We start from the raw sequence: 71023 nt of genomic DNA, 5'->3' as shown, positions 1-71023 counted from the left end.
GCCTGTAATCACCAACTGCCCAGAGCCAGGAACTAGCACAGAGCCTGTAATCACCAACTACCCAGACCAAGGAACTAGCACCGTGCCTGTAATCACCAACTGCCCAGACCAAGGAACTAGCACAGTGTCTGTAATCACCAACTGCCCAGAGCCAGGAACTAGCACAGTGCCTGTAATCACCAACTGCCCAGAGCCAGGAACTAGCACAGAGCCTGTAATCACCAACTACCCAGACCAAGGAACTAGCACCGTGCCTGTAATCACCAACAGCCCAGACCAAGGAACTAGCACAGTGCCTGTAATCACCAACTGCCCAGAGCCAGGAACTAGCACAGTGCCTGTAATCAGCAACTACACAGACCAAGGAACTAGCACTGTGCCTGTAATCACCAACTACCCAGACCAAGGAACTAGCACAGTGCCTGTAATCACCAACTACCCAGACCAAGGAACTAGCACAGTGCCTGTAATCACCAACTGCCCAGATCCAGGAACTAGCACAGTGCCTGTAATCACCAACTGCCCAGAGCCAGGAACTAGCACAGTGCCTGTAATCACCAACTACCCAGATCCAGGAACTAGCACAGTGCCTGTAATCACCAACTGCCCAGAGCCAGGAACTAGCACAGTGTCTGTAATCACCAACTGCCCAGAGCCAGGAACTAGCACAGTGTCTGTAATCACCAACTGCCCAGAGCCAGGAACTAGCACAGAGCCTGTATTCACCAACTGCCCAGACCAAGGAACTAGCACAGTGCCTGTAATCACCAACTGCCCAGATCCAGGAACTAGCACAGTGCCTGTAATCACCAACTGCCCAGAGCCAGGAATTAGCACAGAGCCTGTATTCACCAACTGCCCAGAGCCAGGAACTAGCACAGTGTCTGTAATCACCAACTACCCAGATCCAGGAACTAGCACAGTGCCTGTAATCACCAACTGCACAGAGCCAGGAACTAGCACAGTGCCTGTAATCACCAACTGCCTAGAGACAGGAACTAGCACAGTGCCTGTAATCACCAACTGCCCAGAGCCAGGAACTAGCACAGTGTCTGTAACCATAATCATATATATACCTCCAACAACAGCTAATTGTTATATAGCTTATGTATGAAGTGTTCCACACACCTCTTGGTTTGTAAGCTTGATTGGGTATGTACAACCTAAAAGTGTTTACATTTCATGAATAAAAGATATAATAATATAAATTATAATTATATAATATATAAATAATAATATAACAACACATCTGGAGAAGGCTGAAGAAATTGAAAGTCAACAAGGAAAAAGTTTTCTCTTTTTGAATAAATCTTCTCAACATTGCTTTTAATGTATGTACAAGGTCTCCTGGCTGCTGAGGACTGAGAACGTTGTTGACGTACCATACTCTCACTACAGGTTGGTGCTGCTGGATCTGGGTTTCCTGCTGTTCCAGTAATGCAACTGTTACGCCACTTTGCTGTATTCCCCAGCAGATAATGAACTGCACCTGCGGCTTGTTCTTAAATTCCTGTCTGTCCCATCAGTCTGGGCCAGATCAATGAACCAGTGAGGGAGTTGATGGTGTCGCTCTGCTACAGTCTGATACCTGTTTATCTGCTGTAACAGTTTAATATGTGTCACCAGCCAGAAGAGTGCTCTCATGATAATATGTCATTGGCATTGCCCTCCAGAACACCTCTTATCTGATGCCAACTGTCCGGCTGCACTTTTTATCCATATCTGGTGTCCGTACCCAGTGGTAGTTTTGTTGTCTCTGGTTTTCCAGAGAAAAGATACACCTGACCCACTGTTCTTCCTGGTGGGCTGGTCCCTGTGCTCTGCTCCACTCATGGCTGAGAGGTTTCTGTTCTACCAAATTCTCTGGGCCACCAGGACAACATTATATATTCTTCTGTGTGGAGTTTGTATGTTCTGCCCGTGTTTGCGTGGGTTTACTCCGGGTGCTCCGGTTTCCTTCCACACTCCAAAAACATACTGGTAGGTTAATTGGCTGCTATCAAAATTGACCCTAGTCTCTCTCTGTCTGTGTGTGTGTGTTAGGGAATTTAGATTGCAAGCCCCAATGGGGCAGGGACTGATGTGAGTTCTCTGAAAAGCGCTGTGGAATCAGTGGCGCTATATAACTAAATGATGATGATGATATACTGCTTGATAAAAGCCTCAACTCCCTAATCTCACAGGTTGATTCCCAAAACGTGGCCGCACGGAGGAGCTCATTAGAGCCGCCTGTCACACCACCATTCCACTTTTCAGATGCCTCTAGCTGACTTCTCTTCCTGTGGTTACTCCCCGCTGCCCCGACATCCCTCTCACTTTTTCGCTCCTTGGTTATGTTTTGATTCTTGTTTGTATGTATGTATGTATGTGTGATGGCAGTTTGTTGTTCTTGCTGTACTCTTGCTGTTTTCTCATGACTCCTATTGACAATTTATATGCTATGTGGATAATTTTGCACATTTGCATTTTGATTATTGCTCATTCCTGATGTATCTTGGAAACCTGAATTATGATGTTCAACTAAAGAAGAATAGTTTTCTCTCTGGAATTACTGAACTATGTCTAAATGAAAAGAGCACACACACAGATCTGCAACAATTTCTGATTTGAGGGAGTGCGTGTTTTTCATTTTTGTTCTTTGTTTTTTTTGGGTGGATGTAGAAATGAGAGTTTGTGTGGAGCCAGCTTCTAAATTTGGAATACCACCAGCATTGATTGGCAGTGGCCCCTTAGGTGTACAACAGATTGAATTTTAATATTATTCAGAAGGCAGCACTGCGGCAAAGTTCCAGACAGGAAATATAAAAAGCCCAAAGCTTGAGATTATTACAAAACAACATCTTCTGGAAAACTATCAACTGTATAAATATGTTAAAGTCCTGATCTCAAAATGTACCTAAACACCTCCAATAAGATTGAAGAAAATTGCCAAACATTTAGTTTGTGGCACATATTTGAACTACTGAGCAGGAAAGTCAAACAAAAACATGAGGATTATGAGAACATTATGGACCACATTTAAAAAGAGAAAAAAACACCTTAAAAAAAACAGAACTGGTGAAATGTTAGTTCACATCACCTTATATAGTGTACTTGTATGATCCTTTATTGCTTTTAATTTATGGGTGAGGACTTGGGAAATCTTCACTACAATAATTGCAAGTACCCAACCTTATATTCCTATTTTAATGGAAATACATACTTGGAGAAGGTAGAATAGTGAGGGATGAAGCTGAAGTCGATGTTTGGAGAAGGTAGAATAGTGAGGGATGAAGCTGAAGTCGATGGGTCGAAGAACTTAAAATAGTGAGGATCCCAAGTCAATGGGTTGGAGAAGGTAGAATAGTGAGGGATGAAGCTGATGTCGATGGGTCGGAAAACTTAGAATAGTGCGGATCCCAAGTCAATGGGTTGGAGGTCGAATAGTGAGGGATGAAGCTGAAGTCGATGGGTTGGAGAAGGTAGAATAGTGAGGGATGAAGCTGAAGTCGATGGGTCGGAGAACTTAGAATAGTGAGGATCCCAAGTCAATGGGTTGGAGAAGGTAGAATAGTGAGGGATGAAGCTGAAGTCGATGGGTCGGAGAACTGAGAATAGTGAGGATCCCAAGTCAATGGGTTGGAGAAGGTAGAATAGTGAGGGATGAAGCTGAAGTCGATGGGTCGGAGAACTAAGAATAGTGCGGATCCCAAGTCGATGGGTTGGAGAAGGTAGAATAGTGAGGCTCTGAAGTCAATGGGTTGGAGAAGGTAGAATAGTGAGGGATGAAGCTGAAGTCGATGGGTTGGAGAAGGTAGAATAGTGAGGGATGAAGCTGAAGTCGATGGGTTGGAGAAGGTAGAATAGTGAGGGATGAAGCTGAAGTCGATGGGTCGGAGAACTTAAAATAGTGAGGATCCCTAGTCAATGGGTTGGAGAAGGTAGAATAGTTAGGGATGAAGCTGAAGTCGATGGGTTGGAGAAGGTAGAATAGTGAGGGATGAAGCTGAAGTCGATGGGTTGGAGAAGGTAGAATAGTGAGGGATGAAGCTGATGTCGATGGGTCGGAAAACTTAGAATAGTGCGGATCCCAAGTCAATGGGTTGGAGAAGGTCGAATAGTGAGGGATGAAGCTGAAGTCGATGGGTTGGAGAAGGTAGAATAGTGAGGCTCTGAAGTCAATGGGTTGGAGAAGGTAGAATAATGAGGGATGAAGCTGAAGTCGATGGGTTGGAGAAGGTAGAATAGTGAGGGATGAAGCTGAAGTCGATGGGTCGGAGAACTTAAAATAGTGAGGATCCCTAGTCAATGGGTTGGAGAAGGTAGAATAGTTAGGGATGAAGCTGAAGTCGATGGGTCGGAGAACTTAGAATAGTGAGGATCCCAAGTCAATGGGTTGGAGAAGGTAGAATAGTGAGGGATGAAGCTGATGTCGATGGGTCGGAAAACTTAGAATAGTGCGGATCCCAAGTCAATGGGTTGGAGAAGGTCGAATAGTGAGGGATGAAGCTGAAGTCGATGGGTTGGAGAAGGTAGAATAGTGAGGGATGAAGCTGAAGTCGATGGGTCGGAGAACTTAAAATAGTGAGGATCCCTAGTCAATGGGTTGGAGAAGGTAGAATAGTTAGGGATGAAGCTGAAGTCGATGGGTCGGAGAACTTAGAATAGTGAGGATCCCAAGTCAATGGGTTGGAGAAGGTAGAATAGTGAGGGATGAAGCTGATGTCGATGGGTCGGAAAACTTAGAATAGTGCGGATCCCAAGTCAATGGGTTGGAGAAGGTCGAATAGTGAGGGATGAAGCTGAAGTCGATGGGTTGGAGAAGGTAGAATAGTGAGGCTCTGAAGTCAATGGGTTGGAGAAGGTAGAATAATGAGGGATGAAGCTGAAGTCTATGGGTTGGAGAAGGTAGAATAGTGAGGGATGAAGCTGAAGTCGATGGGTTGGAGAAGGTAGAATAGTGAGGGATGAAGCTGAAGTCGATGCGTTGGAGAAGGTAGAATAGTGAGGGATGAAGCTGAAGTCAATGGGTCGGAGAACTGAGAATAGTGAGGATCCCAAGTTAATGGGTTGGAGAAGGTAGAATAGTGAGGGATGAAGCTGAAGTCGATGGGTCGGAGAACTAAGAATAGTGAGGATCCCAAGTCAATGGGTTGGAGAAGGTAGAATAGTGAGGGATGAAGTCGATGAACAGGCAAACAAGACTATTTGAAGCACTAACAGCTTTATGCAAAGTGAGGGCTGTATAAAGGCTACATACAGGCAAAGTCTCTTAGTCCCTACTGACTTGCCCTTTAGAAGAAGCCTTGATTGCACCAAGTAATCCAGAGTGAGCAGTTGTCAGTGTTTGTGGTACACTGCAACCTGTTGTCTGTTGCTGGTATTGCACAGGATCCCCACACCAAGGGCTAGATTTACTAAGCTGCGGGTTTGAAAAAAAAGTGGGGATGTTGCCTATAGCAACCAATCAGATTCTAGCTATCATTTTGTAAAAGGTACTAAAGAAATGAAAGCTAGAATCTGATTGGTTGCTATAGGCAACATCCCCACTTTTTCAAACCCGCAGCTTAGTAAATATACCCCCAAGTCTGTTGCGAAAGGTTGAGAAACTTAGACCTAGAATAATCACAGAATCAAAATTTTTACGAATGAATTAACAACCTAATTAAAGACACCCTAATCTCTATTGATGGGGGGGGGATCAATTAATGCTTGGGACATGTAATAAAAACAGTAGAATCATTTGTAATTCACCTGACAATTTCAGAGAAATTTCCAAATGTCAGAATATTCTATAAGTGGCCCATTTGACTAGTAAGTGAAAGCTCCAACGACAGATCTTCACCCACTCATTCCACTGCGCACACTCATTTTATTCCTTTTTAATAGAGTCAGTAGTAAATAGATATATTTTATTGTATATGTGTTGTGAAAGGTAAATTGATAGGAAGTGAGATTCATGGTAAAATGTCCTATGAACATGAAGTGACGTTCTGGACCTGATTCACCGAGGAGCGTGAAGCCCATAGTGACCTATTCTGAGTAAAATTGCTGTGTGCATGGTCAGACATGTACCATTCGCCAGTGAATGCAAGTACATCTAATTCAAGTTGAATACAAATGACACGACAGCTTACGACTTGAAGGGCGGAAGGGGGAGTTCGTAGACTCCCCTTCCAACTCTGAGGAACCTGATTTTTAGCTGTATCACTTGCACCAGCTACAGGTCAGGTGTAAGTGCTGACAGTCACGTATGCGTGCTAGAACATGTGTTTGCAATTAAGGGCAACAGTAAAAATGCATTTTTTGTAGATTCTGATAAATGTATATCATGGGAAAAAAATATTAAAAACAAAAATGCATGTTTTAAATGTATTTTTATTAATGATTATAGTATTAATAGATGTTAAAATATAGAATTTTTTTTCATGCGTTCTGATGTGACTTTCTATATACATATGCATTGTGCATATCCTGCAGTGTGTTGTATCAGTCTGTATATGGCAAGTATCGTCTAGGCAGAGTGTAGTTAAGATGGAAACAATTCTTCAGATGCTCTGGTACATGAATATGAATACCTGCGGGCAATTTACGTCCGTTTTTAAGAAAACACAACTTGCGTTACTTGGTGAATTAGGCCCTATATATCGGGATTAAGCATTACCCATGTGTTTCACTTTAGATTATTTGAAAGTCCACAATGTGTTTGTGTCAATTAACTCTAAACTGGGAAATTAGCTGACGTGTATTGAGGACAGGCCTGACTTCATTCTCGCCACCAAATGCAGGAAACATTGATGATCTGGATGGAAAGGAATGGTGATGGTATGCATCTTTCAGATCGAGAATAGTTCCAGTTTCGGTTTCAACAGGTGGTGGAACTGCTTCTGCCCTGAACCCTCTGCACAGATACATCATCACTTTCAGGATCAATATCATCTTTCGACTGGGTTTTTTTCCTATATTACCCAGATATGCCTCTATCCATAGGACACCTGAGGAATGCTTATGTAATAACTTTCCTATTGCTTGGTCCAGAGCCAATTGTCTGGTTAGATTTGCTTGAACCAGAACAAGTCTTCTCCTTGAGCCACTAAATTCTCATTTCTACCCTTCAGGGTGAAGTTGACAATTAATTTGTTGTAAATCTTTTGTTACCACAGGTCTGAAAAGGACTCAAGTCTTCCTTCTGCCCAATGTTTGGTATCATTGTGACTTTGGCTCACTGGGATTAAACAGACAGCCTCCTCCTCTTGGAAAGGTCGTTTCTCTTGATTTTTTTCCAAAGCTCTTGTACCTGTCTCTGTTGTTAATTTCTTGCATTGTTTCTTTCCGGGAAATCTCTTTTACTCATCTGCAGCATTCTTCACAATTCTATCTGACTCAGAAACAAACAGGAATTCACCCTCCAAAGACATTCCACATAATTTGTATTTTGCTGAAGATTCTCCAAACCTGATCTTCAGCCAGACTGCACTTCCTGCAGAGTTTGCCAAAGCAGTGATTGTGACCAATTCTGCAAAAGCATCACCTATATAACACCCTGCTTTTAATAGAAGTGGAAGGGATGCAAATATTTTTTTTATGGGTCCTGATAGTCTGAGAGGTGCTGATCATCTCCATCTACATTCATTCCTTGCATTATTTTCTTACACTGAAGAATCTTTTCTCATTATCTATTCAGTTCATGCATGGCTGCATGACATACTGTTTTTTTTAAATAGGATTTTGCCTATCTTTTCTTGACATAACCCACATTTTGTAATGTGATCTTGAAAAAGAACAGATCTTATGTCATTGTTCTTTAGAAATGAAAAAAATGAGGACCCAGCAACAAGTTCTACAGAGTTAATGTTTGGCACATCTAAATTGCTCATCCCATCCCAAAAAGTAGGAGCTATCTTAGCTCTATTTAATAAACTGTATATAAGTGCGAGTTTGGGATACACTGTATATATAAGTGGGAGTTTGGGGTACACTGTATATATAAGCGGGAGTTTGGGGTACACTGTATATATAAGTGGGAGTTTGGGGTACACTGTATATATGTGGGGGAGTCTGGGGTACACTGTATATATAAGCGGGAGTTTGGGGTACACTGTATATATAAGCGGGAGTTTGGGGTACACTGTATATATGTGGGGGAGTTTGAGGTACACTGTATATATGTGGGGGAGTCTGGGGTACACTGTAAATATAAGTGGGAGTTTGAGGTACACTGTAAATATAAGTGGGAGTTTGAGGTACACTGTATATAAGTGGGAGTTTGGGGTACACTGTATATATAAGCGGGAGTTTGGGGTACACTGTATATATGTGGGAGTTTGGGGTACACTGTATATATGTGGGAGTTTGGGGTACACTGTATATATGTGGGGGAGTTTAGGGTACACTGTATATATGTGGGGGAGTTTGGGGTACACTGTATATAACTGGGGGATTCTGGGGTACACTGTATATATAAGCAGGAATTTGGGGTACACTGTATATATGTGGAGTGTTTGAGGTACACTGTATATATGTGGAGTGTTTGAAGTACACTGTATATATAAGCAGGAGTTTGGGGTACACTGTATATATAAGCAGGAGTTTGGGGTACACTGTATATATGTGGGGGAGTCTGGGGTACACTCTATATATAAGTATATTGAGGTACACTGTATATATGTGGGGGAGTCTGGGGTACACTCTATATATAAGTATATTGAGGTACACTGTATATATGTGGGGGAGTTTGGGGTACACTGTATATATGGGGGAGTTTGGGGTACACTGTATATATCTGGGGGATTCTGGGGTACACTGTATATACAAGCAGGAGTTTGGGGTACACTGTATATATGTGGAGTGTTTGAGGTACACTGCATATATGTGGGGGAGTCTGGGGTACACTGTATATATAAGTAGGAGTTTGGGGTACACTGTATATATAAGCAGGAGTTTGGGGTACACTGTATATATGTGAGGGGATTCTGGGGTACACTGTATATATAAGTATATTGAGGTACACTGTATATATGTGGGGGAGCTTTGGGTACACTATTTATACAGTATGTGGGAGAAGTTGGGAGTCTGAGCCACAGTGTATATATGTGGGGCACACTGTGTATATATATATATATATATATATATATATATGGGTACACTGTATATATGTGGGGGTACAATACATTATATATATATATATATATATATATATATATATATATACACTTACATATAGGTACACTGTATATATGTGGGGTGCACAGTATATATACATATATATGTACACACTTACATATAGGTACACAGTATATATGGGGGTACACTGTATAATATATCTATATATAGGTACACAGTATATATGGGGGTACATTGTATAATATATATATATATATATAGTTACACTTACATATAGGTACACTGTATAATATATATATATATATATATATATATATATATATATATATATATGGGTACACTGTGTATATATAGTTACACTTACATATAGGTACACAGTATATAATATATATATATGGGGGTAGACTGTGTATATATAGTTACACTTACATATAGGTACACAGTATATAATATATATATATATATATATATAGGGGTACAGTATAATATATATATTGGGGGTACACTGTGTATATATAGTTACACTGTATAATATATATATTGGGGGTACACTGTGTATAAATAGGTACACTATAATATATATATATATATGGGGGTAGACTGTGTATATATAGTTACACTTACATATAGGTACACAGTATATAATATATATATATATATATATAGGGGTACAGTATAATATATATATGGGGGTAGACTGTGTATATATAGTTACACTTACATATAGGTACACAGTATATAATATATATATATATATATATATATATATATATATATATATATATATATATATAGGGGTACAGTATAATATATATATTGGGGGTACACTGTGTATATATAGTTACACTGTATAATATATATATTGGGGGTACACTGTGTATATATAGGTACACTATAATATATATATATATATATATATATGGGAGTAGACTGTGTATATATAGTTACACTTACATATAGGTACACAGTATATAATATATATATATATATATATATATATATATATATAGGGGTACAGTATAATATATATATGGGGGTACACTGTGTATATATAGTTACACTGTATAATATATATATATAGGGGTACAGTATAATATATATATGGGGGTACACTGTGTATATATAGTTACACTTACAAGCACGGGGCTGAATGCTGTATCCAGGCAACCAGGAGCCAGACAGCCCCGCCCCCCGCGCCGCGTCACACCGCTCGCCCCTCCGCCGCACGGTATTGTGGGACACAAACAAACTGATGCGTTCTACTCCCCTTCGCCCCCCACCACAGAGAAGTGGAAGATTCCGAGCGCCTGGGCCTGCGAGGCGGCCGCTCAGCCACACGTAGGCAGAGTCTGCCGGTCGGCGGCGCGCACCAACTGCGCAGCGCCAGAGGGGGGGACCGGGAAGAGGGGGGAGGGAGGCACTCCGGCGCTGGAGGGTCCGGCACTGGGGACGGCATACGCGGGAGTCGGCGGCTGAGGCCTGTGAGACTGAGAGTGCGCTGGACGCCTTGTAGGCCGCACCGAGACTAAGCTGGCAGGTGAGCTGTGTACCGAGTCTACTGGGCCGTGTTTCCCGCCTGTCGGGGGGAGGGGTTATATCGTCTGCCCCCTCCCCTTTGTGTCCCGGGGCCCCAGGGAAAGGGGCCCCTCTATGAATGATGCAGTGTTACCTGGAGCACCACCTACATATAACACACAGGTCACCATGTGACACCGCTGTCCGTACATGTCATATATCATACATGTCATATCACTGTACAGCAACATGTCATAGTCATATGGAGGGCCCCTCACTCTCCACCAGGTGCAGAACCTAATACAGCCCCCCACCTACCTAACTGCTCACTTACTCCCCCTTCAACAGGACCCCTACCACCCAGACTCTGCCCCCTCACCTGCCTATAGGTGCAGCCCCTCCAACAGGACCCCTACCACCCAGACTCTGCCTCCTCACCTGCCTATAGGTGCAGCTCCTCCAACAGGACCCCTACCACCCAGACTCTACCTCCTCACCTGCCTATAGGTGCAGCCCCTCCAACAGGACCCCTACCACCCAGACTCTGCCCCCTCACCTGCCTATAGGTGCAGCCCCTCCAACAGGACCCCTACCACCCAGACTCTGCCTCCTCACCTGCCTATAGGTGCAGCCCCTCTAACAGGACCCCTACCACCCAGACTCTACCTCCTCACCTGCCTATAGGTGCAGCCCCTCCAACAGGACCCCTACCACCCAGACTCTACCTCCTCACCTGCCTATAGGTGCAGCCCCTCCAACAGGACCCCTACCACCCCGACTCTACCTCCTCACCTGCCTATAGGTGCAGCCCCTCCAACAGGACCCCTACCACCCAGACTCTACCTCCTCACCTGCCTATAGGTGCAGCCCCTCTAACAGGACCCCTACCACCCAGACTCTACCTCCTCACCTGCCTATAGGTGCAGACCCTCCAACAGGACCCCTACCACCCAGGCTCTGCCTCCTCACCTGCCTATAGGTGCAGCCCCTCCAACAGGACCCCTACCACCCAGGCTCTGCCTCCTCACCTGCCTATAGGTGCAGCCCCTCTAACAGGACCCCTACCACCCAGACTCTACCTCCTCACCTGCCTATAGGTGCAGCCCCTCCAACAGGACCCCTACCACCCAGGCTCTGCCTCCTCACCTGCCTATAGGTGCAGCCCCTCCAACAGGACCCCTACCACCCAGACTCTACCTCCTCACCTGCCTATAGGTGCAGCCCCTCCAACAGGACCCCTACCACCCAGACTCTGCCCCCTCACCTGCCTATAGGTGCAGCCCCTCCAACAGGACCCCTACCACCCAGACTCTACCTCCTCACCTGCCTATAGGTGCAGCCCCTCCAACAGGACCCCTACCACCCAGACTCTACCTCCTCACCTGCCTATAGGTGCAGCCCCTCCAACAGGACCCCTACCACCCAGACTCTACCTCCTTACCTGCCTATAGGTGCAGCCCCTCCAACAGGACCCCTACCACCCAGACTCTGCCTCCTCACCTGCCTATAGGTGCAGCTCCTCCAACAGGACCCCTACCACCCAGACTCTACCTCCTCACCTGCCTATAGGTGCAGCCCCTCCAACAGGACCCCTACCACCCAGACTCTACCTCCTCACCTGCCTATAGGTGCAGCCCCTCCAACAGGACCCCTACCACCCAGACTCTGCCTCCTTACCTGCCTATAGGTGCAGCCCCTCCAACAGGACCCCTACCACCCCGACTCTACCTCCTCACCTGCCTATAGGTGCAGCCCCTCCAACAGGACCCCTACCACCCAGACTCTGCCTCCTTACCTGCCTATAGGTGCAGCCCCTCCAACAGGACCCCTACCACCCAGACTCTACCTCCTCACCTGCCTATAGGTGCAGCCCCTCCAACAGGACCCCTACCACCCAGACTCTACCTCCTCACCTGCCTATAGGTGCAGCCCCTCCAACAGGACCCCTACCACCCAGACTCTGCCTCCTTACCTGCCACCAGGTGCAGCCCCTCCAACAGGACCCCTACCACCCAGACTCTGCCTCCTTACCTGCCACCAGGTGCAGCCCCTCCAACAGGACCCCTACCAACCAGACTCTACCTCCTCACCTGCCTATAGGTGCAGACCCTCCAACAGGACCCCTACCACCCAGACTCTACCTCCTCACCTGCCTATAGGTGCAGCCCCTCCAACAGGACCCCTACCACCCAGACTCTACCTCCTCACCTGCCTATAGGTGCAGACCCTCCAACAGGACCCCTACCACCCAGACTCTGCCTCCTTACCTGCCACCAGGTGCAGCCCCTCCAACAGGACCCCTACCAACCAGACTCTACCTCCTCACCTGCCTATAGGTGCAGACCCTCCAACAGGACCCCTACCACCCAGACTCTACCTCCTCACCTGCCTATAGGTGCAGCCCCTCCAACAGGACCCCTACCACCCAGACTCTACCTCCTCACCTGCCTATAGGTGCAGCCCCTCCAACAGGACCCCTACCACCCAGGCTCTGCCGCCTCACCTGCCTATAGGTGCAGCCCCTCCAACAGGACCCCTACCACCCAGACTCTACCTCCTCACCTGCCTATAGGTGCAGCCCCTCCAACAGGACCCCTACCACCCAGACTCTGCCTCCTTACCTGCCACCAGGTGTAGACCCTCCAACAGGACCCCTACCACCCAGACTCTACCTCCTCACCTGCCTATAGGTGCAGACCCTCCAACAGGACCCCTACCACCCAGACTCTGCCTCCTTACCTGTCTATAGGTGCAGCCCCTCCAACAGGACCCCTACCACCCAGACTCTACCTCCTCACCTGCCTATAGGTGCAGCCCCTCCAACAGGACCCTTACCACCCCGACTCTACCTCCTCACCTGCCTATAGGTGCAGCCCCTCCAACAGGACCCCTACCACCCAGACTCTACCTCCTCACCTGCCTATAGGTGCAGACCCTCCAACAGGACCCCTACCACCCAGACTCTGCCTCCTTACCTGCCACCAGGTGCAGCCCCTCCAACAGGACCCCTACCAACCAGACTCTACCTCCTCACCTGCCTATAGGTGCAGACCCTCCAACAGGACCCCTACCACCCAGACTCTACCTCCTCACCTGCCTATAGGTGCAGCCCCTCCAACAGGACCCCTACCACCCAGACTCTACCTCCTCACCTGCCTATAGGTGCAGCCCCTCCAGCAGGACCCCTACCACCCCGACTCTACCTCCTCACCTGCCTATAGGTGCAGCCCCTCCAACAGGACCCCTACCACCCAGACTCTACCTCCTCACCTGCCTATAGGTGCAGCCCCTCCAACAGGACCCCTACCACCCAGACTCTACCTCCTCACCTGCCTATAGGTGCAGCCCCTCCAACAGGACCCCTACCACCCAGACTCTACCTCCTCACCTGCCTATAGGTGCAGCCCCTCCAACAGGACCCCTACCACCCAGACTCTACCTCCTCACCTGCCTATAGGTGCAGCCCCTCCAACAGGACCCCTACCACCCAGACTCTACCTCCTCACCTGCCTATAGGTGCAGCCCCTCCAACAGGACCCCTACCACCCCGACTCTACCTCCTTACCTGCCACCAGGTGCAGACCCTCCAACAGGACCCCTACCACCCAGACTCTACCTCCTCACCTGCCTATAGGTGCAGCCCCTCCAACAGGACCCCTACCACCCAGACTCTGCCTCCTTACCTGCCACCAGGTGTAGACCCTCCAACAGGACCCCTACCACCCAGACTCTACCTCCTCACCTGCCTATAGGTGCAGACCCTCCAACAGGACCCCTACCACCCAGACTCTGCCTCCTTACCTGTCTATAGGTGCAGCCCCTCCAACAGGACCCCTACCACCCAGACTCTACCTCCTCACCTGCCTATAGGTGCAGCCCCTCCAACAGGACCCTTACCACCCCGACTCTACCTCCTCACCTGCCTATAGGTGCAGACCCTCCAACAGGACCCCTACCACCCAGACTCTACCTCCTCACCTGCCTATAGGTGCAGCCCCTCCAACAGGACCCCGACCACCCCGACTCTACCTCCTCACCTGCCTATAGGTGCAGCCCCTCCAACAGGACCCCTACCACCCAGACTCTACCTCCTCACCTGCCTATAGGTGCAGCCCCTCCAACAGGACCCCTACCACCCCGACTCTACCTCCTCACCTGCCTATAGGTGCAGACCCTCCAACAGGACCCCTACCACCCAGACTCTACCTCCTCACCTGCCTATAGGTGCAGACCCTCCAACAGGACCCCTACCACCCAGACTCTGCCTCCTTACCTGCCACCAGGTGCAGACCCTCCAACAGGACCCCTACCACCCAGACTCTACCTCCTCACCTGCCTATAGGTGCAGACCCTCCAACAGGACCCCTACCACCCAGACTCTACCTCCTCACCTGCCTATAGGTGCAGCCCCTCCAACAGGACCCCTACCACCCATACTCTGCCTCCTTACCTGCCTATAGGTGCAGACCCTCCAACAGGACCCCTACCACCCAGACTCTACCTCCTCACCTGCCTATAGGTGCAGACCCTCCAACAGGACCCCTACCACCCAGACTCTGCCTCCTTACCTGCCACCAGGTGCAGACCCTCCAACAGGACCCCTACCACCCAGACTCTACCTCCTCACCTGCCTATAGGTGCAGACCCTCCAACAGGACCCCTACCACCCAGACTCTGCCCCCTCACCTGCCTATAGGTGCAGACCCTCCAACAGGACCCCTACCACCCAGGCTCTGCCTCCTCACCTGCCACTAGGTGCAGACCCTCCAGCAGGACCCCTACCACCCAGACTCTACCTCCTCACCTGCCACTAGGTGCAGCCCCTCCAACAGGACCCCTACCACCCAGACTCTACCTCCTCACCTGCCTATAGGTGCAGCCCCTCCAACAGGACCCCTACCACCCAGACTCTACCTCCTCACCTGCCTATAGGTGCAGCCCCTCCAACAGGACCCCTACCACCCAGGCTCTGCCCCCTCACCTGCCTATAGGTGCAGACCCTCCAACAGGACTCCTACCACCCAGGCTCTGCCTCCTCACCTGCCACTAGGTGCAGACCCTCCAGCAGGACCCCTACCACCTAGTGCTCTGCCCCCTCACCGTGCAGACCCTCCAGCAGGACCCCTACCACCTAGTGCTCTGCCCCCTCACCTGCCTATAGGTGCAGACCCTCCAGCAGGACCCCTACCACCCAGACTCTACCTCCTCACCTGCCTATAGGTGCAGCCCCTCCAACAGGACCCCTACCACCCCGACTCTACCTCCTCACCTGCCTATAGGTGCAGCCCCTCCAACAGGACCCCTACCACCCAGACTCTACCTCCTCACCTGCCTATAGGTGCAGCCCCTCCAACAGGACCCCTACCACCCAGACTCTGCCTCCTTACCTGCCACCAGGTGCAGCCCCTCCAACAGGACCCCTACCACCCAGACTCTGCCTCCTTACCTGCCACCAGGTGCAGCCCCTCCAACAGGACCCCTACCAACCAGACTCTACCTCCTCACCTGCCTATAGGTGCAGACCCTCCAACAGGACCCCTACCACCCAGACTCTACCTCCTCACCTGCCTATAGGTGCAGCCCCTCCAACAGGACCCCTACCACCCAGACTCTACCTCCTCACCTGCCTATAGGTGCAGCCCCTCCAGCAGGACCCCTACCACCCCGACTCTACCTCCTCACCTGCCTATAGGTGCAGCCCCTCCAACAGGACCCCTACCACCCAGACTCTACCTCCTCACCTGCCTATAGGTGCAGCCCCTCCAACAGGACCCCTACCACCCAGACTCTACCTCCTCACCTGCCTATAGGTGCAGCCCCTCCAACAGGACCCCTACCACCCAGACTCTACCTCCTCACCTGCCTATAGGTGCAGCCCCTCCAACAGGACCCCTACCACCCAGACTCTACCTCCTCACCTGCCTATAGGTGCAGACCCTCCAACAGGACCCCGACCACCCCGACTCTACCTCCTCACCTGCCTATAGGTGCAGCTCCTCCAACAGGACCCCTACCACCCCGACTCTACCTCCTTACCTGCCACCAGGTGCAGACCCTCCAACAGGACCCCTACCACCCAGACTCTACCTCCTCACCTGCCTATAGGTGCAGCCCCTCCAACAGGACCCCTACCACCCAGACTCTGCCTCCTTACCTGCCACCAGGTGTAGACCCTCCAACAGGACCCCTACCACCCAGACTCTACCTCCTCACCTGCCTATAGGTGCAGACCCTCCAACAGGACCCCTACCACCCAGACTCTGCCTCCTTACCTGTCTATAGGTGCAGCCCCTCCAACAGGACCCCTACCACCCAGACTCTACCTCCTCACCTGCCTATAGGTGCAGCCCCTCCAACAGGACCCTTACCACCCCGACTCTACCTCCTCACCTGCCTATAGGTGCAGACCCTCCAACAGGACCCCTACCACCCAGACTCTACCTCCTCACCTGCCTATAGGTGCAGCCCCTCCAACAGGACCCCGACCACCCCGACTCTACCTCCTCACCTGCCTATAGGTGCAGCCCCTCCAACAGGACCCCTACCACCCAGACTCTACCTCCTCACCTGCCTATAGGTGCAGACCCTCCAGCAGGACCCCTACCACCCAGACTCTACCTCCTCACCTGCCTATAGGTGCAGACCCTCCAACAGGACCCCTTCCACCTAGTGCTCTGCCCCCTCACCTGCCACTAGGTGCAGACCCTTCAGCAGGACCCCTACCACCCAGACTCTGCCCCTCACCTGCCTATAGGTGCAGACCCTCCAGCAGGGCCCCTACCACCCAGACTCTGCCTCCTCACCTGCCTATAGGTGCAGACCCTCCAGCAGGACCCCTACCACCTAGTGCTCTGCCCCCTCACCTGCCTATAGGTGCAGACCCTCCAGCAGGACCCCTACCACCTAGTGCTTTCTGTACTCTGCTTCCAATCTTCTCACCTATAGGTCCCCAACCACCATGTGCTCTGCTCCTAATCTTACAAACCCTCCAACATGACCATGCCAGTTACAGACCCTTTGATATGTCCACTATCTCCCAGTGCTTTGCTTCCAAACTTACAGGCCCTCCAACAGGTCTTCTATCACCTGTTGCACTTCTCCCTAACTCTTCATATACAGACCTTCCAACATTTCCTCTAACACCATGTTTTCGAGTTTCAATCTTCCCACATACAACCCCTCCAACAGGACGCCTACCACCTTATGACCTGCTCCTGCTCGCCCACCTATAGACCCTCCAACAGGACGCCCACCTTTCTGTACTGTGCTCCCGATCTTCCCACCTACAGATCCCCAACCACCATGTGCTCTGCTCCTGATCTTACCACTTGCAGATCCTCCTACAAGATCCCTACCAGCCGGTGCTCTGCACCTGAACTTCCCACCTACAGACCCTTCGATAGAATTCTTACCACTCGTTGCTCTGCTCCCAAACTTTCCACTTCACACCCTCCAATAGAATCTTTACCACCTCTGCTCCCGACTACATATCACACCCTTATACCAATACAAAATATCCTGCTTCCAAACTTCCCAACATGACCCTTTACACCTGTTACAAGGTTCTCTGCTCCCAAACTTTCCATTTAATTTACCTTGGCTGCTACCTGGGCTGAATTAATTGACGAGAATGTGGGTTTTCAGTGAATTCAGCCCAGGTTACTGCCATAGTAAGTGGGGCAGTTGAGAGCTGAACATTTTGTATCAAGTTGAAGGGGGGTGTTTGACCGTGTTCAAGTTTACTCTCTGGAAAAAGTACATTAAATTGTATTGTTTCAATAATGTGACATTCTCTTTATAATGTTAATATTCAGCTGTGTTTTGAACAAATGCATGTGTGTCTGTAGATATACTCACAGTTTTAGCATCTATAGTTAGAATATATATTTAATCTACCCTGGAAGATGCAAGGGCCAAAAATGTTATATCCGCTATTCTTGATGGTCATTGAGAATGTTACCTGGAATTGCTAATTATCTAGATCCAGCTTATTTTTTTAAGCAAACAAATTATATTCTTTTCCTTTTGTTATAGTAATTTTCTATAACTTTGTTTTGACATATTGTAAGGAATTGTTTTTAAATTTTTTTTTATTGCTCCTCTCACTTAAACATATTTGAAGTCGACTTGTCCTCTACTCATTCATAACAGCCATTTTACTTTATTTTAAGTCAATAAGTGATCAAAAAGTACCTTCTACAGTTGTATGTATGTTTATTAGTTTGGACCCTGAATAACGAACGGCACTATCATTTTATGCAGCGGATATGTAAACGCATATTATATATTTATAATTTATTTATAAGGCACTACTACAGTTCAGCAGTGCATGAAATATACAGTAGTACACAATACACACAGCACTGATTAATAATGTATTTTGTAATGTGTTATGAATCTTAACATCTACTATATAACAGACTGCACACAGATAACTTGGTAATGCAGATCAAGTTATTTATAGGGCAGAAAGTGAGTGATGGTAATGTCCGACATGAAGTCGGCCTGGGCTCTGGTAAACATGGCTGGGGAAGCCTCCTACAGGTACAGAGGGTGATGGAGAGCACGAGGAAGGAGGGCCCTGCTCCTGAGAGCTTACATCCTATGGGTACAGAGGGTGATGGAGAGCACGAGGAAGGAGGGCACTGCTCCTGAGAGCTTACATCCTACAGGTACAGAGGGTGATGGAGAGCACAAGGAAGGAGGGCACTGCTCCTGAGAGCTTACATCCTATGGGTACAGAGGGTGATGGAGAGCACGAGGAAGGAGGGCCCTGCTCCTGAGAGCTTACATCCTACAGGTACAGAGGGTGATGGAGAGCACGAGGAAGGAGGGCACTGCTCCTGAGAGCTTACATCCTACAGGTACAGAGGGTGATGGAGAGCACGAGGAAGGAGGGCACTGCTCCTGAGAGCTTACATCCTATGGGTACAGAGGGTGATGGAGAGCACAAGGAAGGAGGGCCCTGCTCCTGAGAGCTTCCATCCTACAGGAACAGAGGGTGATGGAGAGCACGAGGAAGGAGGGCCCTGCTCCTGAGAGCTTACATCCTACGGGTACAGAGGGTGATGGAGAGCACAAGGAAGGAGGGCCCTGCTCCTGAGAGCTTCCATCCTACAGGTACAGAGGGTGATGGAGAGCACGAGGAAGGAGGGCCCTGCTCCTGAGAGCTTCCATCCTACAGGTACAGAGGGTGATGGAGAGCACGAGGAAGGAGGGCCCTGCTCCTGAGAGCTTACATCCTACGGGTACAGAGGGTGATGGAGAGCATGAGGAAGGAGGGCCCTGCTCCTGAGAGCTTACATCCTACAGGTACAGAGGGTGATGGAGAGCATGAGGAAGGAGGGCCCTGCTCCTGAGAGCTTACATCCTAAAGGGAAGGAAAAGGCGCAAATGGGGTGGTACTGAGTTGGGGAAGTGGAGGTGGTACCAGAGTTACGAGTTAGGAGGAGGGCTGATGGGCTTGAATAAAGAAATGAATTTTAAGGGCATGTTTGAAACCTTGGAGAGTAGGCTAATCTGATATGGTGTGGGAGGTCGTTCCATAGGTGAGGAGCAGCCGAGCGAAGTCATGGAGGCTGGAGTGGGAAGTGGTAATCAGTGTAGTAGTGAGGCGGCGGTAGATGGCAGAACGGAGGGGCGGGAAGCCGCGTGGGTAGCGATGCGGTTGGAGATGTAGGGGGAGGATTGGTTAAAGGCTATGTAGGAGAGGGGGAAGAGTAAATGTAATTCTGTAGGACATAGGGAGCAAGTGTAGTGACTGGAAGAGAGATATAACAGTGATATTGCGGTGGGAGAGAAGCGTAAGGCGCGCAGCGGCACTGAGGATAGACTGAAGAGGGAAGGTGGGTAGGGCAGAGACGAGGAGGTTACAGTAATCAAGGTGAGAAATTACAAGGGAGTAAATAAGAATTTTGGTAACTTCCATGGTGAGAAAGAGATGGATCTTAGATATGTTTTGGAGGTGGATGCAGCAGGATTTGGAGAGGGACTGAATGTGAGGAGTGAAGGAGTTGGATACGTCGAGGATGATCCCCAGGCAATGATCTTGAGGGACAGAGGAGAGGGTGATGAGTCAAGGAGGGAGTGAGAAGAGAGAAAGGAGGTGAGATGGTTGTAAGCCAGCCGCCTGAGAAGGATGGAGATAAGATGGTGAATAGAAAGAGAGGCAGGGTCAAGGGTATGGGGAGATGAGAGCTTGTTTGTAGGAGGACGGGAGGTACCGGAGGAGAGGGATAGGTTGTGGAGAATGGCAAAGTGGGAGCAAGCCTTGAGAGAGGGAATTGGGGTCAAAGTGGCATGTCCCATCATGCCCAGCCAGCAGGAGAACCTGGTTTACTGATTCAGCCTTATTGCCCTCCTACTTGCACAGGATAGTATCCATGGAGCAGTTACATATGTAATACTGATGTATTAAGTGGTAATAATATATGCTTTGTTTTTTAAAGTTCTGATTTGCATCCTTTTGTTCTATTGTTGTAACTAAATACTGTCTTGCTGAAATACAAATGTCATTCAGTAATTACACAGAGATACAGAAATAATGTGTAAGAGATCACTTAATGCTATACAGCACCCTGCCAGTGGGTTTTGCATATGGGGTATATTCGTAAAACATTGTGTGGGCGGAACTAATGAGAATGCAGCCTTCTCTGGGAACCAGTGACATCACTCAGGTGCTCTATGTCCTGTATTCATTCACATTGATTTCTATTGAATTGACAGGTGCTCTTTAACTCTTTCCTACCCAGCGCCTAACTTATTTAATAAGTCCACCGTTCAAATATAGTCCTATCCTAACTTTGTAGATACACTTAGCAGAGTTATTTGACTAATATCTTCTCCGTAGATATGCAGACTGTCTGGTATATACAGTCCCATCATGCACATCAGAAACACAGAGACCTATAGATTTTTGTGCTTGTCTGTTGATGTTGGGGCCAGTATAGAGAGAGGGCTGCAGACAGTGGTTAGATATAAGATTGGGTTTATAGTGGAAATCCTCTTGTACATTTAGCCTATCAAAAACAGTCTACAAACGTGGATTTGTCATTGAAGTGATTGAGTTCAGGGCTTGTGGTTTCATTTTGATATAATATAAGACTAAGACCCCTTTATTAAAAATCTGTATTTCAAAAGATTACATCCTAATGTTCACCTGTGATGAATTGTTTGTTACTCTATAACCTGGAAGACAGATCTCAAATTCAGTTATTATATACAGTATTCTGCATATCAATAGTGAAACACTTTAAAATACATTTGTAGATATTATTTTGGTTTAATTTTTTTGTTTACTTCACAAATCCATATAGATGTCAGTATATGGTACATTATTCCATCCTTCCTTATAACTGTTAGGGGAATAGGTGCTTGCTTATAAATATATATTTGTCATTACCAGTTTATTGGTATGTGTGTTAATAGCTACATTATTATTGTTTTATTTTTCTCTCATAAAGCACCAACATATAATATTGCACTATAAATAGAGGTGATCATGGTACAAATAGATAACAGTAGTTAGAGGTGTCTATACACAAATGAGTTTACAATCTAAGAGGTAGGGGAACAATTGTAGCTGGTGGGTACAGTGGGTGTGGCTATTATCACCCACCATTTATAAAGCAGCCATTGGTGACTAGTGTTTCTGTGTAGCTACCAGTGGTGCGGTTCGGTTAGAATGAGGGGTGACAGTTAAATGTTAAAGCGCCTTGTACGCCTATCCAGAGGAGCGCTGACTTAAATGGCGGAATTGTGCAATTCTGCATGGACACGTGTGTGCCCACTATTTTGGGCATGCACAGTACAAAATTTTCAATTAATATGCTCTGCCAACTGACATAGTACCTGCTACACATCAGTCCCTTCGGGTTCAGCAGCTAATCTGAGCTAGTGATACAGTCGCTCTTCAGAACAAGTGCGATGACCCCTCGTTAGCACCTTTAATTTCCCACTGTGTTCACACATTACCTGTTTTATATTGTGAGATGATGATTATGTGGGAGGTAGAGTGCAGAGCGAACACTAACTGGCGGCCACATGCGCAATGCAGGTAGGCTTTTATCCTGGGTGTTAGTCAGAACTGCAAGAGAGGAACACTGAAATATATATATATATATATATATATATATATATATATATATATATATATATATATATATATATATATGTGTAATATATGTATGTCTGCATGACGTTAGCCGTTCTCAGAACAGGTATGAAATAGTCATTACTATTGATGAGGGAAAACCTCTCCTGAGCTGGCAGGATGTACTTGCCGTACAGTCACCTTAGTATGGTCATCTGTAAATTTGGACTTGTTCATCATATAATAATTGTAGCATTTTGCTGCAGTCAGAATTGAGCGTTGAGTAAGCTGTGGTCATGGCTGAATTCCAATCCTCGTGTATGGCGCTGTAACGGCACTTGGCAGACGCTTACTGTGACAGATACCCCAGATATACCTGACATTGCTGCTACGTCCTTAGCAGATGAGTCCTGTGCTTCAGTCTGGGGCATTTGATGGACTTCCACTGGGGGGGGGGGTCACTATGATCCCTGCTGGAAAGTGACAGGTTAGATGATTTGTTAGTCTCTGTAGTTGTGTAACCTTCAGTAAGAGCAGGCTGGTATATCTGCCCATGATTTACCTGTACGTAATTATAGTGCGGATGGTTCGTCACCATAGAAACAAACGAGGGCAGGTTAGGTGGGATACATTGATCTGCTGTCAGCTTCTGTGTTAAACACAAGTCACGGATTCTAATTAAATACTCCTCTGTATGCATGAATAATTGAGGACTGATTTTAATATGGATGTCAAGAAAATATCCCATAACATTAGGAGCTTGTTCCAACCTGCTGATAGCCTTAGTCCTGTCTTAGATGATATGAGCAGCCTTGGCAGCTGGGAAAGGGGGACCCAGCCAATGTATGTGGCACAGACTATTCAATCCAACAAAAAAAGAATTCTGTCTGACAGGCTGATATAGTTGTTACTTCTATTTAGATGAAGTTGAGCTTATTTTTTAGTTTTACCCCTGTAAGACTAGTCCTCAGCCATATATAGTCTGTTAATTGCTCATTCATATGTGACGAGCTGCTGTGCTCTTACAAGGATTTAGGTTCTGATCTAACATTGGATGGAAGTCCATTTATGCTACGTAACAACGCACTGCGCATGCACAAAAAGGTGCACCCACATGTTGGGTTACACGGCTCTTGCAGCCCTGGTGTCTGCAGCGGTGGATTCGGGGTGTTCAGGTGTAAGTGAGGTACCATAAACCCCATAGCGTCCTACTAGGAGGGAACAGTATATTTAGATTCACCATAAGCCGCGGTGCAAGATTGCATGTTGATGATGTTGTTGCTTCTTGTATTATTGTGCACCCCCCCATACATCCGTAACCATCACCAATGCTATGCAGCCTTGTCTGTTTGGTAATATATCTTGGGGCAAAGAGCAGGAGACCCCCTGATAAAGTGGAGACCAGCGCCAAGCTACGTGGGCAATGTGCAGCGTGGGGTCCCAGTGATACAATGTGAACCAGACCCAGCCGATTCCGCCCGGGGCTATAGCCTCCATGGGGGATGGGAGGGCCAGCCAAAGAAACCCACACCTTGATACCACCAGGCTCATGCTGAAAACTGTTGGAGCTCTTCCTGGCATCCCTGTGCTTTAGGTACCAGGGTAATAGTAATAAATAATCAGGGCCCTATCGTGGTAACTTTGCCATTCCTTTGATCACAGTTTAATCCATGTCCTTAATACCCTTCCACCATTATACTAATATGGTATGTAAAACACTAAGGGGTTAATAAATGTTTATTTAAATTCAGACCCCGTCAGGGTAAAACCAATTTTTTACATGCATTTTTTGTCATCATTATACAGTATACAAGGTGCAGTGTCCACCAGCACATTAGTGCACATCCATTCTGCTTGTGTGGAGCACAGAACTAGTCCTTGTTTCCTCCTGGTGTGAAACGGTGATGAGATTTATATAGTTTACTAGCTGAAGTACCCGGTGTTGCCTGGATTTAAATCATCAAGTTATTTATTAGTTGGATGTAACTGTCAACCTTTTAAAAATAATTAGCAGCTCTTCCACGACACCCGTGAGGTGGCTGCCTAGTGCTGATTTTGTTTATATTAATTGTCATCCAAATCCATCCAGTGAAAGGTCCAGATTAGACTCCCTGGGTCAAAGGTCTGCCCAGTGTATACCAGCGGGAGGTCTGACTAGGACCTTAACCCCCCGCTCCCCTAGTGTGTATTCTGGGATCCAATGTTACCAGTTTTTGAAGTTTTCACCCAAATCCATCCAGTGGAGGGTTCTGCCCAGCGCACACCAACGGGAGGTTCTCCATGGACCCTAACCCCCCTAGAACCTGGCCTGGATCCAACTGGACCACCTTGTGTTGGTTTTATCCCAATCGGTGCAGGGGTGTCCGAATGCTTAACTGGACAGACAGACAAACACCAATGATTTTTATATATGTAAGATTATAACTTATTTAGTATTTCTACCAGTGAGACACATTTAAATCATGTTTTTCCTGAATTTGTGACCTGTTAAAGACAACAGAGAAAGCTGCATGAAATGTAAATGAAATGATTTCCTAAGGATTAGTTCTGTCCCCCAGTATTATGATGTGTTCAGTGTTCTAAGTGCAACATGAGACACAACACAGGAAAGATGAATCAAACACGTATGTATACGCACAGTGAAATAGATATTTGTATGTAGAACGCCAACACCCTCTTGTGCGGTGCATGAAGGGGGTAACATTGTAGGACATGGTACTTACATGGGTGGTGAGGCCTAGGGCGAGCAGCGACAGACAAGGTAATAGTGTATTGTGCTGGAAGAGTTACTGGATATATTTATCTGGATGTTTGTGATATTATGAGATTGTAAAGGAGCCATGCTGAAAATAATTTTGAGGATTATTGTTAAAGTGGTGTAATATCTGGGGGTTGGTTATTTGTGATGTGTTCATTACTGATATAAGCATCCAGTGGTATTTAAACATTGTGCTGGCTGTTACCACCAGTGCACAGCATGCAGCTCATACCCCGTTGTGTTTCATAGGTGGGCTTTTACGCTGGGCATTTTCTTTGGATGCTTACTGCTCCATTTCACTGCGTATAAAGCAATTGTTCATCTCTGTGAAAACATATAATGGCCTGATCCATTAAGGCAAGCGAATAAAGGGGTAACTTTGGCAAAACCATGTTGCATTGGAGGGGAGGCAAATGTAAAATGTGGGGACATATTTATAGTTGTGTTAGGACATGTCCTGGATTAGCTTTAAATGTCCATATACAAATACCGCTATCAGGTATGTGTGTGCTACATGACAAAACGGCCAGTTTTTATCGTAAGTGCAAAGTAATGAACTAATCTGCACCCCTTGCTTTGTAACATGGTTTTGTCCAGGAAAAAACATACTATTTTTTTTTTGCCTTACTTTCCTTAATGAATCCACTCGGGGCTACCGAGAGCAGACACCAGCATTGTCCTGTATTTCTCATTCATATAAAAACCTCACTGAGATAGATGGACCTGCGTAGGGCTGCGCAGTATTTTTAATGAGTTTTCCCCGTATCGGTAGACATTCAGTTTTTCTATGGGTGTGAGATCAAAGCAGAGTCTCCCCTCATCACCAGCCAATCACATTGCATCTAGCGAGGGAAACTGCCTGTGATTGGCTCAGCAGCAATGTTGTCATCCTGCTGAAGAACTTGCGTCATCTCCTGTGTTTTAGATTTCTGGTTTTTATTCTATGGATTAGAAATAAACAGGATTTATAGAAGGTTATTTTGGTGACAGCAGATTTGGGGAGTTCTTCCTCACACATGTTGGGTTATTTCATGCATACATACAGGGATCACCACCCTCCCCCCAGGTATTTGGCAGAATATGTTATGTGAAAGTTTGCTCCAATTCCATCTAGTGGGTTTTGAAAGATCCATTACAATAAATATCAGATGATTACAGAGCATGTTACACCAGCTCCACGCTGTGCTTACGGCCACATTACAATCATATGTTACATGTTTTCCAGTGTGCTGAGTGATTTTCTTGCTGATGTGTCAGGGCACATTATAGATTCAGCATTTCAGTCAGTCTTTATACTTCAACTGTCTGCTTTGCAGACTTCATGTTGTATTTATCCAGCTGCCTTTTGAGACCACTCCAAAATTGTGGGCAGAATTAGATTTATTGCAGTTGTAGACAATACAGAATTAATTCCTGCATACAGTTTCCAAAGCTCTCTGGTTCATGAGCACCTTTGGGTGCTTGTAATGCAGGGTGTATTAGTGTCTACAGCACTTATCCTGTAAGTACTGTAGACACTTACTAGCATTTTACTTGCTAGATGTCTTAGATGCAGAAATGTGAACACTTTTACTCTTTAACTGTATAACTACACGGTTAAATATCAGCAGGTAATTCTGCATTGGGGATCATACACAGGGGCGTCTGCACTAATGTGAACATAGTAATTTTAGGGATCACCGCCTGTGTATTACAGATCTGCCCTATCCCATTGCTGAGAGCCGTCATGCTGCGCAGGGGCAGAGTTTCTTTCTTTCGCATCTTTGCACTCAGGTATAAGATGCAGGAAATACATTTATCCTGAAAGCTGGGTGATCGCTGTACATATACAGAGTACCTACAGTAATAATCTTATACTGTACTATATGGATGTAGTTATGGGGCCAGTAGCAATGGAGTTTCTGTGCGTTTAGTGCCGTATAACTTTACATGGGATACATTGTTTCCTTGTGACACGAGGACCATTCAGCTGAGAAAATTCCTTTATGCCTTCTATTAAATTGTCCCTGAGCATAATGACTTGTATGTCTGACAATGATTTTGCTGTCCAGAGTCCGGTATGGTGTAAGCCGGAAGCACTTGGGGCTGGTACACATGGTGGTTCGCTAGCAGCGTAGTGTACCGGGCCGTGGAATGTGACTGGCTGGAGGCTGTGTCTGGGCTGCTTCTTCTTGGAGGGTTATACAGATGTACGGATGAAAGCAGAGAGGGCACCTGTTTTTCTTTAACTTGCTATACATATGGATGCAGCATACATCCTCCCCAATGTGCCTCTCACTTAGTCGGCTGAACACACACTCTGCTATTTTTAGAAGCTACTTTTTAATGTTTGATTAGCCAAACAAAACTCTCCCCTTCTCCCCACTTAGGGGGAGATCTGTCTGTTCAAATCTACTCTCTTTGAGTGATTTTTATGGCGATTTGCAATTCATCTAATCTTCAAGGCAAATACCCATGTAAATCTCCACAGGTATCTACTACGCAGCGATTTGCAAATTCTATGGAAACCTCCATAAGTAGTCTGACTGGTTTCAGACAGACTGTTGTCTGTAACACAAGTGATGAGACTTCCCATGTACGCAGAGAGCCCATAGCTAGACATGAATGGGAAAATGCTCCATCAAATAAATAAAATATTAAGATAAAAGATGAAACACTCTTGTGGATCCTCCAAGTTCCAGCAAACCAGTGCCCGCTGAGACCATAATACTGTAGTGTTACATTGCTATTTATCTGATGTCATCAATCTCCGTGTCTGCTCAGCCAATCACAAGTGGCCAGCATGTAAACAATGTAAACATTCTTGTGATTGGCTGAGCTTTTATATTTCTGTAGGCAATTCACCTTAATGGTCATTCTGCATCTATTTACATCTATGCCAAAAACTCCTGAATTTAAAATAAATTGATTTATAATAGATTGTAGGTTGGAGAATAAATTAATGATTTATTTATGGCTATGTTGTGTCGAGTTTAATTTCTGAGCAAAATCGGGTGCAAATAACATACAATATAAGGCTCCCGGCAGTGATTCCCAACCAGCGTGTCAGCGCAATCAGGCGGCTTGGACGCAGGGATCCCCCTGCTAATGTGGAAACCAGGCTGGTGCTGTTTCCTGCTATATCACTTCAGTCTCAGGTCTCATTAAACCCGATAGAAGCAGTTACATTGTATGTGAACTGCATTTCAATAGGAAATGTAAACATTGTTCCAAATGTTTTCCAAACATACTATTTATTTGTCATTTTATGTACAATCTTTTATTGCTGTGTCATGTGTGCAGACAGGTGGAACCCTCACTGTGTCATGTACTTCAACATAATAAATAACAAATATTCAGAACTGGCAACTATTCCCATAGTAGCCGTATTTGGTAGAAAATTGCAGAATATTACAAATAACTTGGTGCTTGAAATTTCAGAAAATATATATTTGCATACTATAAAATGAGAAACAACTTGCCATAAAAAAGGAAATAGAAACACATATAATATTTATAATGGGAAGAAAATAATGCAGAAAGTTGGGGGACAAATGGAATACCAGTAATTACTGGTACAGAAGGTAGACACCCCTCTGCCACCATAGGATGGGATCAGAAGGGCAGCAAGATACATCAAGGACTAATAACTTCATTCTCTTTTTACTAAATATCCTTGTGGGAGTGTTATATGGCTGCTAAGTATCTCAGCGGACACAATCTCCCTCCATTTATATGGTGGCTGTGGGATTGTGCTGAGACAGGGGCGCTCCAATACCTCTCTGCTCACAGCATCATGTGTCATGTGATTAGTTGCAATGGTTGTCACATGACAATCTGTAAATCATTAATTTCAGCTTGAAGAAAACAAGGGAAACTGAACAAAACTGTGGATCTCCTTGCAGTAAAGCAAAGCGATTTGTGTTAAAACCAAACACATTGTTTTTTCCAGGAATTCCAGCTGCACATTTCCAGTCCATCCATCTCTCTTGGTCCATTGCAGTAGGTCTGACATTCAGCTTTCCTATATGTAGTGTTTACTGCCAGCGTGTATAACAGGCTGAATATGTCTAGGGCTCTTTCCAGTGGTTGTGTTTGCAATATCACTGGGAATCTTCCCTTTCTTTTCTTTTTAGCTTATTTGAAAAGCTAATGCAGACAAAGAATATGGGGCAGCACGGTGGCGTAGTGGTTAGCACTTCTGCCTCACAGCACTGGGGTCATGAGTTCAATTCCCGACCATGGCCTTATCTGTGAGGAGTTTGTATGTTCTCCCCGTGTTTGCGTGGGTTTCCTCCGGGTGCTCCGGTTTCCTCCCACACTCCAAAAAACATACTGGTAGTCTGTGTGTGCCTCTCTCTGTCTGTCTGTGTGTCTGTGTATGTTAGGGAATTTAGACTATAAGCTCCAATGGGGCAGGGACTGATGTGAGTGAGTTCTCTGTACAGCGCTGCGTAATTAGTGGTGCTATATAAATAAATGATGATGATGTTGAAGAATATAAAAGCATTATATTTCTGTGTATTAGTCAGAAAGTGACATGGAAGTCTCCCTCGCATTGATCTCTTCCAGTTTGTATTCGCTTAGGGAAAGGATTTTGAAACTGGATTGAGACGTCCATAAAATTCTGTATTTCCTGCATGCTTTCTATACCTGTAAAGACAGAGTGCCTCTCCAATAAATACCCTGGAGAGGACGAGATGATAAAATTAGGTAGGACGACTGTAAAAGGCTGTATTACTGGGCTAACTGGCATTCCAAGGGCATGACATTTACTTACAGCACAAGGGAGATGGCATGGAAAATAGTTGTGAAGACCCTTGAGATCTTCCAGAAGTGAGACGGTGTAAGGAGCGGTTCCTGGCACTCTGTGCAAGAATGAAGAGCTTTGTTTTGCCAACTGTGCACCTTGGTTTTTATTTTAAGCATAAAGAGGTTTTCCGTACTATGCTCTGCAAGCGCTCACACCACCACATAATGCAGACATAATGAGGACGGTGTTCTATTTTAAAGTAGATATCTCACACAGGCATGCTCCCAAATCCCTGGCCCTCTCCGGTCACCCCTGACTCACTCTGCATTAAAGGGATACCTGGTATTGTGGTGTATCCCCTCTCACACTCTAGTTGACTGGAGGAAACTCGCTCACTGCTGTAAAACAATTGCAGTAAGACCTCCCTGTTTACTGATGGTTGTAGCTGGGGGCTGTCGGGGGGGGGGGGGGGGGGAAACAGGAGACTAATAAGAATGAGCTATGTAGTACCTGTGGGCAGTACATGGTAAAGTAATAGCCCCCCGCTGTCCTTCCAATGCCCGGTGTTCTCCCACAAGTCTGCTCAGTGACTTGCAGTTAGTGGATGTCCTGCACACTGTATACTAACCTTATATAATAGGTGGTTCACAGTGCTCTTTGCTGCACCCTGCTTCCACATAGCAGGGAGCACACAGGGGGCAGCCGGAGGTGAGGACTAGGGGCAGTACATCCTTTATTTTGACATGTTTGTCAATAAACCCTGCTGATTTGCAAATTAACTTGAAATCCTTGTCTTTGCCTAAGCCAGTGATGGCTAACGTGTGACACTCCAGGTGTTGTGAAACTACAAGTCCCAGCATGCTCTACCAGCTATCATCTAGTTATCTACTGGCAAAGCATGCTGGGGCTTGTAGTTTCACAACACCTGGAGTGTCACAGGTTAGCCATCACTGGCCTAAGCGGTGCTGTGTATATCTGGATTGGTCAGACTGTTGCTGTCCAACTGTTACGCCATTACAAATTACATCACGTTGGGCATGCTGGGAGTTCTGGTTCTACAACAGACGGAAAGCCACATGTTGCCCAAGCAGCATTGTATATATCCAAGTAAGGCAACTTGCAGCTCTCCATCTGCTGTGGGACTACAAGTCCCAGCATACTGGAGAGGAAAGCCACAGGATGACTCTGTTCTATTGCAGTATACAGTGCTGCAGAGTCACCTTTTATTCATTTGTTTTTGTTGTGCTGGTAAAGAAAAGAACAAAACCAAATACACGCTTGTAATGCGCACACACATGTAATATGCATACAGTACAGTACGTTAAAGGCCCAGCTGAGCCCATACATTGCCACATGAGCTTGTAAGGTCACTTACATGTAAACTGACCACTCAAAATAATATTTCAGTGATGTGTGTCGTTGTGTATCTGTAATACCAAGTCCTTATTTATAAGCTTTGTAACAAGCAAATGATCCAGGAATCTGTCATAATTGTTGGTTTCTTTATTCTAGATTCCGAGCTATTGCACCTGTTTCTGAAAAGGAGAAAAAAACATCTCTCCAAAAGCTCCAGGATGGGGGTTAAGACATTTACTCACAGCTCCCCGGCACACAGCCAGGAGATGTTGGGGAAGTTGAACATGTTACGTAATGATGGGCACTTCTGTGACATCACAATACGGGTCCAGGATAAGATCTTCCGAGCGCACAAGGTGGTCCTGGCAGCATGCAGCGAATTCTTCCGTACCAAGCTGGTGGGTCAGGCTGAAGAGAGTGCTCAGTGTGTCCTAGACCTGCATCACGTCACCGTGACCGGATTCATCCCTCTCCTGGAGTATGCCTACACTGCAACCTTATCTATCAACACCGAAAACATTATTGATGTATTGGCTGCTGCAAGCTATATGCAGATGTTCAGTGTGGCGAGCACCTGCTCAGAGTTCATGAAGTCCAGCATTTTATGGAACACACAGCAAGAGAAGGTGCTGGACACTGGGCAGGAGAACCCAGGTAACTGCAACAACTTCCGAGATGGTAGCCTCTCTCCAGTGTCCTCGGAGTGCAGCGTGGTGGAGAGGACCATTCCCATTTGTCGGGAGTCCCGACGCAAACGCAAAAGCTACATTGTCATGTCACCAGAGAGCCCATTAAAGTGCAGCACACAGACAAGCTCTCCGCAAGTGCTAAACCCCACACCTTCTTATACCGAGACAAGGAACCAGCCTGTGGACTCGTCTCATGCCTTCCCATGGACTTTCCCCTTTGGCATCGATCGAAGGATACAGTCCGACAAGGTGAAGCAGATAGAGTCCAGAACATTAGAACTTCCTGGTCCTTCTGAAGTTGCCAGGAGGGTAACAGATTATGTGCCATGTGAAAGCACTAAAGTCAACTCTCCCTTGGTGATGGAAGATGACGTTCGAGTCAAGGTAGAAAGATTGAGTGATGAGGAGGTGCACGAGGAGGTGTCTCAGCCGGTCAGTGCATCTCAGAGTTCAATGAGCGATCAGCAGACCGTACCTGGGAGTGAACAAGTACAAGAGGATCTATTGATTAGTCCACAGTCGTCTTCCATAGGTGAGCACTACCTGTAATTCTGTACTTTCCCCTAGTGGAGAAGTCTAAAGATATCTACCGATTCGTAGAACTATTCTTTGCTATGGGAAAAACCCTTAGAATGTTTCACTGCATTGTTGGAGGTCCCATGTCGGGCTGGGAGTAGCCACCTTCTAGTTATATACCCCTTATGATGGCAGTGGCTGGCTCCTATGGGCAGAGTATGCTGCTGCATGAAGAACGGGGGCTCTCCACTTCTGGTCATAGATCATAGAGGCCACGAGGAGATCGTCTGATGAACCATAAGGCCTGGTGAGTGCGCAGTGTTTAAGGCATCCTCTGAGCAGGGTTATTATCACGGACGCAGAGTAATAACTGATAAGGAGGAAGTGTAGGATTTATTTCACATGCCATGTTATATTACCACTTTATAGGTCGCTGATAAGACCTCGCCCAAGTACAGTGTATCTCCAAGCAGATAACTACTATACATTCATAGTAGGAGAGTGTTACTGGTAGAACTTCCATGGCTCTCTGTGCGGCTTCCTGAACAGGAGACAAATACGCTGTAAGAGAACTGTAATAATGTGAGAGAGCTACAAGTAAAGGCTTAGATATGGGATAATCACTAGTGTTAATATTCTGTTGTCATAAATACACATGATGCAGACACTTTCCAATTGGGTTGTGTGACCGGATGGACTTACTTTGCCATCCGATCTGTTGGTGAGGAGGAGAAGGGACATTACACAGTGTATCTGGGTTTCTTTCTCACTGTCCATAAATGACTGTTACTGACCACTCCTACTGGTGTCGCCTGCCACCAGACACTCAACCACCAGATTATAGCTGGTACCTACTGACCGCTTACTATGGATCAGGGCTGCTGGGTAGCGGGCAGAGAGTTGACTCTGAGATGCTGGGTTCAGGACAGCCGGGGAACGGATTAGAGTGTAATCTCTTATCTGTTGTTTACAGGATACAGCAGGCAATAGGCGTCAGGCAAAATCTTCAAGCCTTCAAGGGATCTTACACATTAGTTGTAGGTACTAGTGATCATACAGAAGTACAGATGGAATACTACAGTTAAACAGTATATAGAGCTGTATTTTGTATTTTATTAAACACATGTTGGCAGGGGCTATCCCAGCTCCCTTAACCTAGCTGGCTCCACAAAGTCTGAGATATTACATCAGATGTTTAGCATCAGAATGTAATATGTTCTCTAAATTTGGATTTTTAACACGACAGAATATAAAGGATAGACATGTAAAGACCCCCTGCTCTGTATTCAGGCTAAAATTATGTGTTGGTCACTTACACATCAAAGGCATAATTAGCATTAGATTTCCTTTTATCAGCAGTTACAAAAACAAATTTCCTCCAACATGGCATATGGCCTCGGAAATCAATACATTTCCAATACAAAAATTTAGTACATTTGCAATGATATATATTGGCGCACTGTGCCACTAATTAAATTAAATGTATACAATAAGTTTTATTACTAGGTGGTCCAGCCACAGTTTGTAATGAGTAATGCTGCAGATCCAGATGTAAATGTCATTAGTACACTTAGAGGAAAGTCCGGACCTTGGATTGTAACCTACAAATCATTTTCTGTTCACATGTTAAGGGATATTTATAGTATTACTCACTAAAAAATTGTAATTATTCTAAATTGCTTTTTTCATTCCCCCTTTTACCTATGTTAAAGCGTGTGACTAGTCCGAGCACCTTTATGTTGTCAATCTCCAAGTCCTGCTCACCCTGCATGTCACCATATTTTGTTACTGAGGACAGAGCTGCATGTGACAGGGGCAGTGACATGATGTGAGGAGGGGAATGGAGGTAACAGGAAGCCACAGACTGAGAGTTATTTAGTGGAAGGAGCAGGGTCCTCCAGCAGCACAGAGTATATCCGGAGATAACTGATGTGTTAGGGAGGACACGGCTGCATGTGACAGGGTCAGTTACATGAGTGAGGGGAATGGAGGCAGCAGGAAACCACAGAGGGGGCAGTGAGTGACTGGCCCATAGGTCACAGCATATGCTGATCTGCGCTGGTTACAATCTCAAAACACTGGGGTTATTCTGAACCCACAAACCAGAATTTTACCATAGCTGTGCTCCTTGAAGTACAGTATATATGATAGCCCTGCAGTGCTTTTGATATTCCACTACAGCCTTCTTTGGTAAGGTATTTTTCATGCTATAAGTAGCTCATTAATAAACAGTTGTAGATAATTCCCTGGTATTGTTTAGATTACTAGAAATGACCACTTTGTGTCCGGTCGCCCATCCCACCATTAATCTCATCTGACAACGTCAATGTGCAAACATTACATCTAATCACTTCATAATATCCCGTTATTAGGAATGTTCCACTACTGAAAGGCTGATTTGCCCAGCAAGGAATGAATTACTCTTCTGGCCCTTGTACATTTCAGTGAAGTCATTTGAATACTTTCCACTTTCCTCATCTTTGTTATGGGGACTGATAATTAATTGAAGCTCTTAAATCGTTGTGTATTAATACCAATTTGTCAATCATAAATTACTATGACAACAAGGTATAATTTTGAGGTTATTCTACATAATTACTATTCTGTCTCAAAGCAAAATAACATTGTGGTGCAGTTCTACATATGAATAATCCTCCTTTAACAGCTATTACCATCCCGCTGCTGAGTATGGTGATGGTATCTATTGGTTCATATGACCCCATACACGTGTGCCTGTGATCTCCATATATCTATTAAACCCTCCTCCCATGCAGGTACATGGGGTGCCAGTGGGTCACTGTATGTGATGCGATTTGAATCATTATTTCTATTTTCTGGCCATGAATGGGAGAGAGTTCAGTTGTTCCTGTTAGGGGGACTGCCCACTTCTGGATGACTATAGCTAGTGGTGAATCCTGATCACTGTTGCAGAGAGATAGATGGTCACACCGCTAGCTTCAGGAAACGAAGGATCTACTAAACACGGGGGGTTACATGTACTGAAGTAGGAAGTGCAGCAGCACAAGGAAAGAGCTAGACAAGCGTCCATCATGTATAAATCTTTCTGACTCTGGATATAATTAATGTTGGAGCTCAGCTTGGTTACATTTACAAAAAGAAAAATATTTATTTGAAGTCCTCTTATTATTATGGAAGAATTGTGAGCAACATAGGTACACACAATATTATAGTTGGGTATAATAATAATGTATTCTCTAGATTATTGCACAGACATTGGCCATGACCTGGATGTTCGGTGTGTGTATATAGATGGGGTAAGATGACACTTCCCCTATAGGCAGGGACCATAAGTCGACAGTAACTTTAAACATGTCTGTGTTACTGTGCCTAGAGCAGGGTAATGATCTCACAACAGGGAAATGAAATTACTAGACCACTACATGTAGATTATTACACTGCCGTAAAATTCAGAGACGATGAAAGGATTATGTGGCAGAGAAATTTAAGATAAAGGGACCTAAGAATAGGACCAAAAGCACTTTATGCCCCCTTCATCCCAATAAAATGGCATAGACACTTCTGTAATAAGCCTTAATGTATAATTCACCAGTCTCAGGACCGCGGCACCGCTGTTTGACCCCTGGATATTCACTGCAGTACAGGAGAGAACTAATTCAGTCTGTAGTCCGCAGGGGAGAATAAGTGACATCAATCACTATTAGAAGTAACAGTGAGGATCCTTCACTCTGGACAACTTGCCTTATCCTGGCAGGATAGGAGAACCAACGCGTTTCACCTGTATCTCTGTTTTCATGAGGCATAGAGGAAAATAATACCCCTATCTGTCTAGTTGTTACATAGAAGAGTGTCTCCTCCCTTTCACATATCCTGTTCCCTTATTCTTCATGGAGATAGTGATACCAGTGAAATACTAGTAGTCTTGTCATAGACAGGTAGCTGTGGAGGAACCTGCTAATGATTTATGTCACTATAAGCTGAAGAGAGGTTAGTGGTGTGTGTGCCGGATAGTAAGCTCTACGACTGCCTTATAATCACATGAACATTAGATGGGTTCCAGCGTTTCTTGCTGTTACATCATTCAGTACATGACCCGTGTTCTCTAATCTAGGCTCCATCGATGAGGGTGTCGGGGAGGGACTACCCACACTCCAGGGAACGGCCAACACCAATGTCCATGCAGATGATGATGACCGGTATGTGCACATCATATCTTGTCTGTTTCCATCCTGTACAGTACAGTTAGAATGTAACAATACAGCACTTGCTGTACTGCGTGTATTAGTGTCGCAGAACGTAATAGATGAGGTTAGTGCCTTCGCAGTCCAGCTGCCATGTGTCTCTGCATAGATGTTGCATGTGAAAATGATGTTCCCCTTTTCGGACGGGGCGGGGGTGCATGCAGCGCATTTTTCACCCCAGCACAGGGGTGATAAACAGGTGTCGACTTATAATTATAATTGGGTGCCTTTTGCACCTTCAATGCATGGGAAAGCACATTTCTATAAATGTTATGACCAATGTAATAACAGAAAGGTTTATTTTATTACAAGGGCTGGTGGCAGAATGGACTCAGTTGTTTTAACTATTTGTACCCTACACATTTCTAGTGAAGCTGACAATTCTGCCCCAAAAAGGGCACATACTGATATTCCAGTATCAGTTTCCAAAATTGTAATATACTCACACGTGACACTGCTCCACCTCACAATGCTGATATCATTCACTCCTCTACCGTTCATCACTCGGGTGCTCTGCTGAGCCAGATGTTGGGGGCACCAGGCATTGTATTCCAATTTTTATTTTTCCCCTCTTGAATTGTTTAATGTACATATTAAGAGAAGACCGTATAATTAGATTTTGGTCCAACCACTTCAGCTAGCTTCTATGAAGGTTTTACAGACTTTTGGCAAACAATATTCTGGAAGCAGTTTGTCATTGTTCTTGTATCTTCCCATAATCCTCTTCCCTTTATAGGGAATGGGCACATCCTGTACTGGGAGGCACCATTAACACATGTTTGAGAGTAAGCTGGGTCAGTAGGTTTACCTAGTCCAGTAGGGGCTCACTACATAGATGTAGGCAAGACCCTGTACTTTGTCCTCTCTGTAACTGAGCATTAGAAGCATAATGTATTCTGGTAGTATATTAAGTCAGATCAGCTATACCTTGTACCTTACCTGTAACTCCATGGAGAGCTGTAGGCAACATTGACATTCCCAGAAAATGTGCACAGGTTCTTTTCTATGATTTTTGGGGCTTCCCCTACAAAGGCGATGTAATAGGCTTTGCGAGCACTTGCTAAACGCTTTAAAATAACTCCTGTCAATATGAGGGCCCAGCGAGGGAGGATCCTACCCCAAAAACATTACAGTCTAAATGGGAGATGGGGAAGAAGCAGAAACAAAAGACTTTGAAAGTAGTTACAGTGCAGAGCAGTCCTGAGCAGTGTCCGTATATCTTACCAGTGCTAGTTATGTATTATTAATGGCTTCTCCTCTGTACTCTGTGCATCTATTAGGATTATACTGAGATGATACAAGGTAATCACAACCAACGTTACCCATATGTGACACTTGTAGCGGTGCAGGGAAACTTGGTGACATCACATTGTCAGGGAGGGGAAGAGAGGGCTGGGGTTCCATATATAGAATTTAAGGAAGCTGTAATCCTAATAATGTTGTCTTTGTCCTTAGATTGGAAAATGTGCAGTATCCCTACCAGCTGTACCTGACTCCTTCCACAAGCAGCACAGAACGGCCTAGTCCTAATGGGCCCGACAGACCTTTCCAGTGCCCCACCTGCGGAGTGCGCTTCACCCGAATCCAGAACCTAAAGCAGCACATGCTCATACATTCTGGTTAGTACCCAGTTACCTTTCTGTGAGTCTGTCCTACAGGCCGAGCATTGCAGGACCCGTGGCGTGCGTCTGCCCTACAGACCGGGCATTGCAGGACCCGTGGCGGGCGTCTGTCCTACAGGCCGAGCATTGAGGGTCCAATAGCGGGCGTCTATCCTACAGGCCGAGTGTTGCGGGGCCCTTGGCGAGCGTCTGTCCTACAGGCCGAGCGTTGCGGGGCCCTTGGCGAGCGTCTGTCCTACAGGCCGAGCGTTGCGTGGCCCGTGGCGGGCATCTGTCCTATAGGCCGAGTGTTGCGGGGCCACGTGGCGGGCATCTGTCCTATAGGCTGAGCGTTGCGGGGCCCATGGCGGGCGTCTGTCCTACAGGCTAAGCGTTGTGGGGCACGTGTTGTGAGTCTGTCCTACCGGCCGAGCGTGGCGGGTGTTTGTCCTACCGGCCGAGCGTTGCCGGGCCCGTGGCTGGTATCTATCCTACTGGCCGGGCCCAAGACGGGCGTCTGTCCTACAGGCCGAGCGTGGCGGGGCTCGTGGCGTGTGTGTGTGTGTCTTACAAACTGAGCATTGGCTTCCTATATAAGCACTGCTTAGTTTGGTTACGTTACAGTGGCTAAACCCAGCTGAATGTCCAGTTTGAACACATTTATAAGATGTGTATGTTCAGCATATGGACTGAGCATCTGGGGCCAGATAGTGTGGTTGAGAGAGAACCAATAATCATCTGATGCATTTTCATAGGATCATTATGATTTGGGGATCATATATTGGGGATACCCCAGTGTGTGTGGCAGTATTACATTCAGAAGTATGGTGCAGCTACAAAGCTCATCTTACCACAAAGTGCAAATATGTATAAAAAAACAATATATTCACTTAAGCAAGTTGGTTTAATGACATAATTGTTTTATAGCACTTTATTTTTACTATCTGCGTAATGATATTTTTGTGTAATTCGTGCTCAGGAATGGTTTTACCTTCCCAAGCTATTGTTCCAAATTATTGTTCATAAATCTAGCAAAGGTTTATTTGTCAATTGAAATGTTTTCTATTTCAAACCTGACTGATTAGCTCCACAACCTTCCAGTATACCAGCCTATTGATCTAAAGGACCATTCATTGTATAGTATGAGTTTCCATATACAGAACAGTCGCGAATGCCGTTCAATAATACCAGAGTGATCTGTATGTGAAACATCGGTGACTTGTAGTGATTACCTTGTTCTCTCTCTTCTAGGAATTAAACCATTTCAATGTGATCGCTGTGGGAAAAAATTCACTCGGGCTTACTCCCTAAAGATGCATCGGCTGAAACACGAAGGTAAACGCTGTTTCCGGTGCCAGATATGTAGTGCCACATTCACTTCCTTCGGGGAATACAAACACCACATGCGGGTTTCCCGGCACATTATCCGCAAGCCTCGGATATACGAGTGCAAAACATGCGGCGCCATGTTCACCAACTCTGGAAATTTAATCGTGCACCTGAGGAGCCTGAATCACGAAGCGTCAGAGCTAGCAAACTACTTCCAGAGCAGGTGAGGTGCACAGCAAGGAGGCAGCAGAGGGGCAGCGCCATGATAACCAAATATTCCTTTACACGCTCATACTGGGGAATGCATACAGTATAAATGTATAAATATCTGTCAGCGTTTCACGCGTCCCTGCGGTTAGTTAATGGACACACCAGTGTTTACCAGTGTGTGTTGTGATTGGACAAATAGATACAGAAATGGATATATACAAACACGGCCAGATGATTTTATTAGTAGATAACTGACTTTTTTTTTTGTTCAAAAATTATATTTAAAAGAAAGAGATTGAGAACCGGTCATTACACTCCCTGATTCCTGTATCTAAAGCCTATTACTCCTTCACAGTGTGCTGTGAACATTGACCACATCCTCCTCAGGGCTTCAAGGGATTGAATCACCCTGGTAACAATTAGCGGGGCCTGCTGGTCGCGGTGGGCGGGGCCTGCTAGTCACATTCTTTTAGTAAATGGTTTTTGACAAGTACGTTTTTCTTAAACATTTTTTTCTTTTTATTAAAGATAACAAAATAACACTGAGGAAACTCTGTTCTGCGTTTCTTTTAATCTAAGATCTTACATTTTAGGTCAAACGATTCCCAATCACAGACCCGTGCCCCAAGGGGCTGTTATACTTTAAGAGGTTATTATGAAAGATTTGGGGTTATACATTGTATTGGGTCAGGTGGCACTTGTCGTCTTCTAGATAATACATTAGATGTATATACAGGGCTGTGGGTTAGACGGACCCTCCATAGACCCAGTATTACTGCTGCTGGGAGACATCCTGTCCTCAGTCATTTTACTACCAGAAATCTTGTTTTTATTCTGCTGTGTAACACAATTCCAAGTTCTCTCTGGGCCAAGTTATTTGCTGGCAAAATAAATGAGATCTGTGACCTTGTTTTTCCCTCTGTGGGTTGTAAGATTGTGTAAATAAAGTTGTGGCCCAGTAAGTAGCGCTCACTGCTGCGGCACCTCGTCCCGTCTGTCCTCTGATTGCCCATAGAAGGCCTGTAGTTCATTATCCCTGTATATCTCTGTACTAATGTGTTACTGGACTCTTTATAAATCCACATAAACAGCTCCGGTTCCTTGCTGGAAATCACGACTATGAAATAATGTTTTCTCAGAATCCGTGTCCCAGACCGTCTCCACCTGACCGCAGACTATCTGTTTTGGTAGAAAAACAATCATTTTAAAGGACATTTAAGAAATGTCGATACATGAACTGTAGTATTGTTATTCAGTATGTATACATATCAGATATTTTATATAGCACTGAACAGATACATTAAATACAGGTACAAAACGGAAACGAAGATTATAATCGCTGTGCAGCAAGTTCATCCTCTGTCAGCCATTCATAATATACATATATACGGATGTACAATCCTGTTTATTTGTTCCAATAATAGCACATAGGCTCAATATACTTTATTCAAGTACCAAGTAAAGCACTATGTGACATTAATGTATATGTAAGGCTGTGTATACATGAAATAACACGTAACTAGATATATCCACCAAGCTCTTTTACTCCTCTGTAGCAGGAGGAAGCTGCTCCTCTAAAGTGGCAGAGTTTGAATGACAGTTTTGCAGACTTGTTGTGCTGAAGGGCACTATATGGATTGGTGGATTCCTACAGCGGGGCGTGGTCAGTGATGTCATAGTAACTCACCTTCAGAATCTTTTTTTCTTTTAAACCTGTAGGAGACTCTGTCCTAAAGGTTGGGAGGGGCCTCACCTCTAATGGAGTAGGGAGCTGCAGGAGAATATCAGGGTAACACTGAACAGTTGATAATCCCATTTACCGTTTCAGTGGAAATTTGTAAGATTTGCCTGACTTTACAGGTAACATACATGCAGTGGACACATTAAACGAAGATAGATGTCAAACGATGGCACAATTTACTTATTACTTAAAATATCTATAGGAGTTGTGCTATCAGTAACATTCTCGTTGTTTTTCCCCATTTAGGGTGTTTATCTTTAATTGGCCAAGAACTGTACATTGTCCCTTAGTTAGTAGATTGAGACACAATGGCACCTACTTGTTACCGCTAGTTTAATATCTTAATGCATCTCTTAATGTTAGAAGAATTATAAGCATATGCGTTAGGCCATCATTTTTGAGGGAACATGTTAAAATATTTTTGATGTTTCTATACATGCAGAATCTGTTGTGGGAATGGTGTTTTCATCTATATTATTAAATAATGAAGTAACCCAGTTAGTGAGATGTTCCCCGGCCATCTCCACCCTAACCCCAGTCCTATGGGATACTTGTTGATCACACATGCACAGAATCATAACTGGTAGCAAAGATTGACATTGACTAATGACCTCTAGATAGAAAAGTTGGTCATAGCAACTAATCGGACATTTCCTTGCATTAAAGAAGAACTTACAATGTAGTACATGTTGTCTAGCATTCAATGAGTAACAACAGTGGACACATAACATAGAGTTCATGAGCCGGTTGGTGAAATCTAGGGAAGATATAGAGAGAATGACAGGTAACATGCACCAGCAGTGTGTGTGTGTATATATATATATATATATTATAGTGTGTGTATATTTTTCTTATTTAACATTTGCTGGGTTAGAATGACAGTGATAACCCATATTGCACTTGTGAGGGAGGCTCCATTCATGTCCAGCTTCTGGCAGCAGACAGACTCGCTGGGCTGATCAGTCTACAGACAGCGTGTGGCCAAGTTGCTGATAGTTCTGATCCTTTAATGATCATGGTGATTGGCCAGGATATGACAGGTGTGACTATATCCTAACTCACATCACACCAAATAACTCTAGTTACACATCCCTTGGAATTTCCTAGTCCTTCAGAATATTTTAAGGAAAAGATCATCAAAATATATATTTTGTATGTTTTCTCTGATCATGAATATATTTAATGTTTATACCTTCAAGAGACATCTGATCTAAAATACAGATTAGGCAAAAATGAGAGGTAAAGGATAATCCTAACCCAGTACAATATGTGATGATAATTACGATTATATAGGTTATATTTAATAACACACACCCTACAATCAAGGTATATATGTATGTGTGCAGCGGGCTGGTTCTCCTATAGAATTGTCCGTTAGATCCCTTCTCTACGCCATTTGCTGGTCGCTGTAACCGTGTGACAGATTGTCCTTTACTAAAACTTCTAAAAAGCAAAAGTGTCGCCTAATGCAACCAATCAGGTTACAGCCATCATTTATTTAGGACATTCTATAAAATGCTAGCTAGAATCTGATTGGCTGCAGACACCTCCACTTTTCCTTTTTAGAAGTGTTCGTAAATCTACTCTTATGACCTTACCTGGAAAGTGAGGCGATCAGACAACCCTGAGTTTTATGTCTAATGATAGATTTCATCTTCAGCATTCTCACCTGTTTTCTAATTTCCGCAGCCTATTCATTTAATCATAGTGTCTGTCTGTCTGTCTGTCTCGTATGTCTACCTATCAGTCTATATCCTATCTATTTATCTTGTGTCTTAATCTATCTCTATATATCATTGTTTTATATCATATGTACCTATATATCTCATTATCATCAGTCTATCTTTATCTCTCTCTGTCATGGGTCTCTTCTATTACGTCCTCATCAGTCTATGTAGACAGGATTTTAGATTATTTTATATATGCTGTTGCTTGAGATGGTAACGAGATGTTTGATTAAGACCAATGCCGGTGACAAGCCGCCCAGTACAGGTATGGCTGCCACCTCACCCTTTCAGGGTTCTCCTGCTGATTGCTGTTACTGGGCTGGTAGTGGTGGGGGTACAGCCCGGTTAGGTATTTTGTATATATGGTTTATATAAACTTGTCCTTTGGGTTTGGTTATCTCATAGTAGTTTGGTTTCGGGGAGGGGCTGTCCTCCTACAGACCAGCTAGATGGGTCAGTGCAGAGGTTGGTTTTGGGGAGGGGGTTGTCATCCTACAGACTAGCTAGTAGGGTCAGTCAGAGGTTAGTTGTGGGGAGGGTCCGTCATCCTACAGACTAGGTAGAAGGGTCAGTGAGAGGTTGCTTGTGGGGAGGGTCCTACAGACCAGCTAGAAGGGTCAGTGCAGAGGTTGGTATCGGGGAGGGGTCTGTCATCCTACAGACTAGCTAGAAGGGTCAGTGCAGAGGTTGGTTTTGGGGAGGGTCCGTCATCCTAGAGACTAGCTAGAAGGGTCAGTGCAGAGGTTGGTTTTGGGGAGCGGCCGTCATCCTACAGACTAGCTAGAAGGGTCAGTAAGAGGTTGGTTTCGGGGAGGGGGTCGTCATCCTACAGACTAGCTAGAAGGGTGAGTGAGAGGTTGGCTTCGGGGAGGGGCCGTCATCCTACAGACTTGCTAGAAGGGTCAGTGCAGAGGTTGGTTTTGGGGAGGTGCCGTCATCCTACAGACTAGCTAGAAGGGTCAGTGCAGAGGTTGGTTTCGGGGAGGGGTCTGTCATCCTACAGACTAGCTAGAAGGGTCAGTGAGAGGTTGGTTTCGGGACGGGGCCGTTATCCTACAGACTAGGTAGAAGGGTCAGTGCAGAGGTTGGTTTCGGGGAGGGTCCGTCATCCTACAGACTAGCTAGAAGGGTCAGTGAGAGGTTGGTTTCGGGGAGGGGGCCGTCATCCTACAGACTAGCTAGAAGAGTCGGTGAGAGGTTGGTTTCGGGGAGGGGGCCGTCATCCTACAGACTAGCTAGAAGGGTCAGTGAGAGGTTGGTTTCGGGGAGGGGGCCGTCATCCTACAGACTAGCTAGAAGGGTCAGTGAAAGGTTGGTTTCGGGGAGGGGGCCGTCATCCTACAGACTAGCTAGAAGGGTCAGTGAGAGGTTGGTTTCGGGGAGGGGGCCGTCATCCTACAGACTAGCTAGAAGGGTCAGGCAAAGGTTGGTCGGTGGTTGATTCTCTTGTGTCTGTCTCTCTCTCCCCAGCGATTTCCTAGTACCGGATTACTTGAGCCAGGAGCAGGAAGAGGCCCTTGGGCAGTACGAGCTGGCAGAACACAGCTTTGAAAGCAACTCCTCTGTCCAAATGCCTGTCATCTCCCAGGTCTCCTCCACACAGAACTGTGAGAGCACGTTTCCCCTGGGCTCCCTGGGTGGCCTTGCTGAGAAGGAGGGGGAAGAGGATGAAATGACCGAGCCTGCCAAGGCCAGCCCTATGGAAGAAACCAGCAGAGATGACACCCCAAAAACAGAGGTGGCTTCCATCGCTGTTGAATAGCCGACGTCTGGAAATATCTGCTCTTAGCCCGTATTTCACCCGATGCGTATTTTTTCATTCTTATTGTTTTCCTCCTCCTTTGGGAACTGCCTGTGTTTGGTTAATTCTGGTTTACTTTATATTTTCTGAGGCCCTGAGGACATTAACAGGATGCACACCACGGTCTTCTCTCGTTTCCTATCACCGATCAGCGGAGGGCGGCCACTTCCACCACCGGCAGAATGCTGGAACCTACAACCATTTATCCGAGGAGCCTTTTCTTCTTTCATCCCATTCACACGCTGGTTGTCATCCTACTACATCTCTGTTTGTGCAGCCAGCGGTAGGATGGTGCATCGGAGGTTGCCACACCAGTGACGGCCCCTGGTGTCGTACGATGGGCTTACCCTGCATTGTGTGCGTTGCAGCAGGAATCCTCTGGTGTTACGGTGACACTGAGACCCCCACAACTTTCCCTTTATCATAGGAAGCTTGAAAATTTTAATGTAATTGTGTTACATGATTGGAGTGTATTTTAATGTGAGGAGTGACCTGTGTTGTCTCAGTGGGACTGTTGCAGCGCTGGTACAGAGATTTATCTCAACTGTCCTTGCTTTCCGGTGTTTTAATTTCAGAGATTTTTAGACCAAACGTGTTCACCAGCAAAGAGAAGCGTACAAATCATCTCCTAATGGACGGATCAGCTTGATTCAGCATATTGCATTACCCCCAAGAGTTGTAAGGACATTCAGCTTGACTAATATCATTTTACGGTTCTAAGTCAGCAAGCACAAGATGTTTCTTCTAGATGAGCTACGTTCTGATTGGTTAATGTTTTACTGATAGTACTGCTGCTGTTGCTTTATATTGACAATATTACCTGTGTTTTCTTCTTATTTACTAACCCTTTTATTATGCCTAAAAATGCTAATTCTCCTACTTTCTAGGAGTTTATTATTATTATTATTATTATTATTATTTTTTGTAAGCATTACCTGAAGTGATGAATCCCAGGTGTAGGGATTTCTGGTCCCCATGGAGAGTGCTGGTGGCGTATATAGCCACCACCGGCGCTAGAAGAGAACGTGGTGTTTCTGCCACCGGTAGATAATAAGCTAATAATGTGGAATATCTGGACCTGTCCTGTTGAGATTCTACTAACGATCATACAAGAGGCACAGTTAGGCCAATAATAGCGGCAATCAGTGGGCTCTGGTAGCCAAATCTACACACTAACCTGTAACATAGGTAAACGGTGACCATTAAGTGAGAAGACCTTGGTCCCAAGACAGAGCGCAGCATTATATTTATATATAATATATATATCTCCTTCAACCAAGACACAGTCTGCACAGAAGAGGTCATCGGATTATGGGGGGTAAACTGGACATTTTTGATCTGAGATTTTGTAGATGGTAAGATGTTGGAATGCTGTGATGTTACCTGGAGGTACACCGGGTCTTGTACAGTGTAGGTGAGGGAGCGGTGACATTATGTCTTCCCGCTGACAGAAGTGTGTGCTGCTAATAGAAGTAACACCGGTGGGTGGGGAAGGAGGATGGGAGAGGATTTGGCAGACAGGTGCACCCTTGGGATTGTGTAACACCTGGTTTTAATGCTAATAAACAGCGTGTGGGGCCAGATACTCGTGATTGGGTGCGGCTGGAGCTATGTGTTAGCAGGAATTTTGTTTTGAGATGATTTCTGAACCCCAGAGCTCTGCCACGTAGTAATCTAAGGACAAAATCTTATCTTGTGTAATCCAGACCCAGCTCTCCCTACACTACAGAGTATTATCACACTTTCTACCAGTGTGCCCACTGCGCTATATGCGTCTGGTTAGCCACGCCCTTTGTTGTGACATCACAGCATGGACTCCCTGTGCTGGGGTCGGGAAAACCTCCCTGAATTGTATCTGCAAAGGTACTAAAATAAGAGTAAAAGGTACGATTTAAATAGTGTACATATAACATGCATATATTTACACAAGTCTCTGCTTATTGCCCTCGCACACACAGCTGGCAGCCAGAAGTATAGCCCCGGTGGTACATTATACCATTCAGTACCACATTTCTCTGCCAGTGACATCGCTCAGGCAGTAACTAGCTAAACTCCTTTGTTTTACAAATTGGCGAGTTCTGTTCCTCTTTGTTTCCAACCCTATAAGGAAAACACTGTTGGCTTAATGCCCATTCAGGGTATAGATGGAGTGTGTTCATTCTGTCCTCATACAGAGGTGTGTCAATGGTACTAAAGGTGCCGTGTGTGGCACCCTCGTATCTTAATATGAATATATTTACTAAAGTCTGCAGAATCTAATAGCCACCGGCAGACTTCGGTACATCTCCTGGTGAGCAGTATGTGGGATTCACCGATACTGGACCTAGGCATTGAAACGATGACGTGGTCCATCAAATGTACCATTGTTCTTAGTAAATATAGAAACAAGTGTTTTCTGTCGCAACAATTGTTAGGAGATATTTTACCCTATATTTCAATTGAAGAGTTGACACTTTTGTTGATTATGGGGCGCAACTTCTACACTGGTTTCAGTATTGGTGACAAAGAGGAAAGAGGGGCACTGCATTCTCACTCATTGTCTGGTAAACTATTTATATTAAAACGTTCTATATTAAAATGAACCTTTATTTGTTCCTTAAAATTAATAGAATAAAAAAATGTTATATATATATATATATATAGTTCTGTTTTATTATATTAAATTTAAGGAATAAGAAATAAAGGTTCACTTTTATATTTAACAACATTTAATAGCAGATAAGGGAGACTTTAGTGCACCACCTGGAACAAGCCTCTTTACATATAGTCTGACATGAATAGTTACGTTTTTTGTCTAAAATTCCAGAAAGATTGTTTCAATCTGGATTATCAACAGTCATCGCCCCTTCTGAGAGAACTACATATCCTCTGCCAGAGTGAAGAAAGATATTTGTATTGCATAAGAATTAGTATTTTTTTTAAAATTATGATTATTATTATTATTTATTTCTTCCCCCATCAGATTTTACTGGAGAAATAGTCCTTAGACAACCTGGCTATCTGGCACTGCGTGACATGGTGAATGCGAGGTCAGATATTGCCCAGCTGGTAAGGTTCACCTCCAAGGCCCATGGCTGCACTCATAGCTCTGCTGTAATAACGTTCTGCCAGTAGCAGCCAATCCTGTCTCAGTTGTGACCGTTACACTGCACATTACACAAGTGAAAGATACTATCTGATTGGTTTTTGATTACAGTGCAATTGTCCTATTTGCATGTCCCTAACCATTCGTCCAGTCCCTGAGCATGATCCAGCCTTCATAGAGGTGAGCACACGTATGCAAATTGTTCAGTACTTGAGTGTTATCATGCGATGCATGTGAATAACATTGTTTGGGAAAGGAGGTTCAGGTGGTATGTGTAGGCGTGTTTGGTTAATCCATGTTTGGAAACGGTATATCATGCTCTGCCGCGTACATCTTTATGTGAACGTCTAACACTATTGGTTGTATAATACAGATATTTATAGTGTCTGAGTAGTGGCACAGGTTATAACGCCCAGCACCATGTCTCTGTCCTAATAAGACACACTCTGCCTTTAAGCTGTTTGCACTCAGCATCTTGGAAGTAAAACATCCGGGTGCCGGGAGTTATTGATTTGGGGTGCTCCTGCTTTCTATGAGGTTTTTTTTAGTTTTTGTTTTGTTTTTTTTCTCTTGTTTTTTTCTTTCCCTTCTAGACCTTGATTCTTGGTGAACCTACACAATTCGGTTATTGGGATTCCTCAATGCCTCTGAACTCACTTTAAACACCTAGCATGTATATTAATCTGTTGGCAAAGATAGCTTTCTTTTTGTTTTAAATGTACACAATGTTTAAAAAAAAAAAAAAAAAAATATACACATTTTATATACTTGTATCTGGCTTTTAACATTTTTATAGTACCCCATTGTTCTTGGTGGCGACGATATCTATTTTTGTGCCCATTTTTGGAAAATAAGTGCCGTTTTGGAAATGTTACGATTATTTCTACAGTTCTTGTAATCAATGTGAAGGTCACATTTGTTAATTTTATTGTCCTTTGTTTTTCCGATCTCTGTTTTTGAGCCTGTAGCTGTAAGCTTTTGATGTTTTCAAATGTCTGAGAGGGGTAGAGCCAAACTGCATGTCATGTGATCAGTTTCCTTTTACACCCGGCGAGACCGAAAACAGACGCAGAAAATAAATCGTTTAGCGACTATTGTGTGTGAGGCCGATGCACATAACATAGCGGAGATTGAACACCGCGCTTTTCAAGCTAGAACTCACGCGGCTGAATAGCTGCTATTATGAGCGAGATATCAGGAGCATTTTACTTCGATGTGTTTCTAAAGTAGCTCCAGCTTTTCTAGCTAAAAAAAGTGCAGCGTTTATTCTATTGTGTGTAACACACAGCACAGTAAGAGCAAAGGCTGTTTCCATGACAACGGAATACTTGCTGTGATCAGAAGTAACATTTCTGCTGGTTATAGCGGCTATACTGTATACTCTGAATCAGGACAAGCCATTGTCACTGTAGCTGGCAGATGAGTAGTGTGGAATTACTTTCAGAATAAACCAGCATGTGAATTATAATCTGTACATTCACCCTATCTTATAACGTATCATGTCTAGTGTTTGGGCCTAAGGGTACGTTTACACACAAATGATAAAACAAATTAGTTTGTCCACTTAAATCTTGCTGATCACTACAAATTCTGGGAATAACGCTCGATACTTGACTCCTGCCTTAGATAGAAACTGGAAGACTCGGCCATGGCCGTTGCATGTGAATATCTGACTCTCCGTGGTAACATCGTTGCAGTGCACAATTTGTTTCCGTAGCTCCAGATGTTACTAAGGAGTGTCCTATATTTACAGCCACATGCGTCTTCCAACTGCTGATTTCAGGCAAACGTCCTGTTTAAAGTAACAACTGTTATTCCAGCATGTCGTGATACTCAGAATATCAATTTAAATTAGGCACAATGATTTTTCTTTGTGGAGTCACCTTTTAAGTCGGACCAGTCACCTAAATACAGTGTGGGCAGAACCATGATAATTCTGGCTATATGGCTCATGTTTCAGTGATGTCACTGCTGAATACTAATGGCTGCCTCTACTAAGTGTAAGTAACCAGACCACTTTAAATTTCTATTGATGATCCACGTTTTTAATACACCAGACACAATAGTTTGTAAATCCTGTATCCAAATATAAGTATTTGTGTCTGGTATTGTCTACGTGGCACTGCCAGTTGTTTCTTTTCAGCACCAATATGGTTCCTAATTACTATGTGTCTGGTTTGCTCAGAAACCTCATTAATGTTTCTATTTTAGAAATTTGAGAAGCTGTGAGCTGGAACCCTGACACGATCCAGCCACTCGTACAAGGGCTTAATGTATAGCTTTACAGCACTGGTATAACTCACAGTGACGTGTGACGCACATGGACTTATAACAGTATAACAAGCAGAATATAATATATCTGACTGTTCTTATTGATCCAGGACCAAGTTTGGCTTCACCCCTGTTGTGTAGTGTATATACTCTGTATAGCTACATTGTATGGATTACCTAGCTTGTTTGATATAAGAGAAGTATGTATTGGATACATTTTGCTAACCTGGTTGTTTAATCTACAAAAAAAATACTTGTTTGAAAATGCAGAAAGGATTTCAGTTCTCATCTGGTTCTGTCATAGGTCAAATTAAGGACAAAAAAGTTAGTTTTGAGTGTCTTTGGATAGGAATATGATGATGCTAAGATTTTTCATTAAAATATATTATTATTAATGTTTTATGGTGTGGGTGTTTCCTTTTTTGTGGCATGTGCTTTGTGATGAAACTGAATTCCATAATCTACCCTTCCTCCAGGTGGCGCTCTCTCCTCCTCCAGGATACATCGTGGGTCTAACTAAACTGCAAAGTACGACACACATACTATTATTTATTGTATAAGTTCCTGTTCTTTCTCAATCCCCAATATTACATTCATGTTTATTCTTGATCCTGTCGGGCTGTGCGTGACCAAGTAGTAGGTCATTCCCTATTGTGTATGGCAGATGTTTCATTATACATGATTACATAGAGATAATGGCACAGACATGGCGGAAAGGACTGCAGTAAATGTGCTGCTCATTCTTCACTGGCTGGATGGGAAATGGTCTTATCTAGGTTTATCTTTCCCACATGCGGATCAGTAATTGCCGGGATGGCCTGTATGTTATGTGGGGCCAAGACCACTCGGAGGGGTAAAGTGAGAAATACATTGTATATACTTCCTCTCACCTACACCAATGGGGGATGCGCTTTCCTGTATAATCTCTTATATGTCTTGTCTAAGTTGTTTACACCAGTAATATGTACTGTTGTTAATAGAGAGCAAGGCTTTAAGAAAACCAAAGCTTGAGATCCACAGCATTACACCCACATGTGCACATCCTTCATTACACAGAATCCTATGTGCCTGTACCCTGTAACACTGCATCTTATATCCCCCAAAACATCTACACTACAACCCTACACCTGGCCACTGTATAGTGTCAACCCGCAGTGCTGCCCTACGCTTACACCTGTGGGATCATCTGTCATCATTGTCACTACCTTACGTCCTCTGTCTCTGTGTGTGACTCTACATATATATATATATACATTTATATTACAAACACACACGCATATTGTATTTTATCTGGCAGTGCACTTCTATCCTTACTCCCAAGAACAAGCCACACATAGAACTTGGCTCCTGTATTACCTCCCCAGGGTCCTGACATGAAGACACTCGCTACTTCCTGGCACCAACTACAACTCTGCACCAATTCTCTCCCCTTGGTGAATTCACAGGGATACAATTATCCATACAACATATCTGATTTACATTTTCTGCCCCAAAATTGGTTTGATTCCAGGAAATGGCCTGGCAAGGAGCTTTGCAGTGGCTGTGAGGTAGATACTCTGTAAACCAATGCAATTGTTTTTTTTGTTTTTTTTTTGTTGATAAATGCTATCAGTCCACCTAACTGCTCCTACCTCCCACCACCCTCACCACGCATCCTCATGATGTACAATAACTACCTTCTTCCATTGCTCCATGCTTCAGTTCTGGTGCTTACATGCCTATTATAGGTTCCCAGCCCCATATGCAGCGTGTGTCCTGACACCTCTGCATACCAGGAACACCCCACAAAACCGGCTGTTTTGGAGATGCTCTGACCCAGTCATCTAGTCATCACACTTTGGCCCTTATCAAAGTCGCTCAGATCCTTACATATGTCCATTTTTCCTACTTCTAACACATCAACTTCAAGAACTGACTGATCACTTGCTGGCTAATATATCCCGTCCGCTGGTGTCATTGTTACAAGTTAATCAATGTTATTCACTGCACTTGTAAGTGGTTTTACTGTTGTGGCCGATCGGTGTGTCAAGTGGGTAGAACTCCACCACCTGGTAAGTGAAGCAGAATTTTAGAGGAAGTATGAACCCCCCCCCCCCATCTTAATATCTGTTACTATGAGTATGAGGCTCCACATTGTTTCCTGAATTACATATCAGCAATAGGCAGAAATAGAATACCACCGTCCACTGTTTAAAACCTGGAAAATGGTAAAACACCATAGTTTGCTGTTACAAATAAATACTGCTGGTGTCTTAATTTTTAACTATAAATTAAAAAAAAAAAAAATCTTTGTTCCACGAGAAGCCAATAGAAAATGTAGGCTTAGAAGTACTGCAGTGAACCCCTGTTGCCCAATACTGTTCAGAAAGTTCTGGCTTTTTGGGAGAAACTGAGTAAAGGAGTATGTGTCAAAAGCTGGAGGATCCCTGGAGCAGGAGTGATGGACGAACGGTCCAGTCGTGCCAAATTCAGAAATGGTAACAGAATCAGGTACGATGTGCAGCAAGCAGGCAGAGGTCAAAGGCAGGATCGGGAATGAGATAATGCAAACAAAGTTAAAAGATGGGATTATGGAGTATTTGCTTATAGCTCAAGTCTGGTAAGATGTCAAAGGTTCCAATGTGGTCCTCTGATAAGCCATGCTGGATGCCTCTGTCAAGCAAGCACATGGCTGTCCATGAAACAGACAGCAATGCCAGAGCCAGCCTCAATAAATCCTGTAACCCCCTACTTTGCCCACCAACTGTTCTTCCTGGATTTGATTGCATAAGTCACTGGAGGATGACCAGGAGGAACTGGTTAGTCTTCTCAAGGGCCAACTTCCAGGTGTCCCAGGGTGAGCAGCATAGAAACCTAGACCAAAGGGGTATGGGCACTGGAGGCCAGATCTAACAAACATGCCTTCCAATCATAGCCTTTCCACATGATTAGGTATTCCTAACCATGAAATTCTCTGGAGAACCTGGAGTCTAAAGACTTTATATCACATGCTTCAGATGCCTTCAGAATTATACAGGTAAGGTGCAAGACAACAAGAAGATGGAGGTAAGGCAGGTTTGAGCAGAGGTATGCGGTAGTTGAGGTGGACTTAGTACACAGTAAATAGTTCTGTCTTTTTCTGTAATGGTCTTCCCCGGAGATTATTTAGCAGGGCACCAGTCTGACTGCTATTTTTGGTATGTATATTGCTGGGATTGTTTGTTTGTTTTTATCAGCTAGCTGCTTAAAAGCATATTTTGCCTTTTCAATTGTAGAATGTTGCCCAGGTGGTTTGAAGGGGTCATTGAAGGTTGGAGAGCAGGAAGCATAAGTCTTTACATGCAGAAGGGCATGCACATGGAGGAAATCCATAGGTTATGAAGATCAGACTTTGCTGAGTAGAACGGTTAATGGCATAATTGTAAGCAAACTCAGTGGTAGGCAGCAGGTATATCTAATCACCTTGCTTAAAGATGGTATATATTCATATCTATTCAAACCCTTGGTTTACCCATTCTGCCTGCCCCCTGATCTGTGGATGACACTATGAATTTTTCCTTGAAACATGTTACAAAATGCCTTCCAGAACCGTGAAGTGAATTGGGAACCTGTATTAAAGTTAACTTCCTCAGGGCAGCCATGTATGTAGAACATTTCTTAAAGAACACTTTGCTGATTGGAGAGCCGACAGGAGACCCTCTAACAATCCACTACTATCAAAGATGGTGTTATGTCTTTTAGATGGAGGAAGTTAGGGAATAAAGTATATAGACCTGGATTTTCAAAAAGCGAAGGTTATCGGTTGTGGTTTAAGGAAACCTGTTGGTTTATGAAGAAGGACTGGTTGGGCGGACTAGGACATAACACTGGACCGAGAGTGCAACCAGACCTGACCACCAAAGTAACTTTGGTGGCGAGAGTTTTGTGAACACCTCAATGCCTTGTAGATTTTGCATTGTGATGGTGATAGGGAATGTCTAGTTGCAAGTCTCCCTTTGGAATAAAGAGCAGATGATAATGAAAGAGTATTTCATCACTTTGGAGCATTAGATCAGTATATTGCTTCGAGTTTGGAGAAGCAGTTGACACATCTTATTGCCATTGACACTCTGGGAAGGAAAGTAGCAGGACTGATGGTTGATATGACTCGGCCCTGAAGTAAGATTAATGCTGGCTCAGGAGGACATCTGCTTTGACATTTTGTGAACCCAGATGATAAATCACAATGAAGTTGAACTTGGCAAAGAATAAGACCCATCAAGCAAACCCTTCTGTTCCACAGGAGGTTTCTGTCCTCCCTAAGCTCGCTTTAGGACACCTGCGTTATGGTTTGACAGGTGTACCGCCTCAGTTATACACCCACCTGCCACTGTCCTCTATGCCTTTGTTTTTTCAAGGTCCAGTTGAATTACCCCAAGGTAAATGTTATTGCCTGGGAATGAAATGGTAGTGAATAAGTGGAATAGCCTCCCATCAGAGGTGGTAGAGGCTAATACAGTAGAGCAGTTTAAACATGCTTAGGATAGACATAAGAATATCCTTTATAAAGCATAAATGATCAAATAGAGTTTAAGGTACCATAGGTTAATAAAAAAAATGGATGGATTAGATGGGCCAAGCGTTTCTTATCTGCCGTCAAATTCTATGTTTCTATGTAACCTCAAAAGCACATTTCTCCAACTTCACATGCAGGTCATACGCCATGCAATCTGGACATGCTGGTGTTGCTCTTTAAGGCTCTGGGAAAAATTAGCATTGCATCCAGGTGTTTGACAACATGATGGTCCATAAAGTCATGAAAAATGGCATTCTTTAAGTGCTGGAAGGTTTCTGGAGCGTTACACAGATTGAAGAACATCACAAGATATTCAAAGAGGCCATATTGAGTATGGGTATCTATCGTCCACTTATTTCCAGTCCTTATTTGGGTAAGGTTAGAAGCTCCCCTGAGGTTAGGTTTAGTAAAGTATTTAGCAGATCTTAATTGTTCCAACAGACTGAATGAGGGAAGTAGGTATCAAGAATAATAACCATATTCAGGCCTCTGTAATTAAATCACGGTTATAGAGACTCCTCCTTCCCAACAAAAAATGAAATCGGTGATCTGACATCAAATTAATTGGACAATTATATGGCCTATGGGCTGGCAGTTCTACATGCGTCTTGACAAATATGTCTTTGAAGTTCTGAAATGTTTAGCATTTCAATCAAGAATTCTGAGGGAGTGACTGCAGGAATAGCAATGACAGGACTGTGTGTAGTCGGACAGTTGCTGGACTAATACTAGGAATGGAAGTCATCTCATTAGTGACCTAGTCTGTTAACAGCAAATTATGTGAAAAAAGTACAAAGTGAATTCTGCTTACCTACTTGAGGTGATGAATTCTCTTGTAGGATTACTCTGGTATAAGTTGTGCATTCTGGACTAAACACTAAAGGAAAAGGGAAAATGATTATTCTAAATGAACCTTTATACTGTATAGATAACTGACTTCCACTTTTGCCAATAGTATTTATAAGCATTGGGCAAGTGTCTGGTTGGATGAGCATAAGTGGTCCCTCTTTGTTTTTAGTCATCGAGAATCATTAGTTATATAGGAGGCAATACATTTTTCCATGTCTTCTGGGGGTCCATCTACCCAGCTGAACTTTAATGTTGTTGTCCAAATTTGTATTGGAGCTGGTAGCACACCACTTGGTGGCATCAACTTGCCACCATAGATTGTAAGCCTCATTAGTAGCACCATTGTGAGGGAGGCGGCAGCAAAATACTGTGGATGGAATTCAGAAATAAAATGCCTCTTCACAGGTATCGGAAGGAATAGGTCTGCAGCTTAAATTGAAAGATTAGGTGACATTGGGCTATACATTCTCTGGCATCATGACCTGAGGTTCAATCCCTGCTGGCAGATGAATTGGCACAGGCCATAGTGGTTGTGGAGGAGTACCTGTTGGTCTGAGACCTGTAGCTTGCAGGCCATTCAGAGAGTCTAAACTGCCACCAGCTGAGACTGGAAGTCCGAGATAATTGTGTTGGGTTTGGCAGTGCTGTTATGTCTCGAGGAATAGATATGCCAGAATATTTTTTGCCAGTACTAGTTAGTACATGAAGCTAACAAACAGGCGTGATGGACTGAGGTTCAGGATTTTGGAAGCATGATCAGTCGGCTTAAAGTCAGTACCAGAAATCGGCAACAGAATCCAAGGAACAGGATAAGAAGGTGAGGTCAGATAAACAGGATGTTGGTGTATAACAGTATCTGACTCTGGACTATTGGTACATATCTCAATGATCTGGAAGTGAGCCGGTATCAGACTATTTTAAACAGTGCTTCCAGGACTGCCTCTTTAGTTGAGAGTTCCCAGCCTGGGCTCCGGACACTATTGGCAGACACACAGTCACCCATGGGACCAACACCGTCATACCAGAGCCAGCCTAAAGAAAACCTGTGACCTCCATTTCTTTGCCCAGCAGGTGCATTTCCAGGATTGATTGCATAGGTCACTGGATGACCAGGAGAAACTGATCCCACTACAAGTACGGAGTATTGAAAAACCTACTGTTTGGGTGGTATTGTATAGCCATTACTTTGTATTGTATGTATGGATGGATGGTATTGTATAGCCATTACTTTATGTTGTATGGTTGGTATTGTATAGCCATTACTTTATGTTGTATGGTTGGTATTGTATAGCCATTACTTTGTATTGTATGGATGGTATTATATAGCCATTACTTTGTATTGTATGGATAGTATTGTATAGCCATTACTTTATATTGTACGCTCTGTTTGTAACAAACTTACCTCCATTCATGATCTCTTCCTCTCAAGAAACCTTAACCTTCTGGCAATAACAGAAACATGGCTCATGCAATCAGACACTGCCTCACCTGCAGCACTTTCACATGGTGGCCTCCATCTCACCCACACCTCCAGACCTGAAGGCAGACAAGGAGATGGGGTTGGACTACTTCTCTCCCCACAGTGCACGTTTACAGTTCTACCAAATGTCCCATCACTCACGTTCACATCTTTTGAAGTACATGCTATTCGCATTTTTAATCCATTCTCTCTACGTGTTGCGGTGATCTATCGTCCCCCTGGAGCACACCAACAATTTATTGAGGATTTCTCTGCATGGCTCCCTTACTACTTATCTTTAGACATCCCCACCATCATCATGGGTGATTTCAACATCCCCATTGATAACCCACCTTCCAAAGCTGCTTCCAAACTACTCTCTAACCTCCTCACTTGACCTCTCCCAGTGCATTGAATCATCTACTCATAAGGATGGCCACTGCCTTGATCTTGTTTTCTCTAGACTATGCTCAGTCTCTAATTTTTTTAACACACCCTTCACCCTCTTGGTTCATCACTTTATCAGCTACACACTCACCCCCACTGTTCTAACCTCTCTACTGTCTAACTCTACCAAGCCTCCTCATACCCGCAGAAATCTGAATTCTATTAATCTTCAACAATTTTCCACCTCTCTCCAACACCTTCTCTCCCCTATCTCTACATTCTCATCCCCTGAGATGGCAGTACCTCATTTTCACCAAATCTTAGCAACGGCCCTTGATCAAGTGGCTCCAGCGACACTACATACTACACGTCGACTTCGATGTCAACCGTGGCACACTAAAGCAACACAAAATCTTCAAAAACTGTCCCGTAAAGCAGAACGTCACTGGCGTAAATCTCGCACCTCTAATGAATTCTTCACGTATACTTCTGTCTACCACTCCTATCGAAATGCTCTGGACACTGCAAAACAAACATACTTCCAATCTCTTATCTATGCTCAGGCTTCTAACCCCAAACGCCTTTTCAATACATTTAAATATCTTCTCAATCCTCCCACCCCGAACCCTCCATCTACTATCAGTGCTCAGGATCTTGCTTCCTACTTCAAGGACAAGATTGATAAGATCAGAATAGAAATGGTATCCTTCTCCTCGACAAGCAATCGGCTCCATTCCTTCCCACTACCCTCTGACACCCTCTCTTCATTTGACCCCACAAATGAAGAGGAAATTTCTACGCTCTTCTTATCTTCCTACTCCACCTCCTGTCCTCTTGACCCTATTCCCTCGCAAATTGGTAGATCCCTGTCTTCTGTGCTCATTTCACCTTTAACTCAAATCTGTAATCTCTCACTCTCTACTGGCATCTTTTAATCACTATACAAGCACGCAGTGATTACTCCTATTCTAAAAAAAAACAAAATTCCGACCCAAACTCTCTCTCAAATTACTGTCCCATCTCTCAGCTCCCTTGCCCCCTCCAAGCTTCTAGAGAGACTTGCCTACACTCGCCTCACACGCTTTCTTTCCGCAAACAACCTGTTGGATCCTCTTCAGTCTGGCTTTCGTTCTCAACACTCCACAGAGACTGCGTTGTCTACGGTTGTCAATGATCTGATCACTGCTAAAACTAAACGCCATTACTCTCTCCTAATTCTCCTGGATCTCTCGGCTGCATTTGACACCGTTGACCACTCTCTTCTCATACAAACGCTGCAATTCCTAGGTCTTCAAGACACCGTTCTATCCTGGTTCTCATCTTACCTCTCTAATCGCTCTTTCGCTGTTAATTTCTCTGGAGCCACCTCTGCTCCACTTCCTCTATCAGTTGGAGTACCACAAGGCTCAGTGCTAGGTCCTCTGCTGTTCTCTATCTATACCGCTTCTCTTGGAAATCTAATAAGTTCCTTTGGCTTTCAGTATCATCTCTATGCGGATGATACCCAAATCTATCCTCTCCTGATATCTCGACATCTGTGTTGTCCCGTGTAACTGACTGTCTTTCTGCCATTTCGTCTTGGATGTCCTCTTGCCAACTCAAACTTAATCTTTCTAAAACAGAGTTAATAGAATTCCCACCCACCAACAAGAGCATACCTGACATTTCTATCTCTGTTGATAACATGCCCATAAATCCCACCCCACATGCTCGCTGCCTAGGTGTAATCCTTGACTCACACCTATCCTTTGTTCCCCACATTGACACACTATCTAAATCATGCTACATGCATCTAAAGAACGTTTCCAGAATTCGCACATATCTCACATAAGACACTGCAAGAACCTTAATTCATGCATTCATCATCTCCCGCATTGACTATTGCAATTCCCTCCTTACTGGTCTTCCCAAAAACAGACTCAAACCCCTACAATCTATTTTGTACGCTGCGGCAAGACTGATTTTCCTTGCAAATCATTATTCCTTTGTTGAATCACTCTGAATGTCTCTACACTGGCTGCCTGTTTTGTACCGAATCCAATATAAAATACTTTTACTAACCTACAAGGCCATCAACAAAGCTGCACCAACATACATCTCCTCTTTTGTCTCAAAATATCTCCCAACTTGGTAATTCCGCTCTACACAAGATCTGCGTCTTTCATCCACCCTCATTACATCCTCCCATTCCCGGTTACAGGGCTTTTTTCGGGCTGCACCCACTCTATGGAATTCTCTCCCTTGCACAATAAGACTCTCCTCTGGTCTACAAACTTTCAAGCGTTCTCTGAAAACCTACCTATTCAGACAAGCTTATAATATTCCTCAACCACCCTCTTAACCTCACTACCGTAGCCTATTACCGCCTGTTACACAATTTCACACAAGACAACTACCCCCTGACCAACATTGTTATGTGACAGGATCATTTAGCCTATGAGTCACTTTTACCTTTGCAGCCTGGCTGGGCCAAAATGCAAAATGTAGACTTAACCTCATGTGTCAATCTACCATTGTCCCATAGGTTGTAAGCTTTGCTCACCCCTTTTAGCTTTTACTTTGTATTGTATGATTGGTATTGTATAGCCAATACTTTGTATTGTATGGATGGTATTGTATAGCCAATACTTTGTATTGTATGGTTGGTATTGTATAGTCATTACGTTGTAGTGTATGGTCATTGTATATTATGGACGGTATTGTGGAGCCATTGCGTTGTATTGCAGGACGGTATTGTGGAGCCATTGCGTTGTATTGCATGGACGGTATTGTGGAGCCATTGCGTTGTATTGCATGGACGGTATTGTGGAGCCACTGCGTTGTATTGCATGGACGGTATTGTGGAGCCACTGCGTTGTATTGTGGGGCCACTGCGTTGTATTGCATGGAGGGTATTGTGGAGCCACTGGTTGTATTGCATGGACGGTATTGTGGAGCCACTACGTTGTATTGCATGGACGGTATTGTGGAGCCACTGCGTCGTATTGTAGAGCCATTACATTGTATTATATTTTATGGGTGTTATTATAGAGCCAATATATCATGTTGTCATATATGGATGATATTGTTGATCTATTACCTCCTACTGCATGGAAGGGTTTATAAAGCTGTTACATCATATTGCAGTGTTGAGCCATTTCAGCATTTTGTATTGTATTTTATAGGTGGTATTTTATTTTGTTGTTGGTTTTTTTAAAAAAAATACATTACATCATGTTTATGTATTGTTGCTATTGTAGAGCCATTACATTGTGTTGTTATGTATTGTATGGAAAATACTGAGCAGCTCTTACTCTGTTCTGTATTGGATGTAGAGTCCTTAACGCCTATTGTATGGATGGTAGTGTACAGCCATTACACCCTATTGTATGAGTAATTCCATCATGTTATACGGATAGGTTTGCAGAACCATTATATCATGTTGTAACGTATAGGTGGAATTGTAGAACCATTTAATTTCATTGTATTGTCTATAGATTATAAGCTTGTGAGCAGGGTCCTTTTACCTGTATGCCGGATTGTTTGTCAATGCTCCGTTTAGTTTTATTACTATTTGTTCCCAGTTGTAAAGTATTGCCTAGTATTCTGGTGCTATATAAATGGTAGTAATTATAATGTATATTTGAGATCATTATTATATGGATGGGACTGTATATAACAAGGCTGGCATTCATGTTATTGCAGTGTGTACTCGGGCTGAATCAGATTCCATTGAATGGACTCTATGGAGGTTGTTGGGGAATGTGGCAGCGGCCCACAAGAAATAAACCTGGGATGGCAGGTTGTAAATCTTGTATTTTCCTTGTTGCTTGACCCTCGGTGCATAGAAAAGCAGGTATGTTCCTGGCTGAACATAAAGCCTGTCCCTCAGTGTCCGCACTTGGAGAATGTAGTTTAATGTCTCCACACAGAGCTAAGAAGCTGTTTGACATTCACTATAGAGCGAGGGAACAGTTCCCTCTGAGAGGCATCTCCAGGGAGACGTGTCCTGTTGTCCGGGTATCTGCTCTTACTATGTGTAGAATGATGGAATTACAGCATAATTCATGGCTCCTGTCGTATTCATTCGTCTTACCAAGGCCGGGTCACATACAGTATCTGAAAACTCTAGAATTACTCTTTGTCTTCTAGAATTCATTCTATTGAGGATCCATCTGATATGTTTAAGTTGTTGCATACAGTTTTGAACCACTAAGTTACTTTGAAATGTTCTTAGTTTAGTTTGTCTTTGCGGGTTACTCTCTAATTTTTCCAAACTCTTTTCTCAGCAGTGACCCCTGTTTCAACTCTAATTCAAGAAAAATGAAACCTAAAAAAGTAAAAGACTTAAGGACGCTTACCCAATGCAGCTACATTAAATGCCAGTTTAATGGCAGGAATCACATTTGATATGCTGTAGGGAGGGGTAAATGAGGACATTTGATGCGTTCACTGAACGAGTGACATCATTTTACTCAGTGTTTTTACTTTTGTCAGCACCTGACCGCCCTTTGGATTTTAATTAAACACATCCCTTTCCTCATTGGCTGACATTGGGGAAGAGGGTGTGTAACAATAAATAAATTAAGTGAGCCTGCTTTTATCCGTAGTTCTGCCGGCTGGTTCTCTGTGTCATTGATGATTATCTAGGAATGTGGTGCTGGATTGTGATGTCACCGGGCCTATCACTGAATTCCCCCTCCGTTCCCCGACTCCTCAGTTATTCCCAAACAAGGTAAGTAGCAGCTGGGAGTGCCTAGTTCCCTTACAATGAACCTGGGTATGGGGTTATTGTAGCCCATACCTTGATCAATAAGGAAAGCTCCAAGTGAGCTGAAATGTGTTTGAAATACTTGCAGGTGCATACACTGAATCCGCCAATTGATGTGATCCACTGTGGAATGCATACGAGAAATACGTTCTTGTGGCCCGCGTCTCACGAAGGGCACGCCACTATGGACTTTTCATCTGTCCTAATAGACTACTCGATCACAATTCTGACTGTCAGAAGTAAATACCATCTACCCTACAGGTCACCTGACCACATGTTTCTTTTGTTATGAGTGTTGACCCACACTTCTCTAAATCAGCACAGATACAGAAGCAATACTGCAAAATCCAACAAACAACAACAATGTGAGTATTATTCCTTAACGATCCATGCATGAACAACTCAAGTAAGAGCTTATAATCTGATTTTGTTCTTACCTGAAAGGTGGTTAGAGTTGGTATCTCAGTGTGCTTTGATGGTGGATGGTTTAACGATTGTGTTGTACCATCATGGAAGCAAGGTCACCTTAACGATCTCAGGATTTGTGACTTTTGTTGCAAATGATTGTTTTATAGTCAGGATAAAGTAACTTGTTAACATTTTAATCCTTATAAAGGTTGTTGAATACCCACTGTAGTCTCACAAGTTAACTCACATCAGCTTGATAACAAATTGTGCATGCCCATTCTCAAGGAATAGTGTTAAGTTTGAACACTCATTTTTATACCTGTTTCCATGCCTTGCACTAGTATTAAACACTGGTTAAAGCATGCATTTCAGCCTTAGTGGGTAAAGCCCTTAAGAGTCATTTTTGAACCACAAAATCTGCAGAACCCCAATGTTTTTTTCAGTGCACATGTGGGTTTTATTTGGCCACCAAAAGCATTTCAAGCTGCGTGCATATTTTACTCCCTTTGGAAGCTTGCCCATTAAAGCCTTCTGTGCCAATTTTTGTGGGTTGGCTAAACCTAAAATTGGTGAGAACAATAAAATATCACCTCAACGTCTAATCTGCTACCACTTTAGGATCACCTTAATTGAAAATTAAACACTTTAACAAAGCTCTGTTTAGACTCATTTAGGTCTTAAATTAATCATGAGAGCGTGGGAACATTGTAACTTACTCAAATCTAGATGTGTCGTATCACAAAAGAACATTTCCATTGCAGTGTTACAATTTGGGATTTTGTAAGTGACTTTTCTGGAATGTACTAGATAAATCATAGCTAGAATCTGATTGGTTGCAGTGGGCAACACATCCACTAACCACACCTTTTTAGAAAGTTTGGCAAGACTACCAAATAAAATACATGTAACATCCGCTCCAGCCAACAGCAGGTCAAGCTTTAACCAATAAAAGGCCTAGGAATAAGTCAAGTACATGAAGTTAAATGTTTGTTGGCCATTAAGAAGTGTTGGCTATAAGATCTGGTTATGTTGATGATAAACATATATCCAACAAGATATAAGATGTCAACAGACAGTATCTTGTGGCACTGGCCAGTGCAACATTGTATGTTTTAAATCTTTACTCATCAAATGTCCTGAGACACAAAAGTATTGAGAGTGGATCCAAGCTGGAGTTAAGTATTGCCCATTTGAACACAGTCTGTTGCATTTACAGACTGCAACGACATTATCGTCAAGAAACATTTTATGTCATTATCTCTGGTACTTTGGTTGTAGTAACATCCTAGCATGGTCTACTGACGTACTGAGTGATTACATCACTTGGCCAAGCTAGGATGGCATCAGCTGGTACTTCAGTAGACTAGCTATGATTAACGCATGGAATGAACATCTGGATTGTGCATTTAGCAGCAGGTAGACTTGTTAATAGAGGAATACTTGTGGATTCTTCTATAGTCATTTCTATGCTCCTACACAAACCCACTAATTAGCTATAAGGCTTCCTGAAAATCATACAGAATATTCATGTGCTATAAGACGGTGTTCCATGAATACTGTGTATCGATACAAATGTGTGTTTGTTGTGTAGGCATTAGCACCTGGTAATTACAGCTGACTTATACTTCTGTGTTTCTCAACATTCTTCTGAGAGGGTGAAACTAAATTAATTTGTCATCTCTTTGATTGTTTGTGAATTATTGTTTCCTACTCATGATGTATTTATGGATAGAGAGATCCAGATGTGTTTTACAGATGAGTGCCCAATTCCAGTTTATAGCACAGGTCAGAAAAGCTAAATGCTCTAGGAATCTCTCTTTAAAGTTATATCAATATAATCACTAATATCCAACATCGGACCCCTTGCATTCTTTGTGGCTCTGTGATATCTCCGGACTTCTGAACTGGGTGACAGGGATAAGTTTGAATGATGGGAAATAAGGACACAGGAAAATGTACTATTTTCTCAAATATCAATTTAGGGGGTCATGTGTGGTATGTAAATGAAGGGAAACGTATGGCCTGTTGTGTATCGTCTTTGTAGAACATTCTGGTAAGAAGTTAGGCCAGTATAAAGAATCCCTCACTTGAAATGTATTTTGAAAAGAGAATCGTAAAATTAATTTGCATGTATACAGACTTTCTGGTTCTGACATCACAGGAAGGGGGGACTGTGGGTACCTGAAGCATGTTTAAAATGTCCTGTGAATATAACGGAGTTGTTCACTTTGGTAGTCCGTTTCATATTGAAAAGTATTCCAGCGAATTCATACTCTCCAAACAGCCAGAAATCTGATCATTGGTGAGTATATCATTTTTCTGTATAATATCTTTGTAATTTTTGCTAATTCATCTTAAGTATTGTGGATTAATTTCCCATATGAGACCACATAATAAGTTCATGTCTTTGTGTCCTTACAAATTCATCTGTCAGACTTAACTTGGTATTAGAACATTACATAGCTGACCCAGAGAAGATTATTTGGTGTATGATACCTCTGATTAAAGTAAGTTGTGATCGATTAGTTTAGATAAAGGAAGAAACAAAGGCTTCCTGATTAAAACTGTCAGCTCTTCAAACCAAACCTTAGGGAGAGAGTTTTATTCATTTTTAAACAGGCACCAGGAGGTAAATGTATCAAACTGCGAGTTTCCGGTGGGTTTGAAAAGTGGAGATGTTGCCTATAGCAACCAATTCGATTCTAGTTATTTATTTAGTCCATTCTACAAAATGACAGCTAGAATCTGATTGGTTGCTAAGGGCAACATCTCCACTTTTCAAAGCGCCGGAAACTTGCGGCTTGATACATTTACTCCCAGGTGTGACACACGTCAGGTACGTGCTGAATTGTGACAATGTACGTGTCTGTTAATATGTTGCTATACCCAGTGACTGTTCACGTGTTCTTGCTCATTTTGGGTTGTACTTTCCGTAGAATGTGGTATGGTAATTAAGTGCTCAGGGAATTGCATTACTTTGATAGCTTTGTTACTTTTACTGGTAAGAACACTAGAGGTTAGTGGAAGCACCCATCAATTAGTAAATCCTTTGTAAGTAAACATATACAGTTATTGAAGAGCCATAAATAGCTGTAAACTGTTTTTATACCCCATCATTGGTCACCCAGTTATCCCTGGTGTTCAGAGCTGCACCGTGATGCCAAACTCTACCATGTCATGTTGTGGTTCTGTCCTCACACCTTGCACATGTGTCCATTGGCCCAGTTCTCATGACTGGATATTGGCCGCCCTGAGCACATCACCCCCGTGACCCTAAGTCTATAGCAGGGATGGCTCTATATAAGAAGAGCACATGTTGTGGTTGTATATCTTCATTATTTTATTACGTGCCTGCTGCACAAATTGGTTTGTTAACTTCTAATATGCTTTGATCGCTTTAACCATTAATGAATTAGACCGGTAAACACAATGAGCACTGCATACACTATCTATGGTATTTACATTATTCATATAATATATAATTATTTCATAAAAACATTTAAATAACGTCAGGTCAGGATTTTTTGTCTCCTCTTCCACAATAGAGAATTTGATATATTCCCCCCCTCAGATTCACATCCCTAGGGTCAGGGGGATAGAACTATCCAAATACTTGTCAAGACGAAAGGTTTTCAGATACCCATCCCGGAACCATAAATCTGAGCCGGAACACATGGTTCAAATAAATATTTTGTAGCTAAAGACAAATACTATTCGGGATCAACATATTACATTGGAAGTGTGTGTGTGTGTGTTTATAATGCGTTCTAACAAGATAAAAGCTTCCATCCATTTTGGAGAACTAAATATTATTGAACTTTATTTTGAACATGCCCATAAATGAACCATACGCCTTATGCAGCAACGTCCACATGAAGCGTACTGGGCATATGCCCGTAGTCCATGTACAGTAAGGACGTGCCAAGCTCGAACACACAGCAGCGTCCAGGTGAAGGGTACTGGGCATATGCCCGTAGTCCATGTACAGTCAGGGCGCGCCAAGCTCGAACACACAGCAGCGTCCAGGTGAAGGGTACTGGGCATATGCCCGTAGTCCATGTACAGTCAGGGCGTGCCAAGCTCGAACACACAGCAGCGTCCAGGTGAAGGGTACTGGGCATATGCCCGTAGTCCATGTACAGTCAGGGCGCGCCAAGCTCGAACACACAGCAGCGTCCGATTCAAGTTTTGTTCATCTTTAATGTACGTGTTTTTCTGTCCTATCACTGGCACCAACTACAGGGCAGGTGTAAGTGCTGATTACTAGTGATGACGGCTGTGTATACAGCTAGAACATGTGTCTGTATCAGCAGCTACAGGGCAGGTGTAAGTGCTGATTACTAGTGATGACGGCTGTGTATACAGCTAGAACATGTGTCTGTATCAGCAGCTACAGGGCAGGTGTAAGTGCTGATTACTAGTGATGACGGCTGTGTATACAGCTAGAACATGTGTTTGTATCAGCAGCTACAGGGCAGGTGTAAGTGCTGATTACTAGTGATGACGGCTGTGTATACAGCTAGAACATGAGTTTGTATCAGCAGCTACAGGTCAGGTGTAAGTGCTGATTACTAGTGATGACGGCTGTGTATACAGCTAGAACATGTGTCTGTATCACCAGCTACAGGGCAGGTGTAAGTGCTGATTACTAGTGATGACGGCTGTGTATACAGCTAGAACATGTGTTTGTATCAGCAGCTACAGGTCAGGTGTAAGTGGTGATTACTAGTGATGATGGCTGTGTATACAGCTAGAACATGTGTCTGTATCACCAGCTACAGGGCAGGTGTAAGTGGTGATTACTAGTGATGACGGCTGTGTATACAGCTAGAACATGAGTTTGTATCAGCAGCTACAGGTCAGGTGTAAGTGCTGATTACTAGTGATGACGGCTGTGTATACAGCTAGAACATGTGTTTGCAATCAGGAGCAGCTGTAACAATTTATTATGTACAGTAGACTTTAATAACATCCTAATAACTGTAACTTATGGGAAAACAAGGCAAAAAAAACAACACTTTTTATTTTTTAATGTTTTGTCATTACTGACTATATTATTAACAAGTAACATTAATTGAATAGTTCTTTGTGACTTTAAATTCCTCATATGTACTGGACGTATCCTGCAGCGTCTGTTAGAGCAGAGCGCACCTAGACCCGTATTCACCACCAGACGTATCTTCACATCCGCTGCTTGTTGCATCCGGATGTGTGTATACCCCATGTATGTGTATTTATAAAATATATGCACATTACGTTTGTTTTGCGTTTCTTTATGAAGGAGACCCAGTGAGTTCACATGTTACATACATTTCCGAGGAGGTAATCGTTTATATATTTTCTATTTTTATGTTTTGTTATTTCTTTAATTCATGCTTAGGCCATAATCACCACAATAATGTATGTATCTCATATTATTGTTAACATTTATTTCTAAATTATCTTTTATACTAATAAGGCACAAACATTATTCACATTGTACATTGAAGCATAAAATGAAACACATTATGTACAATGACATGAAACACAAGGTTAAATGGCCCTGCCCACATGAGCTTACAATCTAAGAGGTGTGGGGAACAATTAATATATAAGGTAGCGGAATAAGGCAGCAGCGTTATCAGCCAATCGTAAAGCAGCCATTGGTGGCGTGTTTCTGTGCAACTTGTGTTGTTGTGGTATCATATTTATCTCTCATATCTTTATTTACTGTATATCATGCTAATATATCTATGTATATGCCTCTCATAGACATTTACCCGTGTCTCCCATATCTATTTTTCTTGCTCTCATTTTTATCTTTCTCACGCCTATATATTTTAAATCTACTCATCTCCCTTGTATAAACATCTCACAAATGTATGTATCTCCTAACTGTCTATCGCTACTTTTTGGTTTTCGATCTATTTCATTCTGTTTACATCTCTCATATATATCTTGTGTATATATGGGATAGATAGCTCAGTACAGATGGAGACTGGTGAAATAGTGCATTGGTGGTAACGTTTCTTCCAGTATAAGGAACAATTCAATTCTTAATAAAAATCCCTGTGTCTGTTTTGTAAAACCTAAGACTAATAATGTTATTATTATGAGAAGTTATATATTTACCATCTCTATATGATTAAAGGCAGTGCAAACCAACACTTTATATCATTAATTATTATTTTCTTTACTTTTCACTGCCTTTTATTTTATTTAGCTGGTTTTAGAGAGATATCCTCTATTAGGAAGTACCTATACATTTTGATTAGATAATAATGATAAAGATAATACATTTTATAGTCATTTTTGTTGCCTATCTAGTGTACTACAACACTAAAACATATAGTTTAAAGAGATAAGTGGGCTCTGCTCACAAGCTTATAATCTATAGGACAGCAGGAGTTTAATACATGTTTAAGTTAAGTTGCAAATATTGCATAGTGGTCCAACCAGATTGTACTAGGAAAGAGTGTTGTGTGAGCTATATGATCCAGTCACAGCAATGTTGGTCTGGGAGTCACAGGTTTGTTTGAGGGTAGAGAGAGAATACATGCAAGTTTGGAATAAAACTTGGAAACTAGGAATTTTAAAATGTGTGGTTTTAGGAATTAAACTTGAAGAGATATTTTTCTTCAGAGAAGGCTTGAAGGTTTAGAGGAAATTCTCATTGTATGAGGGAGGGAATGCCACATAGTGGGTGCAGGTAATGTGTGGATGGCGCAGAGTGGGTGATCGGGGCATAGTCTTGAGATATTCTGAAGTGAAAAGTTGCATGTTGGTGCAGTTTTGTTTATGACCTTATATGTTAGTAGAAGTATTTTGTGTTTGAGTTAGTAAAATACAGGCAACCAACACAGACATGCACTAATGCGGGCTAAGACACATAATGAGAGATCCAGACAGGATAGATACATTTGATAGATAAAAGTGGCGTAGATAGAGAAGAACAAAGGACATAGGACTGAGCCTTGTTAATACTGACAGTGATTTGTTATATTGGATGGGAACCAGGATAGGACAGTGTTCTGAAGACCTAGGGATTGTAGGTATGAGAAAAGAGTGGTCAATAGTGTGAAATGCGTCAGAAAGATCGAGGAGAATTAGAAGTGATTACTGGCCTTTAGATTTAACATGATCAAATAATTGACAACCTTAGTATAGTCTCTGTGGATTGCTGGGAACAAAAGCCTGATTGAAGGAGGGTCCAATAGGTTGTGTGAGTTGAGTATAGGCAAGCCTCTTAGCTTGTAGTGTAGGAACATGGGAGCTGAAAGATGGGACAGTAACATGAAAAAGAGTTCAGACCCTGGGCAATGTTCAGGCCCTAGTCAGGGCCTCCAGTCTGCACCTGGTCTTATGCCAACCCCAGGCCTGCCTGATACTGTAGACCGCATCTAATTGCTCCCTACCCTTCCTCCCTTCTTACAGGCCCTCTGCCCTGTCAGTGATTTCTGTAAAAATAATCATTTACCCTTTCCCTGTCAGTGTTGCGTCACACCCTTCGGCTGTCCACCCCGTTGGACTGTCCCGGTCCGGTTCAGTGTGGTGAGCTTCTTGTAAGACCATAGTTTTGAGGTAGGTTCTGCTTTATTTGCCATGTCTCTTGATATTGTTGTTAAGGTACTGTGAATGCTTTGTATTGTTTGTATTGCACTCTGCAGCACTGTTTGTCTAGTCTGTAACACAGTAGTTAGCAGTTAAACCCACACAGGTAAAATTATTGTAGGGTTTATATATGTCAGGAACAGTGTAGGTTGCCGTTGTGCTTACTGGCAGATATTTGTTGGAAGCCACCTCGGGACAGTGTGGTTACTTATTCAGGAAGCACAAGGAAGGGAGTCAAAGTCAGAGAGATAGTGGAGACCTGTCTTTGGCTGCACACCCAGCTTGGTGGGTATTGTTGGATA

At 43.9% G+C, this 71023-nt stretch overlaps 1 protein-coding gene across 2 annotated transcripts; it reads left to right on the top strand.

Annotated features, from left to right (window-relative positions):
- Positions 1 to 10331: 10331 nt before the first annotated feature.
- ZBTB44 (zinc finger and BTB domain containing 44) lies at positions 10332 to 51144 on the top strand. 2 transcript variants are annotated; one of them, XM_075190559.1, is made up of 6 exons: positions 10332 to 10639; positions 31711 to 32775; positions 36850 to 36934; positions 38435 to 38598; positions 39832 to 40132; positions 45058 to 51144. In XM_075190559.1, exons 2-6 carry the CDS (start codon positions 31773 to 31775, stop codon positions 45347 to 45349), a joined length of 1845 nt encoding a protein of 614 aa, XP_075046660.1. In that variant the 5' UTR covers positions 10332 to 10639; positions 31711 to 31772; the 3' UTR covers positions 45350 to 51144. The 2 variants fall into 2 exon arrangements, with proteins under 2 accessions (XP_075046660.1, XP_075046661.1); XM_075190560.1 differs by having other exon boundaries at positions 39832 to 39915; positions 45058 to 45201.
- The last annotated feature ends 19879 nt before the right edge of the window (positions 51145 to 71023 follow it).

The sequence above is a fragment of the Mixophyes fleayi genome, chromosome 11 (genome assembly GCF_038048845.1).
Source record: "Mixophyes fleayi isolate aMixFle1 chromosome 11, aMixFle1.hap1, whole genome shotgun sequence".
Taxonomy (NCBI): domain Eukaryota; kingdom Metazoa; phylum Chordata; class Amphibia; order Anura; family Limnodynastidae; genus Mixophyes; species Mixophyes fleayi.
Note: the sequence above shows the minus strand (reverse complement) of the source record. Positions and strands in the feature narration are given on the sequence as shown.

Coding starts and splice junctions, on each gene's coding strand:
- ZBTB44 (XM_075190559.1), top strand. CDS start 31,773: ATGGGGGTTAAGACATTTACTCACAGCTCCCCGGCACACAGCCAGGAG. Junction 38,599..39,831: donor GCACATGCTCATACATTCTG/GTTAGTACCCAG, acceptor TCTCTCTTCTAG/GAATTAAACCATTTCAATGT. Junction 40,133..45,057: donor GCAAACTACTTCCAGAGCAG/GTGAGGTGCACA, acceptor CTCTCTCCCCAG/CGATTTCCTAGTACCGGATT.